At 46.3% G+C, this 72,089-nt stretch overlaps 4 long non-coding RNA genes across 29 annotated transcripts; all 4 read right to left on the minus strand.

The window, feature by feature from the left end:
- Positions 1-31,248: 31,248 nt before the first annotated feature.
- On the minus strand, positions 31,249-46,675 carry LOC123069006 (uncharacterized). Of its 2 annotated transcripts, XR_006432218.1 has the most exons (8): positions 46,010-46,675; positions 35,822-35,964; positions 35,704-35,750; positions 35,084-35,214; positions 34,942-34,991; positions 32,622-33,310; positions 32,420-32,507; positions 31,249-31,627 (listed from the first exon to the last, which is right to left on the minus strand). It is a non-coding gene; the product is annotated as an uncharacterized lncRNA (long non-coding RNA). The 2 variants fall into 2 exon arrangements; XR_006432217.1 differs by lacking the exon at positions 34,942-34,991 and having other exon boundaries at positions 35,031-35,214; positions 46,010-46,673.
- On the minus strand, positions 36,744-44,967 carry LOC123069005 (uncharacterized). Of its 23 annotated transcripts, none has more exons than XR_006432199.1 (10): positions 44,723-44,967; positions 44,121-44,237; positions 41,205-41,275; positions 39,862-40,138; positions 39,628-39,666; positions 38,011-38,165; positions 37,646-37,737; positions 37,307-37,424; positions 37,178-37,220; positions 36,744-37,072 (listed from the first exon to the last, which is right to left on the minus strand). It is a non-coding gene; the product is annotated as an uncharacterized lncRNA (long non-coding RNA). The 23 variants fall into 23 exon arrangements; XR_006432215.1 differs by having other exon boundaries at positions 38,646-39,666; positions 39,943-39,975; positions 44,723-44,966; XR_006432213.1 differs by having other exon boundaries at positions 39,862-39,975; positions 44,723-44,966.
- On the minus strand, positions 42,037-42,932 carry LOC123069008 (uncharacterized). 2 transcript variants are annotated; one of them, XR_006432222.1, is made up of 3 exons: positions 42,917-42,932; positions 42,314-42,430; positions 42,037-42,183 (listed from the first exon to the last, which is right to left on the minus strand). It is a non-coding gene; the product is annotated as an uncharacterized lncRNA (long non-coding RNA). The 2 variants fall into 2 exon arrangements; XR_006432221.1 differs by lacking the exon at positions 42,917-42,932 and adding an exon at positions 42,518-42,584.
- LOC123069007 (uncharacterized) lies at positions 42,940-43,836 on the minus strand. Of its 2 annotated transcripts, none has more exons than XR_006432220.1 (3): positions 43,821-43,836; positions 43,217-43,333; positions 42,940-43,086 (listed from the first exon to the last, which is right to left on the minus strand). It is a non-coding gene; the product is annotated as an uncharacterized lncRNA (long non-coding RNA). The 2 variants fall into 2 exon arrangements; XR_006432219.1 differs by lacking the exon at positions 43,821-43,836 and adding an exon at positions 43,421-43,804.
- Positions 46,676-72,089: the final 25,414 nt, after the last annotated feature.

The following is a 72,089-nucleotide window of genomic DNA, read 5'->3' on the forward strand; positions in this document are numbered from 1 at the left end:
TTCACAAGGGCTTGGAATGTATCACAATGATGCAGGTGGAGATCACGACGCAACTTGGGGTTGAGACCCTTCCGGAACCTAGCCTGCCTCTTGGCGTCCGTGGACACCTCTTTTGTGGCATAACGGGCGAGGTTCTCAAACTCTCTACTATAGGCATCAACAGCCATCTTACCCTGGGTGAAACTACAGAACTCTTCTCTCTTGCGATCAATGAGGGCTTCAGGAATGTGATGCTCGCGAAAAGCCTCAACGAAATCCCTCCAGGTGGAAGTCTGACCAGCTGGAAGCATAGCCTCATAGTTCTGCCACCAAAGACTAGCAGGACCTTCCAGGTGGTATGTGGCATAAGTGACCTTGTCATCTTCATCTACGTTCGCGGAATGCAGCTTATGGGTGATGCTACGGAGCCAGTCATCTACATCGAGTGGCTCAATGGGATGATGAAAGGTGGGTGGGTGCAAGCGGATAAAGTCATGAATGGTCACAGATCCTTTGAACTGATGTGTGGTGTTCTCCTCGATACGTGCCAACAAGCGGTTAGACTCACGCTTGTTCCTCTCCATCTCTAGCATGAACTCTGTCAACGAAGGCTGGTCGGGAGGATCCTCATCCCTACCATCTCCGTGGTTCTGGCTACGAGCAACGGAACTTCGCTTAGCTGATGACATCCTGAGAAACGAACCAAGGACGGAATCAGCATCAACTATGGACTGTAGAATGTAGGACAAGGAATTAGTATCTCTCGAACTCCTAGGGAAATTTCGGCAGCATAACGGCAGTAAAATGCTCAGAATGAGACATCCTACTAAAAATGGGGTGGTAACATACTCATCAGCATTACTCAAGGTTCTGAGATCATACTAAACAGACTACACCGGAAATACTCAAAACTAGGGTATAACTCTGATCAACCAATCCTATGGGACTACGGAGTAGTAACACGTGATCCTGATAGACGGAAGAGAAAGCCTAGTTCCTTAACCCCGTAGAAAAGATAGGATGACTCGGATAAGAAGACCAAGAGGTATAAGGAGTAAAAAGAGCCTTACGTTCCAACCCACAATCAATTCCCTTACATAACTAAAGATTTTCTAGACTCAACTTCGACCGGTTTGGCTTGGTAATCCTACAGGCAGTCAGGCTCTGATACCAACGCTGTCAGGACCCCGACTCAATGCCACATCGATCTAGCATGTAACACCTCATATCACTTTGCGGCCTCACGCGCGGTATCCCCACGGGTGTCGCCTTACCTTTGCCCGGGACCGTTTGCGCCTTTTGGCACACGTATATGATGGTGTCGCTAGCATCCATATGATAAAGAGCCCGGGCTGACATGGCTAGTTGTAAACCCGAAGTGGCACAAACTTACAGGGACAGGCATCCATGACCCAGCATCGAACGTGTCCGTCATCAGCGAGAGAATCCAGGCTGTAGCACTGGGCTAACAGGACTCCGGTGAACCGGGCTGTAGCGGGCTAACAGGACTCCGGTATTCATCGCGTGACATTTCCCCGAAGGGACAGACACAGGATCGAAGAAGGACACATGCCGGCCAGCCTAAGTGTTCCGGAGCAGTAGCAAGCTACCAGGGCTCAGTGGAAGCACTAGGAGACATTTCCCGGTAAGAGAGGCTACTAAGGATAAACAACTAGATAGTCAGATCCCACACATAGCAATACACATTACACGTACGCATAACATGCAAGTATGTGCTGTACAACATGGCATCACAGCATAACTCAACAACTCATATAGATAAAGGCTCAGAAGAGCCAACATAGCAATATTACAACGAGGGGTCACATGACCCAACATTCAGAGCAATCAAGCAACAAACGGAAGCATTACATGTCTGAGTACAGACATCTATAAATGAAAAAGGCTGAAAGCCTGACTATCTACAACGTCCGATCAAGATCGTAGCTGAGCTACTAGATACTAGTCGAAGTCCACGAGATCACTAATAAGACCGAAGTCTCCGCTGGAAAAACATAAATAAAGCAACATGAGTACAAAGGTACTCAGCAAGACTTACATCAGGTCCTATCATACATGCATCTGTATCAAGAGGGTAATGTGGGGTTTAGTTGCAGCAAGCCAGCTTTGACTCTGTGGCTATCCTGTTCTACGACTACCAGAAACTCTTGAGGTGATTTGGCGCACACGAGTCCACTAATCACCACACAATACACTACTATGGATTCATCCCCGTCTCCCTACGAGAAGGCCATCCATAGCACTCACACTTGTCTTGAGCATTTTAGGGTATCCACTTCAAGTTGTCTATGTACCATGTAAGCATCCAAGAAGTCCATAACCGCGGACCCGGCTATTCGAATAGATCATGTTAACCCTGCAGGGGTGTACTTCTTCACACACGCTCTCGCCACTTACCGCAATGTACACGTCATGTATCTCGGCAACCTTCAAGCGGAAGCCTGGCGAGGGTGTCGGCCACGACCTTACTAACCACACAAGGCTCTAATCCAGGTTTATCGCCTATTCGGGTTCCATCCGCAAGGAGATCCGGCCAGGGTTTCACTCACGGCCCCAAATGATGTGTGCAGGGTTCCCAAGCCCACCTCGCCGGATGGATCTACGCTTGGTACACCGTGCCACTTGTGCCTAGTCTGTCCCAAGCCCACCTGGCCGGGTGCCACTTGGTAGACTACTAACACTGCCTACAAACACCAGAAACTAGTTGCGACTCCTGGACAGAGATCAAGTTGGTTAATAAGTCGAGAGGGCTTGGAGCGCCCGGAGCCCAATGTGTGGTAGTATCGAGTCATTGGACAACATACATAGAACTCAGTGCTTAAGGACGGTTCCAGTGAGACAACCCACCATGTACTCCTACATGGCCTCTCACCGCTACCTTTACCAAATCGTGTTCACACACTTAACTCTCAGCACCAGAATATATCGTAACACTCCAATTCATTCCCCTGACACAACTCTAAGCAATAGCAGGCATAGCATGGTAGGAACACAACATGGCTCAATCAACTCCTACACATGCTAGTGGGTTTCAACTATTTACTGTGGCAATGACAGGTCATGCAGAGGAATGGGTTCAACTACCGCAGCACAAAGTAGCAGATGAATCGTTGTTGTCCTAATGCAATAACTGAGAGCAGGAGCGAGAGAGTAGGATTGTATCGGAATGAACAAGGGGGTTTGCTTGCCTGGTAAATCAACAAGGGAGGCACTGATTCATAGACAGGTACTCTGGAACACCTCCGGAGCAGGACCTATCGAGAAGGAACGGTGCCAACAATCAAAACACAAGCATATGCAACACAATGATGCATGAACATGGCATGAAGATGTGATGCTGATTGTGCTAATGCAACTAGTACTCATTTTGTTTGAAGTCCATTTGAACCAAAGGTTCAAATGCATCTCCAAGATAAGCTCCCATATATGCCATAATGTGTTTTCTCATATTCAGCATGTATAAGTTGGTTTGTCAGGCATGAAACTAGTACAGATGGAAAGATTGCATTTTTCTGATAATTTTTCATATATAAATTATTTTAATCTGAGCTACGGTTGAATTGATATGAATTTTTGAAGTTTAAAACAATTTCTGGAATTTCCTGATTTAATTTAAATCCAGAAATCATATTATTGCGCCAGCATGACGTCAGCATGACGTCAGCAGTCAACTGCGGCTGACCGGGGTCAAACCTGACGTATGGGGTCCACACGTCAGTGACACTGGGGTTAACCCCGAGTCAAACCTGGGCTGATTAGCTTTGACTAAGCCCTGGGGCCCACTGGTCAGCGTCAGTAGGTGGGGATTAGTGCCTAATTAACAAAGCCACGTCAGCCCGCCGGAGTTCTGGCCGGCGACGACCAATAGCGCGGCGGCGACTCGCCGGACTTGCGCTACAAGCGGCGTTTGGTCGCGCGAAGACCACCGGGGCGTAGCCCGTCGTCGTCCGCAACCAGGGAAGCTGGTGGGGGGCTGCGGGGGCGCCGGAGCTCGTCGGAGCAAAGCTCGCGGCGGCGGCCGGAGCTCGGCGACTTGCGGCCGCGGCGTTGTGGTGCACGGCAGTGGAAGCGGAGGGCCCCTACGGCCTCCTGGCGTCACCAGGAACACGGTGACGCGCGCGGGAGTGGCTGGCTTGGGCTCATGCCACCGTGGCGCCATGGCCGGCGGCGAGGAACTCTCGGGCTCGACGGAGCCCGCGGTTGGAGGAAGAAATCGGCATCGGGGAGGGGGAGGTTCGGTGCGGGGGCTCACAGCGTGACCAGCGAACGCGAGGGCGAGGTCGGGGATGCCCGGTAGCTCCCGAATCGACGGCGAGGATCCACGGCGGCCGGAGGCGAAGTTGGCGATGGCGACGGCTCCATGGGATGCTCCGTCTTGCGTGGCTCGACGAGGAGGTAGAGGGGGTCGCGGCGGATCTAGGGAGCGTGTCGGGGAGGCGAGGGAGGCCGGTGGCCGCGGCAACGGCGAGCGGCGGCGGTGATGGCGCTCGGTGTGCGAGGGAGAGAGCAGGGGGAGAGGAGGAGGGCGAGGGAGAGTGCGAGAGGGGTCGGGGTGGCTGCGTGGCGTCTCCGGAGCATCCAGACGAGGAGGGGAGAGGGCAGGCAGGCAGAGAGGGAGGTGGCGTGGCGCGGTGGCGCGCGCGCGCCGGGCACGCAGCTGCTTGGCGAGGTGGAGAAGACGACAGAGGAGGAGGCGGGCTGGGCCGCCTGCTGGCTGGGCCTGCCTGCTGCTGCTGGGCTGCACAGGGAGGAGGCCCAGGTAAGTCTCCCTCTTTTATTTTTTTGTTTTCTAATTTCTCTGACATTTGTTTTGATTTAATTAAAATATTAAATCATTTTATTTACTTATGCCATTTTTTATGGAAGCTAGTTATATTGTTCCAGAGCTCCTTTATAAATGGCATAATTTTTGGACATATATTTTATATATATAATTTTATATATCCAAGGCAAATAATTATCGGTTTAATCCAAATGGCCAAAATTAAATACTTATGAGATCCTAAAAATATTGGTTTGATTTTTATCTCTGCCCAATATTTTCAGAGAGCAACATGAGCATTTTCTTGGACCCTTTTGGAGAAATTTTTATTTGGGTCATTTTTAAAAAATGATTCCGAGGGTTCCACCAATCCTCATTTCAAATTTAAATGGAATATAAACATGATGCACAAATGACTAGCTAGTCTAGGTCATACCAGAACTAGGGATGTGACACTCCGCATAAGATTTAGTCCTTTTATTTATAGGGATATCATCAAGACTTAATTTTCCAACACAATTGAAAAACTCTTGGACATGTTCTTTTACCATAAAATTCCCTTGCCCCGAAACAAAAGTTTTGGCATCCAGATACTCGTACGCTCCACTTTAGGAGTTAGGCCATCATCTGTTTCTGCCATACCGAAGTCACTCATGGTGACAAGTTCAAGCAAATAAAAGATCTGACGAGAAAACGGTGAATGAAAAATAGGGCGAATAAAATGGCAAATTTTTGTGAAGTGAGGGAGAGGAAAACGAGAGGCAAATGGCAAATAATGTAAATTGCGAGGAGATAAGATTTGTGATTAGGGACCTGGTTGATGTTGAAGATCCTCCCCGGCAACAACACCAGAAGGCATGTTGATGGAAGACTATCTTGAGGTGATGCTACCCAGCAACGGCACCAGAAATTCCTTTTGATATCTACTAGAACTACGTCGGTATTTCCCAAAAGAGGAAGGGATGATGCAATATAGCGACGGTAGGTCCTCAGTGATGAGACAAAGGTTATCGAACCAGTAGGAGAACCTCCTCACACCACGTAAACATCACCTACACACAAATAACAAAAACTCGCAACCCGACGTGTTAAAGGGCTGTCAATCCCTTTCGGGTACGACGCTCAAGTAGGCAAATACCCATGAGGTAAAAAGTGGTAGATAGGATAAATAGATCGCGTAACAAATAAATTGCAGTAGGGTATTTTTTTATTTTTGTTTTAATAGATCTGAAAATAAATGCAAAGGAAAATATAGAGCAAAGAAAAATATGATGAAAATAGAACCGGGGGCCTTAGGTTTCACTAGTGGCTTCTCTCGAGAAAAATAGAAAATGATGGGAAAACAATTACTATTGGGCAATTGATAGAACTTCAAATAATCATGACGATATCCAGGAAATGATCATTATACATGCATCACATCGAAGATTAGTAGACCGACTCCTGCCTACATCTACTACTATTACTCCACACATCGACCGCTATCCAGCATCCATCTAGTGTATCAAGTTCATGAGAAAACGGAGTAATGCAATAAGAACGATGACATGATGTAGAAGAGATCTATTGCGGCAGATATAGATTTCATCTTGTTATCCTTAGTAGCAACGATACATACGTGTCGGTTCCCCTTCCATCACTGGGATCAAGCATCATAAGATAAAACCCACTACAAAGCACCTCTTCCCATTACAAGATAAATATATCAAGTTGGCCAAACAAAACCCAAATATCGGAGAAGAAATACGAGGCTATAAGCAATCATGCATATAAGAGATCAAAGAAGAGTCAAATAACTTTATGGATAAAAACATAGATCTGATAATAAACTCAAAGTTCATTGGATCCCAGCAAACACACCGCCAAAAGACTTACATCATATGGATCTCTTAGAGACCATTATACTGATAATCAAGAGAGATAGAGAGGAAGCCATGTAGCTACTAACTACGGACCCATACGTTTACAAGAACTACTCACGCATCATAGGAGAGGCACCAACGGAAGTGGTGAACCCCTCCAAGACGGTGTCTAGATTGGATCTTGTGGTTCTGGACTCTGCGGCAGATGGATCTATATTCCGTCGACTCCCCTAGGGTTTCTGGAATATTGTGGTATTTATAGAGCAAACAGGTGGTTCCGGGGCACCCGAGGTGGGCACAACCCCCTAGGCCGCGCCCTGGTGGGTGCTGCTCACCTCGAGCAGCCCCTCAGGTGTTTCCTTGGCCAATTGGCTTTCTTCTAGCCCCAAAAAAATTCTCCAGGAGTTGCATTGTGTTTGGACTCCATTTGATATTGCTTTCCTGTAATGTTAAAAACATGCTAAAAATAACAACTAGCACTGGGCACTATGTCAATAGGTTAGTACCAAAAAATGATATAAAATGATTGTAAAACATCCAAGAATGATAATATAACATAATGGAACAATAAAATTTATAGATACGTTGGAAATGTATCACCCACCTACCTTCCGTCATTCCATTGAGCCACTTGATGCAGATGACTGGCTCCATAGCATCACTCATAATCTGCGTTCCGCTATCGTGGTCGAAGGTGATAAGGTCACCTATGACACATATCACTTGGAGGGTCCTGCTAGTCTTTGGTGGCTGAACTATGAGGCTATGATTCCAGCTGGCCATAAGCCTACTTGGTGAGATTTCACCGAGGCTTTTTGTGAGCATCACATTCGTTAGGCCATCATTGATCGCAAGAGAGAAGAGTTCTGTAGTTTCACATAGAGTAAGATTGTTGTTGATGATTATAGTAGTGAGTTTGAGAACTTAGCCCGGTATGCTACAGAGGATGTGTCCACGGACACCAAGAAGCAGGCTAGGTTCCGAAAGGGTCTCAACCCTAAGTTGCGTCGTGATCTTCACTTGCACCATTGCAATACATTCCAGGCTCTTGTGAACAAGGCCATAATTGCAGAGCTAGCTTAGTTCACTTACGAGGAGCCTCGTAAGCACACTCGTGATTTGGGTTCTTCCTCTGGCTCTAGCTCTTAGAAGCACCGCATTTGGGTTTTGAACTCTGCTCTTCCACCCGGGTATGCACCAAGGCCATCTTATGTCGCGCCTCACCCAGGTCAGTTGTATGGTCCACCTAGGCCTATTGGTAGACTGCCTGTCAATGCGGGTCCATGTTCTACTTCAAGGACTTGCTTCACATGCAGAGAGCCAGGACACTATGCACGTGACTGATCTCAGGCCAGTTATGCTCCATCCTAGCCTGAGAAAGTCTGTTGGCCGTGGTAAGCCATCTTCCAAGATGATTAGTGCCAATCCAACTCCCATTGAACATGGACGTGTGCATCACATCTCAGCTAAAAACGCGCATGATGATCCGGATGTCGTTCTTGGTACACTCCTCGTCAATTGCCATCCAACATTGGTTCTTTTCGATACTGGAGCATCTCACTCCTTCATCTCTGAAGGCTATGCTTGTTTCCATGACATGTCATTTTGTGATATGCCAACTCCACTTGAAATCCAAACTCCAGGATCTGGATGGCATAATACCAGCGTAAGCTATGGCAATGAAATCCTCGTTGACAAACTTGTATTCCTTGTATCACTTATAGCTCTCAAATCTTCATACATCACCATCATCCTGGGTATGGACTGGATGACAGCTCATCCTGCCAAGATTGATTGTTACACCAGGTCTGTTCAGCTCACACATCCATCTGGCAAGATAGTCACTGTCTCCACTAGAGTTGCAAAGCGTCAACTCTATTCTCTTAATGCCACCCCTCTTTGAGGCCTTGAAGATATCCATGTAGTATGTGACTTTCTGGATGTCTTTCCAGAAGAACTGCCAGGCATTCCACCTGATAGAGATGTAGAGTTTGTCATAGATCTTATCCCAGGAACCGCCCCAATTTCTAGGAGACCTTATAACATGGCACCCTTTGAGCTAGCTGAACTTAAGAAACAACTTGGCGATTCCCTGCAAAAGGGTTTTATCCGTCCTAGTTCTTCTCCTTGGGCTTGTCATGTCCTCTTCATCAAGAAGAAGGATGGTACGGATCGGATCGTTATGGATTATCATCCCGTTAACTTGGTTACGATAAAGAACAAGTATCCCCTCCCCCGGATCAACGACCTGTATGATCAACTCGTTGGATTGTCTTTATTTTCCAAGATGGATTTGAGGTTAGGCTACCACCAAATTAAGATCAGAAATGGGGACATTCCTATGACGGTTTTTGTCACTCGTTTTGCCCACTATGAGTACACTGTCATGTTCTTCAGTCTAACCAATGCTCTAGCTACATTCTCACGCCTGATGAACTCAATCTTCATGGAGTACTTAGATAAGTTCGTCGTGGTTTACCTCGATGACATTCTTATATATTCGAAGAACAAGGAAGAGCATGCCAAATATCTTAGACTTGTGCTAGAAAAACCCACAAAGCACTGCCTTTATGCCAAGTTTTCCAAGTGTGAATTTTGGTTGCCAGAAGTGACCTATCTGGGCCACATGAACTCTGGTAAGGGCATTGGTGTCAATCCCTAGAGAGTTAAGGCCATCCTGGATTGGACTCCACCTGAGTTGGTTAAGAAAGTTAGGAGTTTCCTTGGTCTAGCCAGTTATTGTCACTGCTTCATTGAGAACTTCTCCAAAGTGGGCAAACCTCTCAAGGAACTTCTCAAGAAAGATAGAAAGTTTGAGTGGTCCCCATAATGTGAGCACAGTCTTTAAGAACTGAAAAGATGCCTGGCTTCTGCTCCCATACTTGTGCCACCGGATTTCACTAAGGCCTTTGTTATCTACTGCGACACCTCACGACAGGGACTAGGTTGCATTCTTATGCAGGATCACCATGTAATTGCATATGCATCTCGATAGTTGCATCCAGATGAGCAGAATTATCCAACACATGATCTAGAGCTTGAAGTCGTAGTCTATGCACTTAAGACATGGCGACATTACCCGCTTGGTAAATGTTGTGAGATCTACACCGATCACCGGAGTATGAAGTATATATTCAACCAACCAGACTTGAACCTTAGGCAAAGACGTTGCTTGGAGTTGACCTCGGATTACGACTTAGGGATCAGTTACACCCCAGGCCATGCCAATGTCATGACTGATGGACTAAGTCACAAGTCCTACTGCAACAATCTCACGTTGCACCTGGGCTAACAACTTCTCCATGAGGAATTATGTACGCTTAACCTTAACATTGCTCCTCGCGGATCCCTTTCTACTTTGGTGATGAAATCTACACTTGACGATCAGATCATTACTGACCAGAAGTTTGATAAGGGTGTTATTCCGCATCAAGAGAAACATTAAGAAGGGAGTTGGTGGATGTTTCTATATGGATAATCGAGGTGTTGTTTTCTTTGAGAATCGCTTGGTGGTTCCCAAGAATCAACATCTGCAACAACTGATCCTTAAGGAGGCTCATGAATCTCCTCTCACGATTCATCTCGGTAGTACTAAGATGTATCAGGACCTACGCTAGAGGTTTTGGTGGACGAGGATGAAGAGAGAAATCGCTGAGTTCATTGTTAACTGCGATATTTGTCGTCTCATTAAGGTAGAACATAAGAGGCCTACTGGCACCTTTCATCCTTCAGCTATTCCCGAGTGGAAATGGGATAAAGTTGGTACGGATTTCATCACCAGCTTTCCGAGGACCAAGGGAGGGAATAATGCTATCTTCGTAGTCATTGATCGTCTCTCCAAAGTGGCTCACTTCCTACCTGTTCGAGAGAGTATCACTGCTAGTCAGCTTGCAGACTTATATATTTCTCGAATTGTATCACTACATGGTGTCCCACTAGAGATCAATTCAAACCGTGGTAGTCTTTTCACTTCTCATTTCTGGGAGAGTTTCCAGACTGCCATGGGAACCCATCTTTCCTTCAGTGCACTTTCCACCCTCGGTCAAGTGGTTAGGTGGAAAGGGTCAACCAAATTCTTGAATACATGCTTAGAGCTTGTGTTATCTCATTTCGTCTCGATTGGGAGAAGTGTCTTCCTTTCGCCGAGTTTGCTTATAACAATAGATACCAATCCAACCTTAAGAAAGCACCCTTTGAGATTCTGTATGGACAAAGATGTCGAACACCTTTGAATGGTCATAAACTAGGGAAAGACTATTCTTTGGAATGGTATGATCCAGGGAGCAGAAGAGCAAGTTTGCATCATTCGTGAGAATTGGAAAACAGGCCAGTCTTGTTAAAAGAGCAAGTATGACCGTCTTCATAAGGATGTGGCTTATGAAGTTGGCGGCAAGGCTTATCTTCTTGTTACTCCTTTTAAGGGTAGCCATCGTTTAGGTACCAAGGGCAAGTTGGCTCCTTGTTACATTGGTCCTTTTCGCATTCTCACTAAACAAGGCGAGGTTGCCTACTAATCAGAAATACCCCCACTGTAGTGACCAGACCTCAAACATTCTGATCTCTGTGCATCAGTGTCATCCCTAGATCGGTAATGCTGACACGCACAATACTTGAAGGATTTATAATAGAGTAGCAATCACACACTTATTACATCGAATGTCTCACAAGAGAACTTATTACAATAAATATGGCTTAAGGCCATCTAAATACGATAACTGCGGAAGGCTTGGAAGATAGAGCGAGTCCATCAACTACAACGGCATCACTGAGTGAAAGATCACGACCTAAGGCACCTTACTCGTTGTCTGAAAAGTCTGCAACATGAACGTTGCAGCCCGAAAATGGGTCAACACATGGAATATGCTGGCAATGTAACACATAGAGAGTAATGAACAGAATAAGGCTATCACTACATGCATATATGGCTCGTGGAAAGCTCTATGGTTACAGTTTTGCATAAAGCCAATTTTTTCCTACAACAAAGTAATAAAGTTTTACTTAACTATCATGGTGGTTGTTAAACATTGAGAAGGTAATCCCCCTCTCAATCCCAATTAAGCATCATCATTAAACCAAACAAATTAAATTAAATAACATGATGAGATTCACATGATAATCCAAGTACTAGATACTCAAAACGTCCATAACCGGGGACACGACTAACCATGATTAGTTTGTACACTCTGCAGAGGTTTGCACACTTTTCCCCACAAGACTCGATCTCCTCCATTGGATTCTCGCACTACATGTTGTTTGAGAAATGGATGACCGAGACATAGTCTTTCAGAAGCGTTTGCACCTTACGATGGGTAGACAGGACCACCTACATCCCCTACATCTTCTAGTCTACCACTGTAAGAGTTCACACGACATAATCAACTATGCTAGAGCCCGTAGTAGCTTGCGGCTGCACACGGAAGTTTCTAGCATGAAAAATCTCATGATCCCTTTGAGCCTGGGTTGCAGTCCATAGGAGAATCACATGGTACCCTGGGATTTCCAAAAATACAGGCAACACTGGGTTCCCCAAGTGCCTCAATCCACCCAGATGTGTATTAAAGTTGCCACCTTAAGTTGAACCATTAATTAACAATACTCACATCTGTCATGGATACACTCACCCAATCCACATCTACAAGCATAGCATAGCAATATAAGCAAACGTAGAAGTAACTCCGAAAGGTTTGATAATAAAAAGGACAATAGGTGCTACCTCATCTACTTCCCAAAATCCACATATTAATCAGATCCTAACCATGAAATTGTTTGAGGATTGATCTAATGCAATAAAACTGAGTAGTAAAGAGGTATGATCAAAGTGTTACTTGCCTTGCTAATGATCCGTGAAACCTAGACACTCCTAGTAGCATGTTGCGCACTCCGGGTACTCTATCGTAAACAAACAAGCATACAATAAGAACTCATATAATGCACTTCTAAATCTCAAATAAGAGGTCTAACTAGAATTGTTCAACTCAAGAACTCCATTTTGCAAAAAGAATCAAACCAAAAGAAGCAACAAAACTCAAACGGCGAAAGAAACAAGCTTCGTCTACTAATCTGGACCTAAGTCAAATTTTACTGTTGCAAAAACTTGTTTAAGTTGGTTAAACAGAAAGAGGGCTTCAAGACAAAACTCCAGGCGCTTGAATCGCCTGATTCTGATAAATGAGCGAAAAGATAAACTAAAACGAAAATCAGAGCAGAAATGTCGATCGAAAATAATCGCGGAAAATCCCTGGAAAAAGAAAAACTAACGAACAGGCTACCGAACGAACGTTCGCTGTCTGCGGTAAAACGGTGAAGATCGTTCTATAAAACGAACGAACAAACGGGAAAAAAAAATAAAACCGATCTAAAAAAATAAATCAGGGTTCCTAAAAAAAACAACGGTTTTCTCTTGAAAACTGCGGCGGCGGTGGTGGCTACCTCCGGCGGTCAACGGTGGTGGTGACGGTCAACGGGTGGCGGCGGTCGGCGGCGACGGTGGCACATCGGCTCCGGCGAGGCGGCGGTGGCGACGGCGCATCGGGCGACACGCGAAGCGACGGCGTCGTCGGCGGCGGCTGGCGGCGACGGGGTTGGCTGGCGGCGGCTTGGGTTTGGGCGGTGGGGTGGGCTGGGCTGGGGCGGCTCGGGGCGCACTATATAAAGGGGCCGGCCGGGCGGAGTCCGGGCCGAATACGGCCTGAAGTCGGTTTGACTTTTTTTTAAAATAATTCCAACATGCAGAAAAAGAAAGAAAAGAAATACTAAACGAACTCCAAAAATTCCAAACTAAATTTTCCCCGTCATCTAAAAATATGTCAGACAAGGTGAACCTTTACTTGGGCCTAAAATGCAATTTTGAAAAATGCACATTTTTCCTAATTCAAATAAAATAGCGATAAAACTCTGAAATAAAATCTTATTTGATTTTATTATTAAATCTCCAATATTCCTTTATTTTGGGAAAGTCATTTTATTCCCTCTCTTTTATTTTTATAAAAGAAATATACAAAGATAAAATAATAAAAATCAAACGATGCTCTTTTCAAAATTTGAGAAAACTCAAATATGAAAATAACGAAATCCCCAACTCTCTCCATAGGTCCTTGAGTTGCGTAGAATTTCTAGGATCAAACCAAAATGCAATAAATATGATATGCAAAGATGATCTAATGTACAACATTCCAAATTGAAAATTTGGGATGTTACAAACCTACCCCCCTTAAGATGAATCTCGCCCTCGAGATTCGGGTTGGCTAGAAAATAGGTGAGGGTGGTCCTTCCGTAGGTCTTCCTCTCCCTCCCAGGTGGCTTCATCCTCGGTAAGGTGGCTCCACTTAACTTTGCAGAACTTGATAACCTTGCTGCGCGTCACTCTACTGGCAAACTCGAGAATCTTGACTGGTTTCTCCTCATAGGTCAAATCGCTATCCAAGTGACCAGTGGCACTGTATCTCTCAGAGGGATATCGGCCATCTCTGGGTGGCACTTATTCAACTGAGAAACGTGGAACACATCATGAACTCTTGACAATCCTTCAGGCAATTCCAATTTGTAAGCAACTTCTCCCATACGTTCCAAAACTTTGTATGGTCCCACAAAACATGGTGCTAACTTTCCCTTAACTCCAAAATGCTTAACTCCTCGAAGTGGGGACACATGAAGATAAACTCTATCTCCGACTTTGTAAACTGTCTCCTTGCGTTTAGAATCCGCATAGCTCTTTTGCCTGGACCGGGCTACCTTGAGTCTATCACGAATCAACTTAACCTTCTCTTGATACTCTTTAATCAAATCTGGTCCAAACAACTAACGGTCTCCAACTTCATCCCACAACAACAGTGTCCTGCACCTCCTTCCGTACAGAGCTTCAAAAGGGGTCATCTTCAAACTGGATTGATAACTATTGTTGTACGAGAACTCTGCATAAGGTAAATTGTCGTCCCAACTAGATCCATAATCTAGCGCACAAGCTCTCAACATGTCCTCCAGAATCTGATTGACTCTCTTGGTCTGTCCATCTGTCTGTGGATGAAAGGCTGTACTGAACTCTAGCCTAGTACCCAAAGTTTCGTGCAAGTGATTCCAGAACTTTGAGGTGAACCGGGTTCCTCTATGTGATACAATGGTCCTCGGAACTCCATGCATACATACGATCCTAGTCATGTATATCTTGGCCAATTTTCACTGGTGTAAGTGGTCTTCCCTGGGACGAAATGAGCTACCTTTGTCAAAAAATCAAGTACAACCCATATCGAGTCATAGCCTGAACATGTCCTGGGCAATCCCATGATAAAATCCATGCCTAGTTTATCCCACTCCATTCGGGTATCGGCAATGGCTGTAGCAATCCTGATGGCTTCTGATGCTCTGCCTTTACTCTCTGACATACATCACAAACTGCTACATACTCCGCAATATCCTTCTTCATTCCGGTCCACCAGAAAGTGTCCTTCAAGTCAAGATAAATATTGATATTTCCTAGGTGAATCGAATATGGTGAAGCATGGGCCTCTTACAGAATCAACTTCCTGATCTCCGGGTCATTAGGAACATAAACGCGATCCTCAAACCATAAGGTATCGTGCTCACCCTCACGAAATCCCTTAGCTTTTCCTTTGCTCATATTCTCCTTTATCCCGGCAATCTCCTTTTCGGTCTTCTGAGCTTCTCTGATCTTATCCATCAATGTAGATTGAATCTCTAAAGCTGCTACATAGCCTGTCGGAACTATCTCCAAACATACCTCATGAAGATCCTCGGCTAACTCCTTGGGTAACTCTCCGGTGATGAGTGTGTTGACATGACTCTTGTGGCTCAGCGCATCGGCTACTAAGTTAGCCTTTCCTAGGTGATAATGCAATCTCATATCATAATCCTTAATGAGCTCCAACCATCTCCTTTGCCTGAGATTCAACTCCTTCTGTGTAAAGATGTACTTCAAACTGTTGTGATCCGTGTACACCTCACAATGGTTTCCGATGAGAAATATCTCCAGGTCTTCAACGCATGCACTACGGCTGCTAACTCCAAATCATGTATGGCATAATTCAACTCATGGGGCTTAAGTTGTCATGAGGCATACGAAACAACTCTCCCCTCCTGCATAAGCACAACTCCAAGTCCTCGACGAGAAGCATCGCAATATACATCATAATCTTTGCGCTGATCTGGCAGAATCAACACCGGTGATGTAACCAAACGTTTCTTCAACTCCTGGAAACTGGCCTCACATTCCTCAGTCCATTTGAATTTGGTGTCCTTCTTCAACAACTCCGTCATGGGTTTTGTAATCTTCGAGAAATTCTTAATGAACCTCCGGTGGTATCCTGCGAGTCCAAGAAAACTCTGGATCTCTCCAACTTTTGTGGATGCTTCCCAGTTTGTCACAGTGACAACTTTGGTGGGGTCTACTGCCATTCCTTCTCCGGATCTCACATGTCCGAGGAATCCAACTTCCTTCAACCAAAACTCACACTTACTGAACTTGGCATATAGCTCATGTTCTCTAAGCTTTCCAAGTACCAAACGCAAATGCTCCTTATGCTCCTCTTCGTTCATCAAGTAGACCAAAATATCATCAATGAACACCATGACGAACTTATCCAGAAACTCCATAAACACCTTGTTCATCATGTTAATAAAATAGGCAGGTGCGTAAATTAGACCAAATGACATAACAGTATACTCATATAGCCCGTACCTTGTGGTAAAAGCTGTCTTAGGTATATCCTGCTCTCGAATCTTCAACTGGTGGTATCCTGATCACAGATCAATCTTCGAAAATACCTTAGCTCCTTGCAATTGGTCAAACAAATCATTGATCATCGGCAGTGGGTACTTGTTCTTAATTGTTACTTCATTCGATCCTCGATAATCAACAACCATCCTCAATGATCCATCCTTCTTCTCCACTAGAAGCACTGGTGATTCCCAAGGTGACGAACTTGGGCGAATATAGCCTTTATCCAGTAAGTCCTTAATCTGCTTCTTAATTTTCTCCAAATCTTTTGCGGGCATCCTGTACGGTCTCTTAGATATTGGCCCTGTGCCTGGCAAAAGCTCAATCAAAAACTCAATGTCTCTATCCGGTGGCATGCCTGGCAACTCTTATGGAAATACGTTAGGGAAATCCTTCACCATTGGTACTTCCTCCTGTACAACCCCTGATAACGAATTCACTTGAGTCCTCTTCGGCACATGCCGGGATACATACTTGATCCTTCTTCCTTCTGGGGTGGTAAGAAAAATCGACTTACTGGCGCATTCAATGTTCCCTCCATACTTCGATAACCAATCCATGCCTAATATCACATCCAGTCCTTGTGACTCCAATACAGTTAGGTCTGAGGGAAACACGTAGTTACCAATCCTTGATGGTAGCCGATCACACCATAGACTAGCCATATACTCTGCTCCTAGCGAGGTTACTAACATGTGTGACCTAAGGGCTTGGGTTGGAAGTTTATATTTATCCACAAATCCCCTTGATATGTATAAATGCGATGCACCAGTACCAAAAAGAATGATTGCAGTAATGACTTAAGCAAAAACTTACCTATTACTTCATCTGGCTGGGCTTCAACCTCCTCCAGGTTAACGTGGTTCACCTGTCCCCTGTGAAAAGGGTTCGGCTTCTTCCCAGAGCTTCCATTGCCATTTCCATTCTTAGCTTTAGGACATTCATTGGCATAATGTCCAGTCTTCTGGCACTTGTAGCAAGTGACATGGCTCAAATCCTTCTTGGCTGGGGTGGCTGGGTTGGTACGGTTCTGACCGCTGCTCCCTCCATTCCCATTGCCATTATTGGTGCCACTATGGTTGTGCGAACTCCCTCCATTATGATTATGGCCTCCATGGGTATGCTGAAAAAGTCCTCCCGAGTTCGGGGTAAAATGAGGCTTCTACTGAGCTCCAGAATTGTACTTCCCATGTCCATACTTCCTCTTGCGGCGGCCAATCTGCTGCTGCTTCGCTTCAATCATGAGAGCTCTATCTACCAACTCCTGGTAGTTGTTGAAGGTTGCCACCATCAACTGCATGCTCAGCTCAGCATTCAGTCCTTCCAGAAACTTGTCCTGCTTAGCTGCATCTGTAGCAACGTCATCTAGGGCATAACGTGCTAGCTTACTAAAATCATCCACATACTGGCCAACTGTACGTCCTCCTTGGTGCAAATTGCGAAACTCGCGCTTCTTCATGGCCATAGCTCCTGCTGAAACATGGGCAGTATGGAGAGCTTGCTGAAACTGGTCCCATGTGACAGTGTTGATGGGGTAAGTGGCTGTGAAATTCTCCCACCATGATGATGCTGGTCCATCAAGCTAATGTGCGACAAAATGCACTCTCTCTCCGCATCAGTGCATCCTGCAGTGGTCAACTCCCTTCCAATCTTGCGGAGCCAATCATCGGCAACTATCGGCTCGGTGCTACTACAGAACACCGACAGATTGACCCTCAAGAAACGGGCTAAGTGATCAACAGGTGGTGGTGGTGGGTTGTTGTTGTTGTTGTTGTTGTTCCCCTGATTCTGATTCTGGACTAGTATCTGCATCAATGCATTCTGCTGCTGGATCAACTGAGTGAGCTCCGATGGGAAAGCAAATCCATTGTCACGTCTCGGAGGTATCTGAGGGTTTAGAAAAGATGAGAAAGTAGAATAGAATGAGGTCTAGAGAGATAAACACTACCCATATGCACATGAGACAAACACAAACATATCACTTCAATAAATTCAAACAAGGGCATACAACGGTTTAACTATCATTATAAAAGTGCTCGGACTATACTATATACATGGGGGAATACTACTACTATTATGGTGGTCGACTAGAAAAATTGATCGGTCAAAGACTCCATGATATCTACTCAAGCTTCATCAACAAAGTCATCATCTCTATCGTCAAGGTCAGAGTCGGTGTCATCGATGATGATGTAGTTCTCCGGGCAAGTGGAATCGTCGTCATCTCCACTTGGCGCGGGGTATCCCATGAATACTCCGATCTTCTTTATCTGGTCGTCATTCTACTCCAATAATGTTACGATTTCCTCCTCATGTCCATCGCGTGTAGATTTTAGTTCTTCCTCCAGCTTGGTGATCTTGGTCATTGCCTTCTTCAGATCTATCATGCCTGCGCACATCTGATTCTCCTGGCGACGAATGTGCTGGTTTAACTCCTGGATGAAAGCTGCAATAGATCTATCCTTCCTGGTGCTGATCATCTCCCATTGCTCATCTCGGCGCCCACAAATCTGGTAGATAGTATCCTTGATATCCTTGTGGTACACTTCTCCAATGTGTCCCATAGTGATGTGGGCTGCCATATTCTTTCCTAGACTCCAGGTTGGTGCGTCAAAGGAAAACTCTATGGGCTCAGTGACTGGCATGAACATCCTTTCTGGAAGTTGAACTTGAATCATCCAACGCTCCTCTTCTGGTAAAGTGGCGATGTAGGCCCCGGTGAAGCTTGGTACTCCAATGTTCAGGTATCTAGTGAGTTCCTTCAAGTGGCGTCCAAAGGGTGTATCTTCATCTGGTTGCGTGAACTTGTTCCTTGCATCCGCCATCCTAAAGAGTAGAGAAGGGAGAGGAGTTAGAAATGAGAAGAGAGTAGTGATATAGGGCTTTAGCTTAGTGGTCGTGTCCTACAGTCAGCGTGTGCTCTGATACCATGTTGTAGCGACCGGACCTCAAACAGTCTGATCTCTGTGCATCAGTGTCATCCCTGGATCAGAAATGCTGACACGCACAGTACTTGAAGGATTTATAACAGAGTAGCAATGACACACTTATTACATCGAATGTCTCAAAAGAGAACTTACTACAATAAATATGGCTTAAGGCCATCTAAATACGATAACAACGGAAGGCTTGGAAGATAAAGCGAGTCCATCAACTCCAACGGCATCACTGAGTGAAAGATCACGACATAAGGCATCTTACTCGTCGTATGAAAAGTCTGCAACATGAACGTTGCAGCCCGAAAATGGGTCAGCACATGGAATATGCTGGCAATGTAACACATAGAGAGTAATGGAGGCTATCACTACATGCATATATGGCTAGTGGAAAGATCTATGGTTACAGTTTTGCATAAAGCCAATTTTTCCCTACAACAAAGGAATAAATTTTTATTTAACTATCATGGTGGTTGTTAAACATTGAGAAGGTAATCCCCTCTCAATCCCAATTAAGCATCATCATTAAACCAAAAAATTAAATTAAATAACATGATGAGATTCACATGATAATCCAAGTACAAGATACTCAAAACGTCCATAACCGGGGACACAACTAACCATGATTAGTTTGTACACTCTGCAGAGGTTTGCGCAATTTTTCCCACAAGACTCGATCTCCTCCGTTGGATTCTTGCACTACATGTTGTTTGAGAAACGGATGACCGAGACATAGACTTTCAGAAGCGTTAGCACCTTACGATGGGTAGACAGTACCACCTACATCTCACTGTAAGAGTTCACACGACTTAATCAACTATGCTAGAGCCCATAGTAACTTGCGGCTGCACACGAAAGTTTCTAGCATGAAAATTCTCATGATCCCTTTGAGCCTGGGTTGCAGTCCATAGGAGAACCACAGGTACCCCGGGCTTTCCAAAAATACAGGCAACACTGGGTTCCCAAGGTGCCTCAATCCACCCGGATGTGTATTGAAGTTGCCACCTTAAGTTGAACAATAATTAACAATACTCACATCTATCATGGATAGACTCACCCAATCCACGTCTACAAGCATAGCATAGCAATATAAGCAAACGTAGAAGTAACTCCCAAAGGTTCGATAATAAACAGGACAATAGGTACCTCATCTACTTCCCAAAACCCACATATTAAACAGATCCTAACCATGCAATTGTTTGAGGATTGATCTAATGCAATAAAACTGGGTAGTAAAGAGATATGATCAAAGTGTTACTTGCCTTGCAGATGATCCGTGAAACCTAGAGACTCGTAGTAGCAGACTACGTACTCCGGATACTCTATCGCAAACAAACAAGCATAAAATAAACACCCATCTATTGAACGGGTAAAACTCAAATAAGAGGTCTAACCAAAAAGTTCAACTCAAGAACTTCGTTTTGCAAAAAGAATCAAATCAAACGAAGCAACGAAACTCAAACGGCGAAAGAAACAAGCTTCATTTACTAATCTGGACCTTTGTCAAATTTTCACTGTAGCAAAAACTTGTTTAAGTTGGTTAAACAGAAAGAGGGCTTCGAGACAAAACTCTAGGCGCTTGAATCGCCTGATTTCGATAAACGAGCGAAAAGATAAACTAAAACGAAAATCAGGGCAGAAATCGCGATCGATAATAATCATGGAAAATCCCTAGAGAAAGAAAAACTGACGAACAGGCTAACGAACAAACATTCGCTGTTTGTGGCTAAATGGTGAAGATCGTTCGTTAAAACGTACTAATGAATGGGCGTTCGCTAATTAAACTAAACCGGGAAAAAATAAAACCGATATATAAAAAATAAAACGGGGTTCCTAATAAAACCAACGGTTTTCTCCCGAAAATCGCGGCGGCAGTGGCGGCTACCTCCGGTGGTCAACGTCGGCAGCGACGGTCAACGGGCGGCGGCGGCGGCGGTCGGCGACTGCGGCGGCGTGTCGGGCGGCGGGCGAGGCAACGGCAGCGCCGGCGGCGGGGTGGGCTAGGCTGGGGTGGCTCGGGGCGCGCTATATAAAGGGGCCGGCCGGGCGGAGTCCCGGCCGAATAAGGCCCGAAGTTGGTTTGACTTTTTTTTAAAAATAATTCCGACGTGCAGGAAAAGAAAGAAAAGAAATACTAAATGGACTCTAAAAATTCCAAAATAAATGTTCCCCGTCCTCTAAAAATATGCTGGACAAGGCGAACATTTATTTCGGCCTAAACTGCAATTTTGAAAAACTCACATTTTTCCTAATTCAAATAAAATAGCGATAAAACTCTGAAATAAAATCTTATTTGATTTTATTATTAAATCTCCAATATTTCTTTATATTGGGAAAGTCATTTTTTCCCTCTCTTTTATTTTTATAAAAGAAATATACGAAGATAAAATAATTAAAATCAAATGATTCTCTTTTCAAAATTTGAAAAAACTCAAATATGAAAATAACGAAATCCCCAACTCTCTCCGTGGGTCCTTGAGTTGCGTAGAATTTCTAGGATCAAACCAAAATGCAATAAAATATGATATGCAAAGATGATATAATGTATAACATTCCAAATTGAAAATTTGGAATGTTACACCCACATCTTTCTCGAGTTCATGATGTCTTCCACGTCTCTCAACTCAGGCGTTGGTTCTCGGATCCCATCTATGGAGTGGACCGTGAAACACTTGATCTCCAAGATAACCTCACATATCGGGAGTACCATGTTCGCATTCTTGATCAAGCGGAGTGTGTCACTTGACATTAGAACATCGAGTTTCTGAAGGTTCAGTGGTCTCATCATTTTGAGAGAGAAGCTACCTGGGAGCGATAAGATCGTCTTTGACTGGAGTACCCCACTCTTTTTCCGCCGACTCCTGAATCTCGGGACGAGATTCTTTTGAGTGGCGCGAGTTGTCACATCCCTAGTCTGGTATGCTCTAGGCTAGCCATTGATGTTGCATCATGTTTAACTTTGTCTGAAATTTGAAATAGGGATGATCAAACACTGGCATCAAAGGAATTCAAATAGGTTCAACTAAATTATTTTCAGTGAACCCAAAGTGGCTTTCAAAAATGTTCATCATTTTTTATAAATGCAGGAAACAGTAAGCAGAGATGACGCACATTTTTCCCTGACATTTTGGATTTTTGAATTAACACATATTGTATTTTGAATTGGACCAAATAAATGTTATAAATATTTATTGCTTCTATAATCCTCTTTTTTGGTGAGGGGCTTTGGAATAACCCCTTTAGTCCCTGCAAAAATTATCAGAAGCAACGCAAATGATTTAGTTCCTAAAACTAAATAAAAACAAATGACAGAAAAAAAAAAGATCAGAAAAAAAATAAGAAAAAGGGGAAACTTACCTGGCAGCCCGCTGGCCGGCCTGGCACTATGTGGCCCACTGGCCCATTGCTAGTCGTCTCCCTCCTCCCACCAGTCGGACGGGGCGCGTGCCTTGCGCGTGCGCGCATTTGGCGTGGCATGCAATAGCCTGCCTGGCCTCCCCTGGCCAGTGCGACGCCACCGCTCACCTCCTCGCTACCGTCTGACCCCCTCACTATCCCCTGGCCCTCTCCTTGCTCGATCCTCGCCACGGCTGATCACTACCGTCACTGCCACTCACTATTGCCGCACCCACTGCCATGGCATCGCCTCTCTAACGTGTCCACAAGCCTCGCCGAGTCTCCCTCGTCATCTCTGTCGAGTTGTGCGTTGTCATACGCCATATGGAGCCCCCTATGCCCTTGTCTTTATTGTCGGCCGCCCGAGATCGCCCTCGATGTTCCGGCCGCACCAGACCTCCCTCGAGCTTGTTGTTGACTCTTTCGGATTTGCTTTGAGCCCCGCCGCCGTTCCCCTTGCTCCCACGTTTGATTGCATGCCCTAGCTGCCACACCCGCCATGGCCAAAGCCTCTCTGCCGCCGTCCATGGTGCCACCGTGACAACCACGGCTACAACTCACATCAAAGCCCTTCCGCGAGCTCAGCAAGTCCCCACGAACCCAACTCCACCGCCTACGCTTCCTGTCGTGCTCCGTGGGCTCGGTTTTGTTGAGCCGTAGCTTTGGCCGCCGCGGATGTGCTCGACGACGTCAACTCCGGGTGCCCCACGACCCTATGCTATCTTCCCTGGATGCGCGGGAGTGTGGCCTATGTACTGATGGTCTCCCCGCGCCCAGCCGCCGCCTGATGCGCAGGTCGGGCGAGTTTCCTTCGTGGTTTCGGTCGTCGCCAGCCAAACTTCAGCGACAGCTGACGTGGTATGTCATTATGACCAACCCCCCCCCCTAATTAGCCACCTCACTGCCACTGATAGTGGGCCCCGACGCGCCTAATCTTTTAGTTATGCCAATTTAACCCCCTGTTTAAACCCGTATCACTGACGTGTGTGCCCTGCATGTCAGGTTTGACCCCAGTCAGTGCAGTTAACTTGCTAACGTAGGCATTACGCGGTGCTTATGCAGTAAATAACTTTCTAGATTATTTATAATTCAGGAAATTCTAGAAATTAGTAAAAACATCAAAAGTTCATAGAAATTCAGACTGAAATAATTTATATATGAAAAATTATCAGAAAATACCAGTCTATCCATCCTTACCATTTTCATGCATGACAAACCACTTTATACCTACTAAATATAGGAAAACTCATAAATGGCATTCTAAAGGGTTTAATCTAGAGTTGCGTTTGAACCCTTGGTTGAAATGTACTTTATCCAAAATGAATGCTAGATGCATTAGCACAAACCACATCACATCTTAATGCCATGTTCCTGCATCATATTGTTGCATATCCTTGTGTATTGATTGCTCGCACCGTCCTTCTCAATAGGTCCTGCTCCAGAGATAGTTCTAGAGTACCTATCAGAGGAGCAGTGCCCCCTATTGTTCTACTAGGCAAGCAACCCCCCCCCCCACCTTGGAGCATTCCGATACAAACCCACTCTTAGGCTCGTGCTCTCTTTTACTTCATTAGGACAACGACGATTCAACTGTTGCTACTTTATGTTGCGCTAGTTGAACCCATTCCTCTGCATGACCTATCTTTGCCACAGTAAATAGCTGAAGCTCACTAGATGTGTAGCAGTTGATTGATCCATATTGTGTTCCTACTATGTTATGCCCGCTATTTCTTAGATTTATGTCAGGTCTGATTCATTGGGAATGAATTGGAGTGTTATGCCATGTTCTGATGTTGAAAGTTAAGCGTGTGAACATGATTTGGTAAAGGTAGTGGTGAGAGGCCACCTAGGAGTACACGATGGGTTGTCTCACTGCAATCATCCTTAAGAACTGAGTTTTTTGTATGTTGTCCAAGACTAGCTACTACCACATGTTGGAATGCTTAAGTGCCCCTCTTGACCTATTAACCGACTTGATATCTGTCCAGGAGTTGCAACTAGTTTCTAGTGTTTGTAGGCAGTGCTATTTTTCTACCAGTTGGCACCCGGCAGGGTGGAATTGGGACAGACTAGGCACCGTGCCTAGTGTACCAAGTGGAACCCGGATGGTGGGCTCGGGAACCCTGCACACATTGTTTGAGGCCGTGATAGAAACCTTGGCCGAACTTTCCCTTGCAGATACATACTCAAATAGGCCATAAACCTGCACTAGAGTCGTTTGTGGTTCGTCAGGTCGTGGCCGACACCCTCGCTAGGCTTCCACATGAAGGTTGTCGAGATACATGACGTGTACATGGTGATAAGTGGTGAGAGCATGTGTAAAGAAGTACACCCCTGCAGGGTTAACATGATCTATTCGAATAGCCGCCTCCTCAGTTATGGACTACTTGGATACTTATGTGGTACATCGACAACTTGAAGTGGATACTCTAAAATGCTCAAGATAACTGTGAGTGCTATGGATGGCATTCTCGTAGGGAGATGGGATAGAATCCATAGTAGTGTATTGCTCTGGTGATTAGTGGACTCGTGTGCGCTATCTTACATCAAAGAAGTTACTCGTACTCATAGAATATGATAGCCACTGAGTCAAAGATGGCTTGCTGCAGTTAAACCCCGTATTGCCTTCTTGATACTAATGCATGTATGATAGGATATTATGTAAGTCTTGCTGAGTACCTTTGTACTCACGTTTTCTTAATTTATGTTTTGCAGGTGAGACTTCTGTCTAGCTAGTAGTTTTGATTGGACTTCGATGATTAGCTTGTTACATCAGCTATGATCTTGTACCCTTGGGAGCGTCTTGTAGAAAGTTAGGCTTCTCTGCCTTTTTTATTTGTAGTTGTCTATAGGAAGACATATTATGCTTCCATTGCCTGTATTCTTTGTATGTTGGGTCATGTGAACCTTGTTTGTATGATGGCTCTTCTACGCCTTTATCTGTATGAGTTGTTGAGTTATGTGGTGATTCCATGTTGTACAACACATACTTGCATGTTACGCATACGTGTAATGTGTATTGATATGTGTGGGATCCAAAACCTATTTGTTTATTCTTGGTAGCCTTCCCTACGGGGAAATGTCTCATGATGCTTCCATTGAGCCATGGTAGTTCGCTACTGCTCCTTAACACTTGGGTTGGGAAACATGTATCCTTGTTTGTTCATATGCCTGTCCCATCAGGGAAATGTCACGTGTTGTTCCTTTAAGTCCTTGTAGCTTGCTACGACTTGGGTTCATACGTTGATGACCGACACGTTCATTGCTGGGTTACGTATGCCTGTCATTATAAGTTTGGACACCTTGGGTTTATGACTAGTCATGTCAGTCCGGGTTCTCTCTCATATGGATGCTAGCGACACAATCATATATGTGAGCCAAAAGGCGCAAACGGTCCCGACCAAGGTAAGGTGGCAGCCGTGGGTTACCGTGCGTGAGGCCACAAAGTGATATGATGTGTTACATGCTAGATCGGTGTGACTTAAGATCAGTGTCCCAACAATTTGAATGAATTAATATGAGAAATGTTGTTTAATTTCTATTTCGTCAAATTTCTGTCACTCAATATGCCCTACTTTTAGCAAAGATCATGCCAAAATTTTAACACTTTGTCAATTTTGCAGTTGGAGGAATGGATCCCCACACGGGAGCATCATTTTAAGATGAACTCAATGACAACAACCTTGACATTGAGATGGGCACCACAGACGTCGAGACGGGCAACGACCATCATGAAGAACCACCCATCGGGCAAGAAGAAATGAGCTACGTCGATGAGACTTCATTTGGCACCTCCACCGGCAACAAGACCACGCATAAGGGCTAGGCAACCGAACAAGCTTCACGAAGGTATCATTATAATAACCGTATTGGCCAAACATGAGAGCCCATCTCCCTAGATGTCGCGGCAAAGACATATAGTAAAATGCTAGGTTGCATCTTGAGAAAAAAAACGTCTCGATCGGTTGCAAGGATATAGGCAGACATAAGCAGAAGCTACTCGAAGCGTTACACCAGAGTTATGCATTTCTGTGTGACTCTAAAAAAAGACCGAAGAGTATGCCATATCAAAATGGTCGAAAATGTTTAGGGACTGGAAGACCAGTCCCAGTTGCAATCTCATGGACAAGGACTTCGAGACCGTTAAGTGGCTCAATCCAACTATGGATCAAGAAGAATGGACGAAGATTTTTGAATCATCGGGAAGTGAGTCAAGGAAGGAGGTAAGCGATCATTTTCGTAATTTACAAAAAAATCTGCCAGGCAACCACCTTCTGGGCCCTGGTGGTTACAAAGCTACAATATCCAAGTGGGAGAAGGAGGTTGTTAACTTCGAAGCCACGGGTAAACCACACCCATTCTTGGAACATCAAGATCGTCTGCGTGACTTCCATTTCCTAAGGGCCCGTGCAGTTCGAGACCCAGAGACTAACGAGTTCGTCCTCCCGACACCGCAACTTTGCTCGATGGAGGAGAGCCTGGTAATTTCATTGAAGACTAATAATTAGTAGCTACTACAATTATTATCATACTCATCATTTACCACAACTTTTGTACTTTTTGTAGAGAAAAATGAAGGAGTAATTGGACTTGGTGTTGATGAATCTCCCTACCGCTATAGGTATGAAGACCATCTTACATGGGCTGAGAACGAGGGATTTGGGGTTGACAGGAAGCCCAAGGCTGGACGTGTGTTGGGAGAAGGTAGGATGTTGTGGGACCAGCGTATTCTCAAACCAAAGAGTTAAAGAAATATAGAAGGAAAATCAAGGTTGATGACAAGATCGATGCCAAAGTAGATGCAGCAATTCAAAGAAGGCTAGCTGAAATATTCCCGGCTGGCCATGAGCATCATCTGTATAGTAGCACCCAACAGCCACAAGCATCGCAGGATGTTTCATGTTGGTTGCTAGCCAAAGTAAATGGCGTGCCGAGGAAGGTTGTCAAGGGGCAAATAATTCCATTTACAGATGGTACTAGAATGATGCACGGGGTCGTCCTACCACTGGACATGACGAGGGTACTAGTTCAGTACGTAATGCCGGGCTTTGAATACTATTTGTTGCCTCACCCCCTGATGAAGGCATCACTATGTTAGGACAAGTAATAGGGGGGTGCGTACCTGCTTAAGTGGCCACTCGGTGATATAGAGGAGATTAGTCCACACAGATTCTCAGGTAATGACTTCGATCCCGCCTTCGCGAACCTTGACCCCCTTTTCAACATTGACAACACTGGAGACAACATAGCTAAGGATATTCCACAATCAGCGAGGTAGGATCTACCAGTTGATTGTGGACCAACCGCAGACAAGCCACCTATGCCAATTTTCTTCCCCGAAGGACATAAATGGAATCAGTATAAACCCAGTGAATCGTCGCTATTGGACTCTACGTTGATGACCCTCACGACAGATCTTAATGTTCTACACAACGACGTGGTACGTAGATCAAAAGAAGAAGGTCAACAAGGTTACAGGTCCAAAGTTCTACAAGGTTATAATTTCGACCTTCAGTTTTCGGCCAATATAATTGATGTGCCAATTAATGAGGTGATCCATGCAAATACCTTCTATGTGAGTGCACTATCTTAGGTGTTAATGAGGCTTTGGGCACTTCATCGATAGTTAGACCCCCTACTCGGGCATAGTAAAGTGTCTTTACTTGATCCTTTTTACTTAACCGCCACAACCTCGAATCTGTAATTAGCCAAGAGCTCATCTCAAACTACCTATTCCCGTCATGATTTCGATTCACCCGCAAAAGGACACCTTTCTATTGCCATATTGTGACAAGTAAGTTTTTAACGTTCACTCATTTATTATGAAACCTATATAGTTAACCTTCTAGTTTGATCTCATCCATGCTTATTTCTTTGTTTATTGCGCAGTGACCAACATTGGATCGTAATCGCACTATTGTTGATGTAGGGCTTGGCATGTTTCTTCAATTCAAATAGAGACCCTTAGAAGCAATGAACAAAATTGAAGTTGGTTCTCAATGATGCTCTAAGCAAGTGGAAGAACTTCAATAACAAGATAACGCCGTACTCAGAATTCAAGTTCATTTTTCTATCAAGAACCAAATGTCAGAACCTTCCATATGTCCGGCTACTTTGCAATGGTTGTCATGACCGACTATTTGAAGAAAAGTTAATATTTACGAAATCATAGCCAGATCATCAAGTGGTCTAAGGATATGGAGAAGGACATTTCCATAAGGGAATTATTATGTGAGCCTAAGCGTATTCGAAAGGTGCTGGCCAAAATCATCAACAAGGAGGTTGTAAATGAGGATGGGAAGTACCACTCCGTGCCACAGTCACATGAAGAACAAGTTCACCGAGTCCAAGACACATTCTCGTCATTGGTTGCCAGCGAGTAGCCTACTCAAGACACACATGTTTTTTTCTCTGACACTTTCTATACTCAACTACTTTGCTTCACTATTACTCTTATTTATTATGGCGACATTGTAACAATTAATGTGCTGCATGATTATTTGAATGATGAGACAACATTCTATATTTGTATTGCAATGTGATGATTGAGTGCTAAATACTCTAGCCACCTAATTAAAATGATGGGACGATAGCCAAAAATGCTGACGCGACATCAATTCTACTATATGCCAAGACCACTACCAATGGCGGGCGGAGAAAACTGTTGTGGCGGGCAACAAATAGTGCCAGCCACTAGACTACACCCACCAGTGGCGGGCGCCCGCCTGCCACTGATGCCATAATAGTAGTGGCAGGAGGTCGGTGGCGGGCGGCCCTAGGAGCCTTGCCCGCCACTGCTAGCCTTTTCCCACCCGCCACTGCTAGGCATTCCTGTAGTAGTGAGTAAACAGGTTGTTTGGGTTGTAGATAGAAAAGAACATATGAGATCCATAATATGTTGATCAAAATGTCATACATGGACATAAGAGGTCTATAGTCCATACAACATACGTAGTACATTTTCTTGTGGGAAAAACTTCTAATCTATTCATAAACTATCAAGGAAGCACAAATAATACCAAGAGAAACATAAATTACATACAGGTCCATAGACCGCCTAGGTACGACAACAAGCACTGGAGAGATCCAAAGGAGCACCACCATCATCGCCCCTCTGATGGAAACAAAACAAACCTTATTGTAGTAGACAGTTGATAAGTTGGTATGGAGCATCCTAGGTGCATCGCCATGGACACGGCTCCATCAGCAAGGGACACGTGCATCACATATGCGAAGGTGAATCTTCTCCTTTTAGAGTGTCTATTTGCGCCCTTCGAGGATGGTATACTACTTGACCCCTGATGCATGTATAGGTTCGAGACGATCGTTACATGAGTCGAGGATGAGTGCAAGCACAAGAGTACACCTACACCATTCGTGAGGGAAACGAAGGTGGAAGTGCAAGTCGAATGCTGAGCTGCCACAGGAAGTGCACAGTCGGACATCCGGGCTCTGGTTGGACATGACTCCATCGCCAAGGGACATGCGCATCGCATGAGGAAGTGAACTGCACTAGGGTAGGCTTGACCCTTTGGGCCAGAAGGGAAAATTCTTTTTTTAATCTCTTGCATCATGAACGATGATTTTAAGGGATCCCCCTTACAAACTTGTTCTTTGTTTCCTTCCAAATGATCGAAGCTCTGACAATAAAAATGTCCAGAAATATTGGCTTGTTCCACACCTGTTTAATGAGCCGTGTTGATGGAGAATGGTTAAAAGGCCATATGTTTAATTTGATTTTATTTCTTAATTGTTCAAATGATGTCTTCACTTATATCATGTAGGTCTTATTTGTTAGAAAAGACTAGTAGAATTAAAAAGAGCGGGAATATACTGCCACATCATAGAACGATACAAGTCGCTGAAGTACTTACGATAAAACTCAAGTGAGGTTCTATAACACTAAATTATATATACCCCTTCCTTCCAAATATGCAATACCTCATCAAATTGTGAACCTAACTTTGACTAAAAAATATGATCTATAGGATAAAAACTATAACACAATATGCATACTTATATGAAGTTTCAAATGCTATAATTGTCATTGCATATAACTTACATTTTGTTATTACGATGCATAGTAAAATTTAGAATCAAAATTTGAAGGGTGTTATATATTTTGACGGAGAGGGAGTCGATGAATCTTAGGTGTATTTATAGGAATGCATAAAAATCAGTTTCATGTTAGATGGGTGTAACGTGTATCTAAAATAATATAACACACATTGTAAGAAAAAGTGGAGAAAAATAATAATTGATAGATGATCATGGTCCAACAAAAAGTTAATGAATTTTTAAAAGCAACTCTTATTTTGTTTTCTCCTCAATGCAGTACAGAGGTGGTTAGGACAATGCAGGAAACATTACAGGCGATTGCGATTTTGTAGCCACCTTTAATTTCTCATCAGTGCAAAGGATTTCTATTTCTACCACCTATGCTTGGTCAGAACCTTAGGGGCACGTCCTTTTACTATACTAGATGACCCGGTTGCGCCAATGGCGCAAGAAGCGAATTAGAAAGAATGTAAGAAGCGAATTAGAAAGAATGTTAGTAGTGAGTAAGTAAAAGATGTAACTGGAAATATAATGCAGTGTGGATTGTATTACATCATGTATTAACCACAAATCATGAAATCAATACCAGAGAACCAACTAATGTCACCACCTCTGTACTAACAACCAACATTTAGTATCACAGGAGTGTTTACTTGCAGATCAGGAGTATCACAATTACAACTAAAGAGGCATTGTCCTCACTGCTGTCCTGAGCCCTTCACAAGGAGAGTTCCAAGCCTCGCAACTTCTTCCTTCAGCTCTACACATGACCCTTAGTTACGAAGCTCGTCCCTCAGCTATGATTATTTCAAGATGAAATCAACATGCTATTTCTCTCACATGGAACATGTTCAGAATTTAGCCAGTCTTGCTAATCTTTCAGCTACAAAGGCAGAAAGAAAAATGGCATGATGAATAACTAAAAAAAACTGGACCAATAATACTTGTAGCATTAAAAAACCGAGAAAGTGAATTGAGGACAACAGAACAATTATTTGTAACAAGGGCAAGCTTGGCTGATGCAAAATGATCACTCTGAAACTATATTTTAGAACCAAATTAAAAAGGAACAAAATAATCTAATACTCCCTCCGTTCCAAAATAACTGTCTCAACTTTGTACAAAAACATCATGTATCTTTAGGACCAATTTTTAGACGATGGTACCACATAAATCAAGAATTAGACATATCAGATTGCAACGTATTCATGGTCATGTATCTTTAGGACCAATTTTTAGACGATGGTACCACATAAATCAAGAATTAGACATATCAGATTGCAACGTATTCATGGTCAGTTACCAATCATGTCACACCAAGGATTTGCACATACAACCTGAAATAACTGCAGCTAGCTTGAAGTCTGAAATCTACCAGGTGACAGACAAAGGCAATACCACCAAACCTTATTCTTATTGGACAAGCACAAGATTTAAGAGAAGATAACACATAAAAAATCCTATTTGGTTTCTGGATGCATGCACTTTCTGGATTGTGCACATCAAAGCATGGAAGAACATTCCTAGGAGAGCCATTGTAGCACAACAAAGTAAACCAAAAATAAAAAAAGAAGTGAGTTTGTATCATGTAATTTAGCAATGTATCAGCCCATATCACCATTTATTTTTCAGAGACCAAAGAAAATGACAGAAGTTTCCCTATTCTTTCCTGTACCTTTCTACCAGAATGCTCTCTATTTACAAGCGCCACACAGACTATTTCCACTTGGCGGCAGGTTGGGCACAACAATCCTTGCCGCGAGCTGCAGAAGAACCACACACGCACATACGTCAGACCAGGACATACGAACACGGGCACCGTGAGGGGGAACGGAACGGACCGGAAGGGGAGAGACAGATCGAAAGAGGGAACGTACGGAGGCATAGTCAGGCTGGGAGGCCGTGAGCGCGGCGGCGGTCTCGGCGGCGAGCTCGTCGAGCTGGCTGGTGGTGACGCCCATGTATACCCTGACGCAGACCGAGCACGGGGTCGCGGTGCTCCTGGCTGAGCCCATAGCTGAGCTTCTTGAACCACACCGTGATCTTGTCGAAGTGCACCGTCTCCGTCCGCCCGTCCCGCTTCACGACATACATCACCGAAAACTAACAAAAACATACTCATGTGCATCATCCAAACAGGCAATGGTTTTGCATGTTTGTACATCAGAATCAATAATTGAATTATCAACAGATTGGTATATGCAACATGCTTAAATATCATGCCAAGAGAATAATTAAATGCCACATTTATGAATAACTGAACATTATGAATGCCATGCTGCATTTTGTAATGGTAATGATCCAAGATAGTTAAATAGATGGTCATTATTAGGAATGCTCCATAGGATCTAAAGACACGTGTGCATGTTTCTTAAGTGTGCTTTCTAAAATTGGATACCCATTTAGCTCTATTAGCTTGACTTGAAGCGATGGGGACACCGCAAAGTTGATCCCGTACTAATAGTCACAGACAACCTTGTAGAAGATCATGCCCACCCTTGGTCCTTAGAGGGACGTGTGTTGTAGTGGTAACCACATCAGTGAACTTGAAAGGTTATACATGTTCCTACATTACAGAAATGAAACAATAAGCATCTTCACAATAGGACTGCATCACTCGGCCAACAGGGCATTTAACGCAAATGCATTGGCTAATGCCAATGATGTCTGTTCCTTACACAGGATAGCCATGAAATTGTTAATCGTATAAAAGTACAGGAATGCAAAGAAACCATGATCGTTCTACAATTGTTGAAGCAAGCTATTATCTTTCAAGAAATCCTATAGAAAATAAGCAATGTAAAAAGGGGAAACAGCTAGGCACGCACTAAGAAACTGACGAACAATATCTGTCCAACTAAACTTCTACACATGATGAAATAAATATCCTTGCAGAGGGCCCTTTATAATTGGAACAAAGAAATAATTTTAAAAAACAGTACCCCTCTGTCATCACCATAGTCTAGCAGATTAATTTAACACAATTTAGGATGAGTAGCACTATAATATTAAAACTGAACTAATTGTTCCTGCTACTTGTGCTTTCTGATGCCTTGTACATATTCATATATGATACAGTAACACTGGCAGCAATTTCTCAAGCGCAAGAACACATATTTTTTCAACTAACAGATTGTATCTAAAGTCCCCCCAAAAGCTGACTTAGAATCTAATCAAATAAGTCAAAAACTCTTTTTTAGACTAAATAAGTAGAATCCTGCCTTCTTGTGGCTACAGTTTAGTCTTGGCTAGAATTTAATCTAACAAGCAGAAACCTCATCAGAATTTAATACAGAATATGAATGACAATAAAACAATTCTAAGCAAAGAGGAGGAAGAGGGGAGCGAAGCTGACAGGGAAAGGTTGTCGGGGCGAGCTGAGGGCTTGCTTTCAGAAAAACTCTCCCACAGGCTTGCTCTACACTCGCCGTTGCTCTCAACCGCGACCGTAAATTTCTGGGAATATATGTTTCCTCTATATAATTATGCTGGATTTTGGAGAGATGCATCACATAATATCTTTCAGTTTCAAATCCATGAGTTTGTGTAGATTTCGTTTGTAAAACTTTGTATAGCTTAGGTTCTGAACTATCTTTATGAAACCTTATGTAAGATCTGAAGTCAATCTTGTCGATTGTGTACAGATCCGATGAATAAATGGGCAAGGAAACCAAGTGGTGTCCGGGGATTGATGGCTCGGATAGCCTGGTAATGATATCAATAAGTAATTATTGTGCAAACAATAACTAATGCAGGTTCCAGGATCTCGTGTGTTGCTGCTGATTACCGAAGGCATATTAGACAAACTCTAATCGATCTAGCCAGTCCAGGCACAACAAGAATGGGCCGCTGCATTGTAAGGTATATCCAAGATTCAGAAACATATGATTTCGCTGCTTTCGACTCAGAACTGAACTAAGCTAGGCACCCGAACACCATGCTAGAATCCAGAGGGAAGCATAGCGCAAGTGCGACTCTCGCTGACCACCTAGAGGCACGGTACCAGTAATGCACCAAGATCTGTCTATTCAAGAGGTAAACAAGAACACATCCTCGTTTGATATCATGATATGCAAGTAAGTTTCAAGCACAGGGTTGATATGCAAACAAATATCACACACACAGGGAGACCGCCCAAACAAGCACATCAGCTCACATCACTTTTAGTAGACAAAAACTAAGCAAGAGAGACCCAACCTTGTTCATAATGACACGAAGGACCCAACAAACAGAGAACATAGATCAGCCTGCAAGTAGAAGAAAAAATAAGAGAATGAACAACATACCAGCTCATAGACATTTCATGAAACACGTCAGGAGTATTGTAACGGAAGAACACCTCCTTCATATGATAATAATGAGCAGCAGTAGAATGGAAGGATCACTGGCAAATTGAACGAATGAGAGCAGCCCCGACGATCTAAAGCTTCAGACCACCAATATCATCATAAACCATGTTTGTCGGCATTGCTAAAAAAACAGTAGAATAAGCAAACAAAATCTCAGTTAACCACCTGGTACACAAAACAAAGGGCATTTAAATCCCCAAACCTGAAGATATGCTACAGGAGCACATGTACATTTGATAAAAACCAATGTACATGTATATGCATGATTACTAAATATGGCAACAATACATATGGCACAATAATTTACCCCCGTCACTGAAATCTGAAGTCAGTGTGCGTGTGTATGTTTATACACCAGCTAAAAATCTACGAAACGCAAAATAAGAATCTGGATGCCCAATAAAAATTAATCTGGCTGGGCAACTCGGCTACTCCGAGCTCCCCCAGATTGAAAACTCGCTGGTCGTCCGATTCTGTCTTTTACATCGTCTGAGCCATCTAATTTTCACAATCTATTTTCACTTTGTGGTTATTTTTCCTCTTCTATGACTAGTGGGCTTATTATTGTGCTTTACCTGATTATTAGTGATTTGAATGATTAGTAATTTACCTGAGTATAAGTGTCACAAGTATATTCATTAACTGCCCCCGTACAACCTGCAAATTGATTATGGAATGAGCTTCTGACGGGAAATAGAAAACAAAAAGCACAAAAGAACAGTAGGCACCTGACATAGCTCTAGCGTGGTAAACTTTTTTGAGTGCTTACAGTCATCTTTGGTGCTGACTCGTATCTGACCATTGCCCTGCCAATCGAGGTCACTGTTGCACCACGACTCACGGCAAGGCCCATTTACCTAGTATGCTCCAACTGCCAGCAGACAAGCAATGTTGCATAAACCAATTGAGGCCTTTTCACTAATTAAATCTACAAAACCATTTAGTAAAATCCACTGGAACTATCCAACTATAGGACTGAATCAATGAAACATAACAGCAGCTGCAGAAACCACTCTAGACCTTTTTCATAAACTAAAGGAAACATTTTAGGTTCTAATTAACCCTGGGGGCTGCAGCCGCTGTTATGAAAATCACTCTCTTCCTATCAATTTTCAGAAAATGGTTTAGAGTGGTTTCTGAAAATGGTCCAGAGTGGGTCCGGATTAAATTGATAGGAAGAGAAGGAATGGGGGTGTTTTAGAACGACTAGATGACCCGTTGCGCCAAATGGCGCAAAGACCCGTTTGAAAACCATGTTCGTGTTGAATTTTTTTTTACATTATTTGATAACTTTATGTTTGAGCAAGAGTAAAGATCATGTGAAACCATAAGTGTTGCTAAAATTAGGATTTCACCAAGTAAAAAAAAGGTTTCAGCAATGATACCAATTTTACCTATTTTAAAGGCAAGTCCTGAGGTAGATACCACAAAAATTTGACAAAGGAAGAATACATTCAACATAAGATACTATTCCTAAAATCGAAGGACATCATATACATGAACAACATCAGATTAAAGATAAGTATGGATCTTAATCTTATAGAACCAAATTAAATAGAACAAAATAAAAAAATGAGGACCATATATCCACACTGAGAACCAAAAAAGGACAAAATATATGACCAAATAGAAGTGTACACCACAGTACTATTCTCACCAGCATCGTTCAATTTTAAAAAGTAAAAAAAAACATCAAACATGGGAAGCTTACCGCCCATCCGAAAAATCATCATACTCATGGCTATCATACATCATATAACTTTTTTTTACTGAGAAGCCACTATTGAGAAGCCATGTGACAATTAACCACTGCATTGTATTTCCCATCACACAATGGACATACATAACTATCCCATATAAACCCAATCACTACTTTCTCCAGTGGCTATTACCGACAAAATTGGAGCTTCTCATGTACACCGGACAAGAAGGAACAAGCAGCCGCACAGCCACCGCACGGCAAAGCAGACGAAGAAGCCCTACAAACAACAACAAAGAAGAAGAAACAAACAAGAACAAATCAGCAGACAACAGCAGCAGCGGGGATCGAACATTGATTAAACTGAATAAAAGAAGAAGCTCACCCTCCCTAACCAAACGCAACAGCAGCAGCGCGGGTATCCTTATCTGAAAGCAACCACACAGTTCATTTGTCAGATGCAGTCAGTGGTAAAAGAAAGAAGAATGTTAGTAAATTAGAACTACACACACACCTCCAATAGTATTTTGGCCTGTGTAGGAGACAAGTGTGCGTTTACATCCAGGAATTTAAGCATCTGCCCAGAGCAATCCCGACCCTCTTCTTAACAACCCCAGGCTGCTGAAAGAAACCTGCAAAATCATCCAAACCAACAAAGATGATTTTAGGAATCTATATATCAAAGAGACAAAGCAGGAGCATCACAACAAACAGTAAGTCTTAGTCATGTCTGTATCCATGCTCTACAATTGTTGACCCTCATTTATTCTTACTCATGGCCACACCTAGGGCATGCTTTCTCAATGAAGGGTTCAAGCTATAAATTTCAAATGTGAAAACAGAAGACATTTACCTGTTGCAGTCCTTACATCCATCGAAGAGGATCCTACTAATTCCTATGATGGGTTGTGCATGAGCAAAAATCAACATTAACCAACTTGGAACCTACAAAGAAGAAGAGGACATTAAATTTCTGCAAACAACATATATCCACTGTGCCAAAGTTGATTCTTCTCCTTTTATGATGATTTATAAACTGACAAACAGCTAAGTATCAATCAACCATCAATAAAAAAAAGAACATTTACCCAATGTATATAGATAAAAAAACGCAGGTGGGGGCAAAGAACCACATGTAGTATCCTCCTTCCAACAGTAAAAGGCTACACGTCACAAAATTATAGAAAACATTTTGCACGTAAGCATGAAATCCCTTACTTTCAAAGATCTGCCCCAGAGTAGGCAATGGACATGATTATGCCACATGCTGCAAGGCCGACAATGACGCCACCATCGCTGCTGCTGATGAGCGAGGGAGAATATAAAGAGGGCAATATTGCCATAGGTGGGCGCAAGGTTAAAGTTCTCCTTATCTGAAAAATATAAAGAAATCATTCAGGAAGATGCTATCTTGCAAGCAAATAACTAACACAACTGTACTACAAGGAAATGAATTAGTGAAGAATAATTGACCTGTATTCTCTGGCCGCAAATTCAAGTCATAAAATGGTAAATGTATTTAATGGGCACAAAAAATGATACAACAAGAATTTAACACAAGCATCAAATTCGTCCCCCAAATTACCCAAACAGAAATAGTCACCCTAATTAACATCAGGGACAAGAATCCCCCAAACACCTCGAGCTCCTTGCCCAGTGGGGGTGGAGGCAGAGGTGGCACCTCGGTACCAGCGCCGCCCAGGACGGTATTGAGGTCAGAGGAGACGAGACAACGACCAATTTGGGAAGCAACGTCACAGCACAGTGGTTGGGGAGCAGCATCGGCGAGAGAGAAGGGGGTGCAGGAGGCTGTGGCTGCATCGTTTCCTCTCAGATCGAGAGAGAGAGAGTACCTGAGAGAGAGAGCGCGCACACACGGAGCAGCCGCAGCTCGGCGTCGAGGAGGCACAGAGACGGCCGGCCCCCACCTCCCTTCCTCCTCTCCCGATCCAGGAGCGGATCGAGCCGCCAAACATTGAATACATGTATAAGTAGAAGTAATTTGAGGTGTGCCAACAACACACTTGGAAGGTAGAAGGAATGATTTAATGAACAAAACAGTCTTGAACTATACTCCATTTAGAAAAGTATGACTGAAACCAATGCACAGATTTAATAGGATTCCACATATACATAACAGTAATTTGCCACTTGCAAAAGAAGAAGCTACCAAAATACAACAACCGTAAGGAATTTTCTCACAACACTGGTATTGACTATTGAACCAACAAGAAGTATTAATTCTGTTACCTGGTAAACTGACCAGGATATGAAAGAACATATTAGGCATCCAGGGACCAACTTCATCTTTGTTGTTATTTAATTTGTGAATAGGAAAATATATATTTTAGTGGCAAATGAATAATTTCTGCAATTGGTAGTATGCAGCCATACTATTGTGTACTAAAATAGAGAAAAGAGCATGGAAGTGGATATGTTTTAACAGAGAAAAATCGTAGAAATACACTATGTTAGACACGGTAAAAAAACAAAAACCATCTTGCTAGTACGACCAATAAGCAGGGAAAAACTTGAATAATAGTGGAAGCAAGGTGAAATGTAAATTTATTTGACATTGTAGTTATTACTACAACAAAAATGGTTTACAATACCAACGAACCTATGAGAGGAAGGCAACAAACAATACGATAAGCCAAGGCCCCCGCTAGCAACTGAGGAAAAGGTGGCAGAACAAACAATGCAGTAGACACAACAAATAAATAGCGGAGAGGCAGCGAGCAGACAAAATCCTCAGAGCCGCGGGAAGGTGGTACAGAAAAATCACATATGCTCCTGCCTTCATGAGCTAAGAAAGCATGGCTAAAAAATTCAGACCTCATTTTATCTCATCACGTCTAGTACAGAATCCTGACCCTGAAACATGCAGCAAAAAATCAGATATAGTTCAGCCTTTATGAGCTGAAACGCATGGCTAAAAAATTCAGATTGTGTGAGAGAGAGGAGATTGGCTACACCCCAAATTAACAGGAACCAAAAATTCCATTATTATGCATGATAGATTAAGCTGTAAATTCATTAGTATGATAAAGAAAATGTCATTACTACAACCTTTAAATTAATAGGAACCAAACATCCATGCCAAATCACGAAAAGCATCAAGGGCAATGTATCTTAGAGTACACAATACACCTCAAGAATCAAAGGCGGGTTGTGGGCGTTCACCTAAGCCACCAAAACAAATAAGTAAAATTTACATTAGTAAAAGCAGGAATAGCAAGTGACCTCAATACTGGCAGCCATGGTTTCAATTGGAGGAATGAAAAGAACAGTGATCTGTGAGAGATGACATAGGCATGCATAGCTCTAGATTTGACCGGGGCATGAACTGGAAAATAAAATTGTGAACTGATGTCAACACAATAGGTCAAATATAGACTTCCATAAGGACCCATAACTAACAAACAATAATCCCATTTTATTGACTGAAAACATCAAATAAGTTGCTCCAGAAGTTATTGACTGAAAACATCAAATAAGACTATACCTCCTATGATTCTGATAAAAGTTGTCAAGTTGGTAGTAGGAATAAATTGGCTGCTTCGTATCCTTTGTAACCTGCATGGTAACACCCAGATCTCATTTTGGCTAAGAGACTGATAGAAGGTGCTTACTGATAGCTGCACACGCAACACAATTCTAGAAACTTGAAAAAATACTGTAAGAAAATCGTTCAGTTATGTATTACCGTGAGAGTCCTTGTGCACTCTTTGGATATAGCCTCATTCTGGATGTACGCAAGCTTATTATCAGTCATGTTAGGTGGGACACATGCATGATCATACCGATCAATAATCTCAACAACCTGCAGTCAGTCAACATAAGTGAAGTCAGAAACTGGAGTGTGTGTATATATGTTAACACAAGGTGTAAAAGATACTCAGCGCCGTACATCTTGTGCAGCCAAAGATTACACCCACAAACAAGAAATCCAAATCCAGATCGAGAACCAGGGGGGGGGGGGGACAAGAGGCAGAAGAAAACAGGTGAAGCCAAAGATGTGCAACAGAGATTGGGGAACGACGACCCACGAGCAGCAGCCCATAGTGATGGTCGGCTCCATTCCACCATGACGCGAGCGACGCCGGAGCTCTGGCCTGGCTGCTCCTTCCCATGCCCGTCCTACTCATCCTCCCTTGCTCCTCTTCATGAAGACCACACCAGCCATGCTCTCTTTTGGCAGTGAGAGATGCAGCCCGATCTAGAATCACGATGTGTGGTGGCGCCAGATCGAGAACGCGGGAAGAGAAAGAGGCCGGGGAAGTGAGAGGGCACAGAGGGGAGAGGGGGAGTACCTCCGTGTGTGAAGGGACAATAATCCCATTTTATTGACTGAAAACATCAAATAAGTTGCTCCAGAAGTTATTGACTGAAAACATCAAATAAGACTATACCTCCTATGATTCTGATAAAAGTTGTCAAGTTGGTAGTAGGCATAAATTGGCTGCTTCGTATCCTTTGTAACCTGCATGGTAACACCCAGATCTCATTTTGGCTAAGAGACTGATAGAAGGTGCTTGCTGATAGCTGCACACGCAACACAATTCTAGAAACTTGAAAAAATACTGTAAGAAATCGTTCAGTTATGTATTACCGTGAGAGTCCTTGTGCACTCTTTGGATATAGCCTCATTCTGGATGTACGCAAGCTTATTATCAGTCATGTTAGGTGGGACACATGCATGATCATACCGATCAATAATCTCAACAACCTGCAGTCAGTCAACATAAGTGAAGTCAGAAACTGGAGTGTGTGTATATATGTTAACACAAGGTGTAAAAGATACTCAGCGCCGTACATCTTGTGCAGCCAAAGATTACACCCACAAACAAGAAATCCAAATCCAGATCGAGAACCGGGGGGGGGGGGGGGGACAAGAGGCAGAAGAAAACGGGGGAAGCCAAAGATGTGCAACAGAGATTGGGGAACGACGACCCACGAGCAGCAGCCCATGGTGATGGTCGGCCCCATTCCACCATGACGCGAGCGACGCCGGAGCTCTGGCCTGGCTGCTCCTTCCCATGCCCGTCCTACTCATCCTCCCTTGCTCCTCTTCATGAAGACCACACCAGCCATGCTCTCTTTTGGCAGTGAGAGATGCAGCCCGATCTAGAATCACGATGTGTGGTGGCGCCAGATCGAGAACGCGGGAAGAGAAAGAGGCCGGGGAAGTGAGAGGGCACAGAGGGGAGAGGGGGAGTACCTCCGTGTGTGAAGGGACAATAATCCCATTTTATTGACTGAAAACATCAAATAAGTTGCTCCAGAAGTTATTGACTGAAAACATCAAATAAGACTATACCTCCTATGATTCTGATAAAAGTTGTCAAGTTGGTAGTAGGCATAAATTGGCTGCTTCGTATCCTTTGTAACCTGCATGGTAACACCCAGATCTCATTTTGGCTAAGAGACTGATAGAAGGTGCTTGCTGATAGCTGCACACGCAACACAATTCTAGAAACTTGAAAAAATACTGTAAGAAAATCGTTCAGTTATGTATTACCGTGAGAGTCCTTGTGCACTCTTTGGATATAGCCTCATTCTGGATGTACGCAAGCTTATTATCAGTCATGTTAGGTGGGACACATGCATGATCATACCGATCAATAATCTCAACAACCTGAAGTCAGTCAACATAAGTGAAGTCAGAAACTGGAGTGTGTGTATATATGTTAACACAAGGTGTAAAAGATACTCAGCGCCGTACATCTTGTGCAGCCAAAGATTACACCCACAAACAAGAAATCCAAATCCAGATCGAGAACCGGGGGGGGGGACAAGAGGCAGAAGAAAACATGTGAAGCCAAAGATGTGCAACAGAGATTGGGGAACGACGACCCACGAGCAGCAGCCCATAGTGATGGTCGGCTCCATTCCACCTTGACGCGAGCGACGCCGGAGCTCTGGCCTGACTGCTCCTTCCCATGCCCGTCCTACTCATCCTCCCTTGCTCCTCTTCATGAAGACAACACCAGCCATGCTCTCTTTTGGCAGTGAGAGATGCAGCCCGATCTAGAATCACGATGTGTGGTGGCGCCAGATCGAGAACGCGGGAAGAGAAAGAGGCCGGGGAAGTGAGAGGGCACAGAGGGGAGAGGGGGAGTACCTCCGTGTGTGAAGGGACAATAATCCCATTTTATTGACTGAAAACATCAAATAAGTTGCTCCAGAAGTTATTGACTGAAAACATCAAATAAGACTATACCTCCTATGATTCTGATAAAAGTTGTCAAGTTGGTAGTAGGCATAAATTGGCTGCTTCGTATCCTTTGTAACCTGCATGGTAACACCCAGATCTCATTTTGGCTAAGAGACTGATAGAAGGTGCTTGCTGATAGCTGCACACGCAACACAATTCTAGAAACTTGAAAAAATACTGTAAGAAAATCGTTCAGTTATGTATTACCGTGAGAGTCCTTGTGCACTCTTTGGATATAGCCTCATTCTGGATGTACGCAAGCTTATTATCAGTCATGTTAGGTGGGACACATGCATGATCATACCGATCAATAATCTCAACAACCTGCAGTCAGTCAACATAAGTGAAGTCAGAAACTGGAGTGTGTGTATATATGTTAACACAAGGTGTAAAAGATACTCAGCGCCGTACATCTTGTGCAGCCAAAGATTACACCCACAAACAAGAAATCCAAATCCAGATCGAGAACCGGGGGGGGGGGACAAGAGGCAGAAGAAAACAGGTGAAGCCAAAGATGTGCAACAGAGATTGGGGAACGACGACCCACGAGCAGCAGCCCATAGTGATGGTCGGCTCCATTCCACCATGACGCGAGCGACGCCGGAGCTCTGGCCTGGCTGCTCCTTCCCATGCCCGTCCTACTCATCCTCCCTTGCTCCTCTTCATGAAGACCACACCAGCCATGCTCTCTTTTGGCAGTGAGAGATGCAGCCCGATCTAGAATCACGATGTGTGGTGGCGCCAGATCGAGAACGCGGGAAGAGAAAGAGGCCGGGGAAGTGAGAGGGCACAGAGGGGAGAGGGGGAGTACCTCCGTGTGTGAAGGGACAATAATCCCATTTTATTGACTGAAAACATCAAATAAGTTGCTCCAGAAGTTATTGACTGAAAACATCAAATAAGACTATACCTCCTATGATTCTGATAAAAGTTGTCAAGTTGGTAGTAGGCATAAATTGGCTGCTTCGTATCCTTTGTAACCTGCATGGTAACACCCAGATCTCATTTTGGCTAAGAGACTGATAGAAGGTGCTTGCTGATAGCTGCACACGCAACACAATTCTAGAAACTTGAAAAAATACTGTAAGAAAATCGTTCAGTTATGTATTACCGTGAGAGTCCTTGTGCACTCTTTGGATATAGCCTCATTCTGGATGTACGCAAGCTTATTATCAGTCATGTTAGGTGGGACACATGCATGATCATACCGATCAATAATCTCAACAACCTGCAGTCAGTCAACATAAGTGAAGTCAGAAACTGGAGTGTGTGTATATATGTTAACACAAGGTGTAAAGATACTCAGCGCCGTACATCTTGTGCAGCCAAAGATTACACCCACAAACAAGAAATCCAAATCCAGATCGAGAACCAGGGGGGGGGACAAGAGGCAGAAGAAAACAGGTGAAGCCAAAGATGTGCAACAGAGATTGGGGAACGACGACCCACGAGCAGCAGCCCATAGTGATGGTCGGCTCCATTCCACCATGACGCGAGCGACGCCGGAGCTCTGGCCTGGCTGCTCCTTCCCATGCCCGTCCTACTCATCCTCCCTTGCTCCTCTTCATGAAGACCACACCAGCCATGCTCTCTTTTGGCAGTGAGAGATGCAGCCCGATCTAGAATCACGATGTGTGGTGGCGCCAGATCGAGAACGCGGGAAGAGAAAGAGGCCGGGGAAGTGAGAGGGCACAGAGGGGAGAGGGGGAGTACCTCCGTGTGTGAAGGGGAGGCTGGCCTCGCCGGCGTCCGTCCCTCCCGCTCCAGATCTAGGAGAAGGTGAGAGGCTCCAGATCGGGAACCTGGGAGAAGGCCGGTGAGGAGAGGCGACGGTCTCCCGAGGCTCTTTCCTCTCACTTCGTCCATCGTGGGCGGCGGCGGCGGCGGCGGGAGGAGGAACGAGGGTCGCGGGGAGAGGCGCGGGGAGACGCGGGCCAGGTCTCTGGCTGCCCGCTCGCTTTGCCCCTTCTTTTTCCCTCGCTGCTCGCCCTTGCTGTTTTTTTCCCACGCGTGGCGCGGTGCGGTGGTGGGCGCGGTGCGGTGTTTTTTCCGGTCGTGTGGTGTATAGCTGGCCAAACGGGCCGGCCCGGCCCGGCACGGCACGGCCCATCCTAATCGTGCCTGGCATGGCCCGGCCCGCCTAGGCACGATTATTATACGGGCCGTGCCGTGCCAGCCCGCGTGCTGCAGCCTGCAGCCCAGGCACGGCCCGTATGCTAATCGGGCCGGCCCACCGGCACGCCGGGCCCACTAATCTAGCTGCTATTTTGCGCATTGAGCGTTTTTTAGCCTATTTTTACCTGTTGGCCCATATTAGAATACATAAAAAAATATAAAAAAGTTAATCGGGCGGTGCCGTGCCGGCCCGCGTGCTCGCCCTTCAGGCCCAGGCACGGCCCATGGCGTGCCGCGTGCCGGGCCCGGCCCGTTTAGCACGTGCCATGTCGTGCCAGGCCCGTGCCGTGCCGGCCGTGCTACCGGGCCGGCCCAACTATCCCAGCCCGTTTGGCCAGCTATAGTGTGGTGCGGTGCGCCCTCGCTCCCACGCGCTGCGGTGCTTTTTTTCCTTCGGGTGGTATCATGCGCTGAAGCCATCGGTTGTGACTACGAACCCTTTCATCCTTTATAAGTTAGATTGCTACACATATGGCATACATCTGAAAAAGGAAAAAAGAACACCCTAAATCAAACCTGAAGAAAACAGGATAAAATAACCCGATGTATGAACTGTAAACTGACGAGATTGTTAGTAGACATGATAAAATATGTATGTACAAGTCATTAATTAATAGATTATGAATAGCAAGGATGAAATTAAATCAAATCTGGCAGAAATATGTGCAAAGAACAGCAAGACACCACCGCCGCTGTTGAAATCAAATCTGACAGAAATATGATGAAATTAATTAATCCACGCTGGCCATTCCCATCCACGAGATGAGAGAGACAGTGTGTGTGTGCTGTGTACGCAAGGATGGGAGGGGCTGGGGGAATCCACACCTTGGTCCTCTGACCGTTGCAACCCGTGGTCGAAGGTGAAGAGGCGGTGGCGCAGGGGTGGTTGGGGGATTTTTTTCGGGGCTCTTCGTCCAGCGGCGGTCGTCCAGGTCGAGTTCCTCCTCCGGCGGCTTCTTGGCAGTGAGCGCCCGGGGCGCTGTTGACCGGGGATCCTCCTCCGGCTACCGTCGTCCCGGTAGAGATTTGCGGAGGAGAGCCCACAGTTTCTTGTCCGCGCCGCCGCCCCGGCCTCGCTGCTCCTGGCCCGGCCTCGTTAGTGGAGAAGGAGAGAAAGGAGGGGAGGCGGCGTTGGGTAGAGGAGGAGAGAAGGGAAGGCGCCCGAACCCTAGCCCGAATCCTAGCCGCGGGGGAGAGAGAGAGAGGAGGGTGACGAGGAGGGGGAGGCGAGTGGGACGGGAAAAGAAAAGACGGCTCAGATCGGGAATCACCGCTGCAGCCTGAAGACGAGCGATGGGAAGGCAAGGAGGGGGAAGAGGCGAGGCGGTGGAGGAGTAGCAGTCGGCGGCGGGGCTCCTAGAGCGTAGGAGGAGGAGGAGGAGGAGGTGGGAGGGAGTGGCGGCGGACGAGGGAGGGAGGAGTGAGGGGCGCGGGGCTGTTTTTCCTCTTGCTCGATTGCTGTGGCCCTAGCGCAGTAGCGCGACCGCTCGCTTGCTCGTGTGGTGCGGTGCGCCCTTGCGTTTTTTTCGGTGGTTTTTACCCCTCGCGTGGTGCGGTGCGATGGTTGTGCCTAGCACTTTTTGAGGGTTTATATGTTTAATTATTCCTCAAATTCACATTGGCCTTCCCCGATCTATGCCCAACCGCATAGTAGCATCAATGACCTAGTCGCACGTCCACCCATACGGGGTGACGCTCCGCCCGATAGCGGCGGTCATCCGCCCATCCGCGGTGACACAGTGGATGATCCGCCCATCCCTGATGGTGAGGTAAATGATACACCCATGTGATGTGCCACGGTGGCACATCCTCCCATCTGTCGTGTCGCAGTGGAAGATCCGCCCTTCTGCACCGGCGAGGTGGATGATTTGCTCGTCCGTGGTCGTGAGATGGCTGATCTACCCATCCACAATGGCGCGGTGGCACCTTCCCCTATCCACTACTTTGCGGTGGAATACCAGCCCATATAAGGTTTCACGAGGACACATCCACCCATTGACGAGGTGCGATTGAAGCTTTGGCTCGGTCCAGGCTGGTTGGCGGAGAGGGGGACACCTAATAGCCATGGGTCGGGCGAGAGAGTAGAGGTGGCCTTCCACTTGCCTGTGGCTGGTGGTTGGCTTTCATCTTATTCTTCGGCTCCTCTTCCTCGACTTCGACCTCGTCGGTCATGCCTTCGAGAAGGTCGGTGAGATCTTCGACATTGGCGATGATATAGGTGCTGGGTTAGTCAAAAACATCGACTCTGATGGGGAGTTCCATGATTCATTTTGATTTACGGATTGGGGCATCTGACTTTGTGATTTCCTAAATTTAATCTAACATCAAATCAAGGAGAAATTTCTAACACTTGGCCAACGGGTCGCGACTTTGGTACCTGATCTGACCTAGCTCCCGAAATAGGTTTCTAACACATGTCTCGGGCCTGATCCGATATCGACCATAGGGGAAACCGCTTTGGGGACCGATCTGACACCAACCTTGGCATGAATTTCTCTTGCTCATCTTTTATCATGTCTGAGATTTGAACCAGGAAGAGAAAATTCGGGCCCCGATCTGACATCAGCCCTGACAAAGGCTTCTAACGCTCCTCAAGGGCCAGATCTAACATGGGGCCCAAAGGAAGCGACATGTGTTGCTCCTAGAGTTAGGGAGAAACCAAGCCTGTGAAGATTGATTCACCGCGGACATCCGCAGTATACTCCATGTTGCCGAATCTTGTGATTTGACCTCGAGCAGAGAATTTGACCTGGCCCAGGAGGCCAATCGAGTTGGTGACAAAGGTGTGCAGCCAAAGGCGAACATCTGGCTTATCAAAAAAGTCATGTCGGTGTCGGTCCAAGCTTTGATCTTGACACCCATCGAACCACGACGATTACCTAGAAGGACCTGTGTGGGCCACCACTGTTAGTGCTAAATCCAACAGACCTCCTAGTAGGGGATTCTAAGCTAGGTGTCTTGGAATGATGGTAAATAGGACACATGATTTACGGATGTTCAGGGGCTGTGAGGAAATAAAACCCTACATCATGGTTGTGTTTTACTGTGTTGGAGTATGTATATAGCACACGTAAACTAGCAAGATGTTTTCTTTTATGTATCTATTGGGCCTGGAACCTCGGTTTATATAGGATACCGTGTGGTACTAGGGTACATGGATCCAAGTCGGCTATATCTGAGGAGGTAGATTCCTCCACAAATCCAGCATCTTGTCTTGCACAAGTCTTCTGGAATCTGCCTTGTGTGTTCCATGGGTAGCCCAAAGTGGGCCAGGACAAAAATGACAAGGGATCCTTAAACTGGCTCACATGGCCGGGAGTTTACGTGGTGAGACCTTAGCTAGGACACCGTCAAACGGGAGCAAATTTTCTTCCTTTTTCGTAGAGCCTAGCATTTAATAAATGACGTGATTTTTGGAAGGGAAAGGAATTCGTTATTGCCGCTGCTATTGATGTGCATAATTACCGGTCCACTTATGGTTGTGTCAGGATAAAGTTGAGTTGGTTTCAAACAACAAAGGTAATGGAATGGTGGGATGGTTAATGGCCGGCCATGCTCCATTAAAATATATGTGGTTTCATAGCCTCTTCTTGCTAACTATATCAAGATCTATGTAGAAACCAGAGTTTTCTGGAGACTATGAGCGCCCTTGGTGTGGGGGTTGCTGCTAGAAACTCTTATAGCAAAGTCATCATCTCTTCGACAGGATTTTATTCGCCGGTGTACTAGTCTTAATGAAGCTAAGCTTCGGGTTTTCTTGCTGGGAATTATATTGGTATCACTCTTCACAAGCCTATTATTATGGGGATTGATTGTGTTTTTGTAGTTTCTTTTCCAACAAATGGAAACCTTGACAGGTCTCCTCTCGTTGATCTAAATATTAAGGCATTGAGGGTCGACTTCTCCAGAACTATAACATTTCAAAAACTTAATCGGCTTACCGATGGAATGACACACGAGATAGCGAAGTATTGTTTTGATAGTCACTACTAGGGAAAACCTTATACACAGAACTTTAGCAGTAGCGTGGGTCAAAAAAGCACGCTGGTGCTAAGTAGCAGTAGCGCGCCTGAGAAAACTGCGCTGCAGATAAAGATCTAGCAGTAGCGCGTCTGGCTATAAACACGTTACTACTAAAATTCCAACGGCTTAGCCGATAGGCTACACATAGTAATAGCGACCTATGACGAACCAAGCTACCGCTACTTTATTTGTAGCAGCGCGTTTTAATATAAACTCGCTACTGCTAAAGGTTATAAAATTAAATGGAAAGAAAATAGAAAGGTAATTGAAAATGAAAGAAATAGAATATGGTGAAAGGAAAAAAAATAAAATGTGAAGAAAACTAAATGAAAAAGGAGGAAAAAGAGAAAGGAGTAGCAGTAGCGTGTATCACAAAACGCGCTGTGATGGGGTTATGTACCTAGGGTAGGGTCATGGACCTGATCCAAGTACCTTACCCAAGGACATCCTTAGAAGAGGTCGCCTTCCAGTCGACCAACGAAGGACTCACTCGACTGACTTGAAGGACTCGACCACGAAGACTCACTCGACCACCAGGAGGTCAAGAGGCACTCTGCACTGCAACGGCCTGTAATTAAGTAGGCTTTATGATAGTAAAGACACTTTATGTGGGGCGTTACCAGTAACGCCCCAGACTTAACTCACCTTAAACCCTCTCCTACGTGGGCTGGCTGGGGTCCTGGCGCACTCTATATAAGCCACCCCCCTCCACAGGCAGAAGGGTTCGGCACCTTGTAACTCATATACTCATAATCCACTCGACCGCCTCCGGGCTCCGAGACGTAGGGCTATTACTTCTTCCGAGAAGGGCCTGAACTCGTACATCCCTTGTGTTTACAACCTCTCCATAGCTAGGACCTTGCCTCTCCATACCTACCCCCCACTCTACTGTCAGGCTTAGAACCACGACAGTTGGCGCCCACCGTGGGGCAGGTGTTTTAGCGATTTTGTGGAGAAGTTGCGATTCTTCCGAGTACTTTCATCATGGTGTCTGCTGGAGTTTTGGTCGGGGGTCAAGAGATCCGTCTCGGCACTCTCACCTTCATCGCCGACGACTCCGCGTGGCTCCAGGAGGCTCCACTCGACGTAGATGCGCTCCCCGTCCACGGTGCGACGCATTTTCGCGCATGTGTCCGCGGCATTCTGCTGCGGCAACCGTCGACCCAGTATCGGTCGGCTCCTCCATCGTCCACCCTCCCGGTCTCCCGCCAGCGCAAGTGTTCGGGCCGGTTGAGGCTTCAGCGATGGGTGAGGCACGCGGTGGCTCGCCAATCGGCCACCACCCAAGTGGCGGCAATCGAGCCCGACGAATCCCTCTACGGCTTGTTCGATCTGTCGACTGGCTCCGTAGAGACTGCATCCGAGTGCGGTAGCAGTGATGCAGCGGCGGAAATCTTGATGGTCGACGGGCCCCGCAGTCCCCCTGGCTCCGCCCGTGATGGTGGAGCAGGTGACGGAGGCGACCCCGCACGAGGCCACGAAGAGTACCAGCCCGAGCCACTCGACTCTCTGCAAGGAGAGGAACTTCGCCGCAGGAAAGTGGATGCCCTGCGTACTCCCATCACAGGAGAAACCCCCGAGGCTCGTGCCTTGGAGGAGGCACGTCTGGCCAATTTGGCCGAACGCACTCGACTGGAGAATCTTCAGCGAGCACTCGACGAGCGCGCGCGGCAATGAGTTCCCGACACCAGTCGACGTCAACTCTTCCCGCCGACTCAGGTATATTGAACCCCAATCCAGAATTTAGCAGCTGCGACCCGTATAGCAGAGTCCATCCAGCCTTCACAGTCGGAAGCTGGCAGAGGTTTGCTGCAGATCAGGGATCTGCTCCGGGCAGCAGGAGATCAGAATTCAGCCGTGTCTCAGTCGCGCAACAGAATTCACAGTCGATCCGTCATTGCGAATACGGTTCAGTCGGCTCACAGCCCCAGATCGCCTCCGCGGCGTGAAGGGCGCGAGAATCGGCGAGATCAATATGGCGACCGACTCGACCGAGATGATAGGCGTCGAGCGCCCAATTCCCCTCCGAGGGGTGGGTCTTACGCTCCTCGGTGGCAAGATGACAGGCGTCAGTACAGTACAGGGCGAAGGGTTCCAGTCGACCCCAGAGAACCAGGCTTCGATGCGCGATCCATTATCGTGCAAGGTTTGGTCGACCGGAACAGAGCCCATCGGGGCGGACTCGACAGAGATGCACCCACAAGCAGTCGAGTGCATGTTTCTGGTCCTGAATGTTTCAGCAGAGCTATCAGGGCCGCAGTTATCCCTCCCAATTTCAGGTTGGCAACAGGAGTCAGCAAGTTCACTGGTGAGTCTAAGCCTGAAACTTGGCTTGAAGACTACCGAGTGGCAGTTCAGATTGGTGGTGGGAACGACGAGGTGGCCATGAAGCATTTGCCCCTCATGCTGGAAGGTTCTGCCAGGGCATGGTTGACTCAATTACCTCCTAGCAGCATTTACGCTTGGGAAGATCTGTCCCGAGTGTTCATCAGAACGTTTGAAGGGACTTGCAAGCGACCAGCTGGATTGACAGAGTTGCAAGTCTGCGTGCAGAAGGCTAATGAGACTCTCAGAGAGTATATTCAGAGGTGGACCACTTTGCACCACACTGTGGAGAATGTGTCTGATCATCAGGCAGTCTGCGCCTTCAAAGATGGTGTCAAGAACAGAGAACTGAGTTTGAAGTTTGGTCGAACCGGTGACATGACCTTGAGTCGGATGATGGAGATTGCTACCAAGTACGCCAACGGCGAAGAAGAAGACCGACTCCGAAGCGGCAAGCACAAGCCGAGTCAGTCGGAAAAAGGAAACACCAGTCGGAAACAGAAGCAGAAGGCTGAACCGGCAGCTCCTGGAGAGGTTCTGGCCGTGACTCAGGGAAAGTTTAAGGGGAAACCAAAAGGATCCTGGAACCCCAAGAAGGTAAAGGATAAAGAAGGGAACGACGTAATGGATATGCCATGTCACATCCACACGAAGAAAGACGAAGAGGGGAATATCATCTACCCGAAGCACACCACTCGCCAATGTCGACTCCTGATCCAGCAGTTTCAGGGAAAACAGTCTAAGGACAAGGAGAAGGAGTCGGACAAGGCTGAAGACAAGGAGGACAGTGAGGAAGGATATCCGCATATCAACTCCACTCTGATGATCTTTGCAGATGTGGAAAGCAAGAGTCGACTGAAAGTCATTAACCGAGAGGTGAACATGGTTGCCCCAGCAAAAGCAAATTATCTGAAATGGTCTCAAATACCCATCACATTCGACCAATCTGATCACCCGACTCATATTGCCACCCCTGGGAGGCAAGCTTTGGTGGTCGATCCAGTTGTCGAAGGCACTCGACTGACAAAGGTGCTGATGGATGGTGGAAGCGGGCTGAATTTGTTGTATGCAGACACACTGAAAGGAATGGGCATTTTGATGTCCCGACTGAGCACTAGTAACATGAGCTTTCATGGAGTTAAAACAGGGAAGAAAGCCGAGTCACTCGGCCAAATAGCTTTGGACGTGGTGTTTGGTGATTCGAAGCATTTTCGCAAAGAAAAGTTGACGTTTGAGGTCGTGGATTTTCAGAGTGCATATCATGCCATTTTGGGGAGACCAGCTTACGCATGGTTCATGGCTCGACCATGCTACGTGTACCTCAAATTGAAGATGCCCGGCCCCAAAGGAGTGATCACTGTCACCGGTGATCGGAAAAAGGCAGAAGAGTGCTTTCAGAAGGGCTCCAAGATTGCCGATTCCCAGGTGACAGCGGTCGAGTTCGAAGAATACAAGCAAAACGCAGATCCGAGTGACTTGCTGCGATCAAAGAAACCCGCCACAGAGTCTGCATTCCAGTCGTCCGGTGAGACGAAGCCTGTTCACATTCACCCGACCGACCCCGATGCAGCTCCGACCCGCATCTCCACAACACTCGACCCAAAATAGGAAGAAGCGCTCATCCAGTTCCTCCGTGAGAACTGGGACATTTTTGCATGGAAGCCCGCTGACATGCCAGGTGTTCCTAGGGGACTGGCTCAGCATCGCCTAAGAGTCGACTCATCTGCAAAACCAGTCAAAGAGCATCTTCGGCGGTCCGCCGTCCAGAAGAGAAAAGCCATTGGTGAAGAAGTGGCTCGACTATTGGCGGCCGGATTTATCCGAGAGATATACCACTCCGAGTGGCTCGCTAATGTCGTCATGGTTCCTAAGAAGGACAAGTCGCTCCGAATGTGCATTGATTTCAAGCACATCAACCGGGCCTGCCCGAAAGATCATTTTCCTCTCCCTCGCATAGATCAAATTGTTGACTCGACCGCAGGATGCGAGAGGCTATCTTTTTTAGATGCCTACTCCGGGTACCACCAGATCCGTCTGTACGGATCCGACGAGGTAAAAACAGCTTTCATCACTCCATTCGGGTGCTTCTGCTATATCACCATGCCATTCGGCCTCAAGAATGCCGGAGCCACATTTATGCGAATGATTCAGAAGTGTCTACTCACTCAAATCAGTCGGAATGTGGAAGCATATATGGATGATATCGTTGTCAATTCACGAAAATGTTCCGACCTGCTCGCTGATCTCGCCGAAACATTTGCCAACCTCAGAAGATATGATATCAAGCTCAATCCATCAAAGTGCTCATTTGGAGTTCCTGGTGGCAAGTTACTCGGTTTTCTCGTTTCCGAACGGGGAATCGACGCTAACCCAGAGAAGATTGGCACTATTCTCCGAATGAAACGCCCTGTGCGAGTGCACGATGTCCAGAAGCTTACTGGATGCTTGGCCGCATTAAGTCAATTCATATCACAACTCGGTGAAAAGGCATTGCCTCTTTACCGACTGATGAAGAAGACAGACAAGTTCGGGTGGACTCCAGAAGCTGATGCAGCGTTTGCCGAGCTAAAAACTCTGCTCTCCACCCAGCCGGTGCTTGCTGCTCCAATCAGCAAAGAGCCTCTGTTGCTCTATATCGCAGCCACAGGACAAGTCGTCAGTACTGTGCTAACGGTCGAGCGGGAAGAAGAAGGAAAAGCTCTCAAAGTTCAGCGCCCAGTGTATTATTTGTCTGAAGTCTTGACTCCATCCAAGCAGAGATATCCTCATTATCAGAAGCTTGTGTATGGAATATACATGACCACAAAGAAGGTTGCTCATTATTTTTCTGATCATTCCATCACAGTCGTTAGGGACGCTCCACTATCAGAGATTTTGCACAACAGAGATGCAACTGGTCGAGTGGCCAAATGGGCGATTGAACTTCTTCCCCTTGATATCAAGTTTGAGGCAAAGAAAGCCATTAAGTCCCAGGCAATAGCAGATTTCCTCGCCGAGTGGATTGAACAACAGCAGCCGACTGAAGTTCACTCGGAGCATTGGACCATGTTCTTTGATGGCTCTAAGATGTTGAATGGTTCCGGTGCTGGGGTTGTCCTGGTTTCCCCCAGAGGAGATAAGCTCAGATATGTGCTCCAGATTCACTTTGATTCCTCCAACAATGAGGCAGAATATGAGGCCCTCTTATATGGGTTGCGCATGGCCATTTCACTCGGCGTCCGTCGCCTGATGGTCTATGGCGACTCGGATTTAGTGGTCAATCAGGTGATGAAAGAGTGGGACGTGAGAAGCCCAGCCATGACTGGATACTGCAGTGCAGTGAGGAAGCTGGAAAAGAAGTTCGAGGGGTTGGAGCTCCATCATATACCCCGACTGAAAAATCAAGCAGCTGATGATCTAGCAAAGATAGGTTCCAAGAGAGAAGCCATTCCGAGTGGTGTGTTCTTGGAGCATATACACACTCCGTCAGTCAAAGAAGATCCTTTCACCGAAGAAACTCCACAGCCCAAGAGTGCCACAGATCCGACTGAAGTTGGAGTCCCAGCGGTGGTCGACTTGATCATGGAGGTTTTGGTGGTCATTCCCGACTGGACAGTTCAGTATGTCGCATATATCCTGAGAAAAGAGCTTCCGGAGGATGAGGAAGAGGCTCGATAGATCGTCCATCGATCTAAGGCCTTTACCGTAATCAAAGGACAATTATACAGAGAAAGCGCGACTGGAGTTGGTCAGAAGTGCATAACACCAGAAGAAGGTCGACTCATCCTCAATGATATTCACTCGGGGACCTGTGGTCATCATGCGTCCTCTCGGACCATCGTGGCCAAAGCATACCGATCCGGATTTTACTGGCCAAAGGCGAATGAGATGGCAAAAGATATAGTGGATAAGTGCGAGGGATGTCAGTTCTACTCGAATATGTCGCACAAGCCTGCGTCAGCCCTGAAGACCATCCCACTCGTCTGGCCTTTCGCAGTATGGGGACTGGACATGGTCGGTCCTTTGAGAACAGGACGAAGTGGCTTCACGCATGTACTGGTGGCAGTCGACAAGTTCACCAAGTGGATCGAGGCTAAACCAATCAAGAGCCTTGACACCGGTACTGCTGTTAGCTTCATCAGGGAACTAATATTCAGATATGGAGTCCCGCACAGCATCATTACGGATAATGGGTCGAACTTTGACTCAGAGGAATTCAGAGATTTCTGCAACTCCCAAGGCACACGGGTCGACTAAGCTTCAGTCGCCCATCCGCAGTCGAATGGACAAGCAGAGCGAGCTAATGGACTGATTCTTAAGGGATTGAAGCCTCGACTGATGCGTGATCTCAAACACGCGGCTGGAGCTTGGGTCGACGAACTTCCCTCAGTGCTTTGGGGGCTGCGGACCACACCTAATCGGTCGACCGGAAGAACTCCATTCTTCTTGGTCTACGGAGCTGAAGCAGTCTTGCCGAGTGATCTTCTCCACAATGCTCCTCGAGTTGAAATCTACAACGAAGCAGAGGCTGAACAGGCGCCGCAGGACGCAGTCGACCTTTTAGAGGAAGAAAGGGAGATGGCTCTGATCCGGTCGACCATCTACCAACAAGATTTGCATCGTTTCCACGCCAGAAATGTGAGAGGTCGAGCCTTCCAGGAAGGGGATTTAGTTCTCCGAGTGGATCAGCACAAACCACACAAGCTTGCTCCTTCTTGGGAAGGTCCCTTCATCGTCACCAAGGTTCTCCACAACGGGGCGTACCATCTTTACAACGTCGAGCATAATATCGACGAGCCCCGAGCTTGGAACGCGGAGCTACTCCGCCCATTTTACACTTAAGTTTTATCACTCGGATGAGTTGCAATAAAGTACTTCTGTAGTTCGTGGACCTCAAAATAATAGTGTCATAGTTCCTCCATAATTTCGGTCACTTTTTATTTTTGTCCAAATAAAATTCCTCCTCGGTGGGTGACTTAGCCGCGAATCCGTTTCGCCTAAGTTTGTAAAAATCCTACCGAGTGGTGAGCCAGACTCTCACTCGGAGGCTTAGCTGCGAATCCGTTTCGCCTAAGTTACAAAAATCCTACCGAGTGGTAAGCCAGACTTTCACTCGGGGGCTTAGCTGCAGCCCTGTGCTCGCCTAAGTTGTAAAAAATCCTACCGAGTGAAGAGCAAGCCTCTCACTCGGGGGCTTAGCTGCAGTCCAAGCACTCGCCTAAGTTACAAAAAATCCTACCGAGTGAAGAGCAAGCCTCTCACTCGGGGGCTTAGCTGAAGTCCAAGCACTCGCCTAAGTTGTAAAAAATCCTACCGAGTGAAGAGCAAGCCTGTCACTCGGGGGCTTAGCTGCAGTCCAAGCACTCGCCTAAGTTATCAAAAATCCTACCGAGTGAAGAGCAACCTCTCACTCGGGGCTTAGCTGCAGTCCCACTCGCCTAAGTTATAAAAATCCTACCGAGTGAAGAGCAACCCTCTCACTCGGGGGCTTAGCTGCAGTCCAAGCACTCGCCTAAGTTATAAAAATCCTACCGAGTGAAGAGCAACCCTCTCACTCGGGGCTTAGCTGCAGCCGCTCGCCTAAGTTATAAAAATCCTACCGAGTGAAGAGCAACCCTCTCACTCGGGCTTAGCTGCAGTCCAAGCACTCGCCTAAGTTATAAAATCCTACCGAGTGAAGAGCAACCCTCTCACTCGGAGGCTTAGCTGCAGTCCAAGCACTCGCCTAAGTTATAAAAATCCTACCGAGTGAAGAGCAACCCTCTCACTCGGAGGCTTAGCTGCAGCCAGTGCTCGCCTAAGTTATAAAATCCTACCGAGTGGTAAGCCCTTCCTCGGAGGCTTAGCTGCAGCCCAGTGCTCGCCTAAGTGGACTAAAGAATAAGTCGATTGCAGTAAAGGCGCCTTGCTTTGAACCTACAAAAGACATTTCGAGCCAAAGGCAATCATATTCAAGCACCAAATTCAAGTTTGAATCGATATCTAAAGGAACCGAAAGTGCTCAGGCGTGAAGCCTGTTAAGGTTTATCGGTTACAATTCCACTCGGCATACCGAGGCAAATTTAAAGCGTCGAGCCAGAAGAAGTTTTTACCCCTCCTGTGGAGGGCTGGAAGGTGCAACGAATTCATCAAGGTCAATTCCGTCGGCGATCCGAGTGGCAGCTGCAAGGAAAGTTTCCATAAAGGACCTGAAGTCGTGTTTCTTGGTGTTGGCCACCCGAAGAGCCGCCAGCTTCTCTTCTCGCGCATCTTTACAGTGGACTCGGGCCAGACACAGAGCAACATCTGCACCACACCGAGCCGAGTACTTCTTCCATTCCTGCACTCGACCAGGGATCGTGTTCAAGCGGGTCATCAGCGACTCAAGGTCATTCTGAAGTGTCTCCTCAGGCCAGAGCGTCGAGTCGATGCGAGATGTGGCGGCCTTCAGCCTTGCGAGATAGTCCACGACAGCTGCAACACGAGACTCCAGTCGGAAAACATCCATGGCAACTTCGTCGTTCACCGGAGAATTGACGGGGTCGAGGTTTGGCTCCAGCCGGCTAGTTTCTTCTTCAAAGTTTTGACAAAATTCTGCAAGGATGATCACTAAGTCAAGGGGATGGTCGAATGGAAAAACCACAATTGGAAATGTTTGCCAAGCATAGAGGTTTACCTTCAAGCATAAGAAACAGCTTCTTGGCAAGACCACTCAGGAAGGCCTCCAGATCAGTTTTCTTCCCAGTCAATTTGCTGACTTGGTCGGTCAGGGCAGCTTTATCAGTTTTCAGTCGACTGACCTCCTTGTTGGCGATCCCAAGAGCAGCTTTCAGATTGGTATTGTATTGTTCAAGCTTGGTGACTGAAGCTAACTTCTCGTCAGCAAGCTTGATCTTCTCAGCTAGTTCGAGGTCTTTCTTCTGTTGGGCCTCCCTTACCTTACCTGCAAGTTACAGCAAGGTCAGATTTTTGAAACAAGCAAGGGGAAAAGCAGTCGTCAGGGTCTCACCAAACATACCTTCGGTCTCCTCCTTTGCCTTCGTCAGCTTCTCCTGAACCAGCTTCAAGCTCAGCTCGAGTTGAGTGTGCTTGTTTTCCAGCTCAGAGTAGCGAGCCACAAGATCACAAGAGTTCTGCGAAGAACCAATCGACTAAATGTCAAATATAATTCACTTCCGAGTGAAAAAGGAAAAAACACACGTTTCTAAGACTACAGCCGAATACAAGCATTCGACCGTAGTCTCGGGGACTACACCCAGTGGGTGCACTCAGCGTGCCCCCACTAATCCTGTTGAAGACAAAGTCGACCAGTCGACCTCAAAAAAAAAGTGAGATGTATTCTTTAAGACTGTGATCAACTGCAAGCAGTCGACCACAGTCTCGGGGACTACACCCAGTGGGTGCACTCAGCGTGCCCCCACCGGTTTGTGAAACCAGTCGACATAGTCGACTGACAGAAAGATTGACATCATAAAGTCTAAGGCTGACTACCAGCAGTCGACCTTAGCCTTGGGGACTACACCCAGCGGGTGCACTCAGCGTGCCCCCGCTAACACGGAGTTTAATCGACACACCCAGTGGGTGACTACTATAAATTCCGGAAAGGAAAAGTTTTTGGTAGCATATCCAACAGAACAAATGGTGGTCGACTGACCTGAACAATGCTTTGGAGGGCAGAACTGGCGTCATAAGCTGCCTGGCTCGCATCCCGGATGGTCTTCAACTGCTCCATCATGATTCCCGCCTGGCGTATTGCCTCCTTCGCCGCGCCAGCTTGGTCCTCTGGGACGTGGTGCGTCGTGAAGAGGGAGGGCTGCTGAGCACTCGTCAATGGATCTGCGAAGGACACCGTATGTCGAGTGGTGTTCTCTTCCTCCGCAATCAGAATCTCAGGCGCCGTCACATCCTGGGACACCTTGCTGGCAGACGCTTTCCTGCTCCTTCTGCGCTTCAGCGGTTCCTCATCCTCATCATCATCAGGGAGATTGATAACAGCGGTGGGTGGAGCTACAAAGAAGAATCAGGATCAGAGATCGCGAGTCAGTCGACTAAGAACGGCGTTAAGAATACAGTACCTGGTTTCGAAGTTGCTGCGTCCTCCATCTCATGGTCATCAGCCCGGGCTGAGGTTTCAGAAGTAGCAGCACTGCAACTCCAAAGGATCAGTCGACTAACTTCAGCGTCGACCAGAGACAAAGTTCACACAAAATAAGAAGATTCAAACAGCACGATTACCCTGATATGGTAGGGATGGACACCTTCATCTTCGGTAGGAGCTTGATCGTCTTCGACGGGGCCGCCCTGGGCTGCTTCGGCGCCTTTTCAGTCGGCACCGGAGAGGTGGTTCGAGGGCGCTTGGTCGACTGAACAACGGTCGCAACCCCCTTGCCACGTTCAGTCGAAGGGTCGTGGACAAGCTTCGACCGCCTTTCTGAGCGCGGTGGTACGACCTCCTCCTCCTCTTCTTCCTCGTCCTCAACGTCATCTTCATCACCGTCATCATCATCATCGTCGTCATCATCCTCTACAACGTCCGAGTCCCATTCCTCCTCTTCCTGGCTCTCGCCCCCACTCGCCTCACCCTCCTCAGTCGGAGCTTGTGCCCCATTGGGCATCGAGTACAGTTCGGTGAGAGCCTAGCAGATATCAAGACAAGGATCAGTCGACCAGTCGACAGGATAAACAGAAATGAATGCGACAAGAACACAGTGGAGAGCAGAGCAAATGTACCTTGTTTGGATCAATGTTGTGGTCGAGTGGGGGAATCCTTCTGGCTCCGCGTGGGTTATCCTAGTTTCCGGTAACGGCTACCATCCATCTTTCCAGAGTGACATCGTCGACTGCTTCTGGATGGACTCGAGTCTCGTCTTCAGTCCCACAGTACAACCACATGCAGTGGCTCCGGAACTGAAGGGGCTGGATGCGACGCCTGAGGAAGACCTCCAGGAGGTCCATGCCCGTCACTCCCTCCTGAACCAACTGCACCACGCGCTCCATCAACATCTTCACGTCAGCTTTCTCCTCCGGAATCAACTTCAGAGAGGATGGCTTGTTCACTCGGTCCATGGTAAACTGTGGGAGTCCACTCGACTGCCCCGGCGTCGACTGGTCCTGGCAGTAGAACCAGGTCGACTGCCAGCCTCTGACTGACTCGGGAAAGGTCATGGGCGGGAAGGTGCTCTTATTCCTCACCTGGATGCCCAGACCCCCACACATTTGGACGACTCGGGTCCTTTCATCGCCTGGGCTCGCCTTCTGCATGGTCTGAGAGCGACACGTGAATATATGCTTGAACAAACCCCAGTGCGGTCGACAGCCCAGGAAACCCTCACACATGGACACGAACGCGGCAAGATAGGCAATAGAATTTGGGGTAAAGTGGTGGAGCTGCGCTCCGAAGAAGTTCAAGAAGCCACGGAAGAAAATACTCGGCGGCAAAGAAAATCCACGATCAACATGGGTGGCCAAGAGCACACACTCACCCTCTTCTGGCTGGGGCTGCCACTCCTTCCCCGGAAGCCTCGCAGCTCCATGAGGGATCAAGCCCTCGTTGGCCATGTCGAGGAGGTCTTTCTCTGTGATGGTCGACTGGATCCAGTCTCCTTGGACCCAGCCCTTCGGCAGGCGGGATCTGGACGAGGACCCGCCGCGGCTGGTAGATCTCCCCTTCGCCTTCTCCGACGCCGACGCCTTCTTCGCACGTTCCAGCGCCACCGTCTTCTCCTTGGCCATGATTGCTGGCGAGATGCGCGTGGGGAAGTTGTGCGGGGGCGAGAGCGAGCGCGCTGGACGGGGACGAAGGGAGCAGAGAGAGAGAGAGAATGCTGAGGCACAGTACAGAAATCCTCGCCGGGCGCATTTATAAGGTCCCTTCCGAGTGGATGACAGGTGGGCCCGGTCGATCTAATCATATCCGGGAGCAGTTATGCAGACGGGATACATGGCGAAGAAAGCGGCGCGGAGATCGAGGCGTCTATGTCCCGTCCCATCCGAACGCCGCGGTCCGCTCCGCTTCGCGCGCGTCCCCAAATTTTGCATCCCGCGGAATCCGCGAACAATAGATCAGTCTGTCAGACACGGGGTTTCCTGCGATCCGTCGCTCGGAGATCGTCGAAGCCCGAAAGATCACTCGACGAAAGAAGAGAATGGATCGAGTCGACTGAAGACAAGTTGCTCACTGTCGACGAAGAGATTCTTTGGTCCAGAACAGTGTTGGAAATATGCCCTAGAGGCAATAATAAAAGTATTATTATTATATTTCCTTGTTCATGATAATTGTCTTTTATTCATGCTATAACTGTATTATCCGGAAATCGTAATACACGTGTGAATACATAGACCACAATATGTCCCTAGTGAGCCTCTAGTTGACTAGCTCGTTGTGATCAACAGATAGTCATGGTTTCCTGGCTATGGACATTGGATGTCGTTGATAACGGGATCACATCATTAGGAGAATGATGTGATGGACAAGACCCAATCCTAAGCATAGCACAAAGATCGTGTAGTTCGTTTGCTAGAGCTTTGCCAATGTCAAGTATCTCTTCCTTTGACCATGAGATCGTGTAACTCCTGGATACCGTAGGAGTGCTTTGGGTGTATCAAACGTCACAACGTAACTGGGTGACTATAAAGGTGCACTACAGGTATCTCCGAAAGTATCTATTGTTTTATGCGGATCGAGACTGGGATTTGTCACTCCGTGTAAACGGAGAGGTATCTCTGGGCCCACTCGGTAGGACATCATCATATGCGCAATGTGACCAAGGAGTTGATCACGGGATGATGTGTTACGGAACGAGTAAAGTGACTTGCCGGTAACGAGATTGAACAAGGTATTGGATACCGACGATCGAATCTCGGGCAAGTAACATACCGATAGACAAAGGGAATTGAATACGGGATTGATTAAGTCCTTGACATCGTGGTTCATCCGATGAGATCATCGTGGAACATGTGGGAGCCAACATGGGTATCCAGATCCCGCTGTTGGTTATTGACCGGAGAACGTCTCGGTCATGTCTGCATGTCTCCCGAACCCGTAGGGTCTACACACTTAAGGTTCGATGACGCTAGGGTTATAAAGGAAGCTTGTATGTGGTTACCGAATGTTGTTCGGAGTCCCGGATGAGATCCCGGACGTCACGAGGAGTTCCGGAATGGTCCGGAGGTAAAGATTTATATATAGGAAGTCCTGTTTCGGCCATCGGGACAAGTTTCGGGGTCATCGGTATTGTACCGGGACCACCGGAAGGGTCCCGGGGGCCCACCGGGTGGGGCCACCTGCCCCGGGGGGCCACATGGGCTGTAGGGGGTGCGCCTTGGCCTACATGGGCCAAGGGCACCAGCCCCAAGAGGCCCATGCGCCTAGGGAACCCTAGAGGGAAGAGTCCTCAAGGGGGAAGGCACCTCCGAGGTGCCTTGGGGAGGATGGACTCCTCCCCCCCTCTTGGCCGCACCCCTTTCTTGGAGTAAGGGGCAAGGCTGCGCCTCCCCCCTCTCCCTTGCCCCTATATATAGTGGAGGGGAGGGAGGGCATCCATACCTGAGCCCTTGGCGCCTCCCTCCCTCCCGTGACACCTCCTCCTCTCCCGTAGGTGCTTGGCGAAGCCCTGCAGGATTGCCACGCTCCTCCATCACCACCACGCCGTTGTGCTGCTGCTGGATGGAGTCTTCCTCAACCTCTCCCTCTCTCCTTGCTGGATCAAGGCGTGGGAGACGTCACCGGGCTGTACGTGTGTTGAACGCGGAGGTGCCGTCCGTTCGGCACTAGGATCATCGGTGATCTGAATCACGACGAGTACGACTCCATCAACCCCGTTCACTTGAACGCTTCCGCTTAGCGATCTACAAGGGTATGTAGATGCACTCTCCTTCTACTCGTTGCTGGTCTCTCCATAGATAGATCTTGGTGACCGTAGGAAAATTTTGAATTTCTGCTACGTTCCCCAACAGTGGCATCATGAGCTAGGTCTATTGCGTAGATTCTTTGCACGAGTAGAACACAAAGTAGTTGTGGGCGTTGATGTTGTTCAATATGCTTACCGTTACTAGTCCAATCTTGTTTCGACGGTATTGTGGGATGAAGCGGCCCGGACCGACCTTACACGTACTCTTACGTGAGACAGGTTCCACCGATTGACATGCACTTGGTGCATAAGGTGGCTAGCGGGTGCCAGTCTCTCCCACTTTAGTCGGAACGGATTCGATGAAAAGGGTCCTTATGAAGGGTAAATAGCAATTGGCATATCACGTTGTGGTCTTGCGTAGGTAAGAAACGTTCTTGCTAGAAACCCATAGCAGCCACGTAAAACATGCAACAACAATTAGAGGACGTCTAACTTGTTTTTGCAGGGTATGCTATGTGATGTGATATGGCCAAAGGATGTGATGAATGATATATGTGATGTATGAGATTGATCATGTTCTTGTAATAGGATTCACGACTTGCATGTCGATGAGTATGACAACCGGCAGGAGCCATAGGAGTTGTCTTTATTTTTGTATGACCTGCGTGTCATTGAAGAACGCCATGTAAACTACTTTACTTTATTGCTAAACGCGTTAGTCATAGAAGTAGAAGTAGTCGTTGGCGTGACAACTTCATGAAGACACGATGATGGAGATCATGATGATGGAGATCATGGTGTCATGCCGGTGACAAGATGATCATGGAGCCCCGAAGATGAAGATCAAAGGAGCTATATGATATTGGCCATATCATGTCACACTATTTGATTGCATGTGATGTTTATCATGTTTATGCATCTTGTTTACTTAGGACGACGGTAGTAAATAAGATGATCCCTTACAAAATTTCAAGAAGTGTTCTCCCCTAACTGTGCACCGTTGCTACAGTTCGTCGCTTCTAAGCACCACGTGATGATCGGGTGTGATGGATTCTTACGTTCACATACAACGGGTGTAAGACAGTTTTACACAGCGAAAACACTTAGGGTTAACTTGACGAGCCTAGCATGTGCAGACATGGCCTCGGAACACGGAGACCGAAAGGTCGAGCATGAGTCGTATAGTAGATACGATCAACATGAAGATGTTCACCGATGATGACTAGTCCGTCTCACGTGATGATCGGACACGGCCTAGTTGACTCGGATCATGTGATCACTTAGATGACCAGAGGGATGTCTATCTAAGTGGGAGTTCATAAGATGAACTTAATTATCCTGAACATAGTCAAAAGACCTTTTGCAAATTATGTCGTAGCTCGCGCTTTAGTTCTACTGTTTAGATATGTTCCTAGAGAAAATATAGTTGAAAGTTGACAGTAGCGATTATGCGGACAGTAGAAGCTTATGTCCTTAATGCACTGCTCAGTGTGCTGAACCCCAAACGTCGTTTGTGGATGTTTCGAACATCGAACATACACGTTTTGATAACTACGTGATAGTTCAGTTAAATGGTTTAAGTAGAGGCACCAAAGACGTTTTCGAAACGTCGCGGAACATATGAGATGTTTCGAGGGCTGAAATTGGGATTTCAGGCTCGTGCCCACGTCAAGAGGTATGAGACCTCCGACGATTTTCTTAGCCTGCAAACTAAGGGAGAAAAGCTCAATCGTTGAGCTTGTGCTCAGATTGTCTGAGTGCAACAATCACTTGAATCGAGTGGGAGTTGATCTTCCAGATGAGATAGTGATGTTTCCCCAAAGTCATTGCCACCAAGCTGCTAGAGCTTCGTGATGAACTATAACATATCAGGGATAAATAAGATGATCCTTGAGGTATTCGCGATGTTTGACACCGCGAAAGTAGAAATCAAGAAGGAGCATCAATTGTTGATGGTTGGTGAAACCACTAGTTTCAAGAAGGGCAAGGGCAAGAAGGGATACTTCATGAAACGGCAAATCAGCTGCTGCTCCAGTGAAGAAACCCGAGGTTGAACCCAAACCCGAGACTAAGTGCTTCTGTAATAAGGGGAACAACCACTGGAGCAGGATTACCCTAGATACTTGGTAGATGAGAAGGCTGGCAAGGTCGATAGAAGTATATTGGATATACATTATGTTAATGTGTACTTTACTAGTACTCCTAGTAGCACCAGGGTATTAGATACCGGTTCGGTTGCTAAGTGTTAGTAACTCGAAATAAAAGCTACGGAATAAAACGGAGACTAGCTAAAGGTGAGCTGACGATATGTGTTGGAAGTGTTTCCAAGTTTGATGTGATCTAACATCGCACGCTCCCTCTACCATCAAGATTAGTATTAAACCTAATAAGTGCTCTTGCACCTAAAGGAATGGTTTATTGAATCTTGATCGTAGGGATACACATTTTCATGCCAAAAGATATAAGATAGTAATGATAGTACCACTTACTTGTGGCACTGCCATGTAAGTCATATTGGTATAAAACGCATGAAGAAGCTCCATGTTGATGGATCTTTGGACTCACTCGTTTTTGAAAAGTTTGAGACATGCGAACCATGTCTATTGGTGTATATGCATGAAGAAACTCCATGCAAATGGACCGTTTGAACTCACTTGATTTTGAATCACTTGAGATATGCAAATCATACCACATGGGCAAGATGACTGAAAAGCCTCGGTTTCAGTAAGATGGAACAAGATAGCAACTTGTTGGAAGTAACACATTTTGATGTGTGCAGTCCAATGAGTGCTGAGGCATGCAGTGAATATCGTTATGTTCTTACTTCACAGATGATTCGAGTAGATGTTGAGAATATTTACTTGATGAAACACAAGTCTGAATTATTGAATGGTTCAAGTAATTTCAGAGTGAAGTAGAAGATCATTGTGACAAGAGGATAAAATGTCTATGATATGATCATAGAGATGAATATCTGAGTTACGAGTTTTGGCACACAATTAAGACATTGTGGAAATTGTTTCGCAATTAATACCGCCTGGAACACCATAATGTGATGGTGTGTCCGAACATCATAGTTGCACCCTATTGGATATGGTGCGTACCATGATGTCTCTTATCGAATTACCACTATCGTTCATGGGTTAGGCATTAGAGACAACCACATTCACTTTAAATAGGGCACCACGTAATTCCGATGAGATGACACCGTATGAATTATGGTTTAGAGAAACCTAAGTTGTCGTTTCTTAAAGGTTTGGGGCTGCGACGCTTATGTGAAAAAGTTTCAGGTTGATAAGCTCGAACCCAAAGCGGATAAAATGCATCTTCATAGGAAACCCAAAACAGTTGGGTATACCTCCTAATTCAGATCCGAAAGCAATATGGATTGTTTCTTAGAATCGGGTCCTTTCTCGAGGAAAGGTTTCTCTCGAAAGAGTTGAGTGGGAGGATGGTGGAGACTTGATGAGGTTATTGAACCGTCTCTTCAACTAGTGTGTGGCAGGGCACAGGAAGTTGTTCCTGTGGCACCTACACCAATTGAAGTGGAAGCTTATGATATTGATCATGAAACTTCGGATCAAGTCACTACCAAACCTCGTAGGACGACAAGGACACGTACTACTTCGGAGTGGTAAGGTGATCCTGTCTTGAAGGTCATGTTGCTAGACAACAATGAACCTACGAGCTATGGAGAAGCGATGGTGGGCCCGAATTCCGACAAATGGTTAGAAGCCATGAAATCCGAGATAGTATCCATATATCAGAACAAAGCATGGACTTTGATGGACTTGCCCGATGATCGGCAATCCATTGAGATAAATGGATCTTTTAAGAAGAAGACGGACGTGGATGGTAATGTCACCATCTATGAAGCTCGACTTGTGGCGAAGTGTTTTCCGACAAGTTCAAGGAGTTGACTACGATGAGATTTTCTCACTCGTAGCGATGCTTAAAGTCCGTCGGAATCATGTTAGCATTAGCTGCATTTATGAAATCTGGCAGATGGATGTCAAGACAAGTTTCCTTACTAGTTTTCGTAAGGAAAGGTTGTATGCAATACAATCAGAAAAGTTTTGTCGATCCTAAGGATGCTAAAAGGTATGCTAGCTCCAGCGATCCTTCTAAGGACTGGAGTAAGCATCTCGGAGTTGGAATGTACGCTTTGATGAGATGATCAAAGATTTTGGGTCTATACAAAGTTTATGAGAAACTTGTATTTCCAAAGAAGTGAGTGGGAGCACTATAGAATTTCTGATGAGTATATGTTGTTGACATATTGTTGATCAGAAATGACGTAGAATTTCTGGAAAGCATATAGGGTTATTTTGAAAGTGTTTTTCAATGGAAAGCCTGGATTAAGCTACTTGAACATTGAGCATCAAGATCTATAAGGATAGATCAAAACGCTTAATGGTACTTTCAAATGAGCACATACCTTGACATGATCTTGAAGGTGTTCAAGATGGACCAGTCAAAGAAGGAGTTCTTGCCTGAGTTGTAAGGTACGAAGTTAAGACTTAAAGCTCGACCACGGCAGAATAGAGAGAAAGGACGAAGGTCGTCCCCTATGCTTAAGACGTAGGCTCTTCAGTATGCTATGCTGTGTACCGCACCTGAAGTGTGCCTTGCCATGAGTCAGTCAAGGGGTACAAGAGTGATCCAAGAATGGCTCACAGGACAGCGGTCAAAGTTATCCTTAGTAACTAGTGGACTAAGGAATTTTCTCGATTATGGAGGTGGTAAAAGAGTTCGTCGTAAAGGTTACGACGATGCAAGCTTGACACCTATCCGGATAGCTCTGAGTAGAGAGACCGGATACATATAATGGAGCAATAATTTAGAATAGCTCCAAGTAGAACAGTTGTTTGGAATAGCTCCAAATAGAGCGTGGTAGCTGCATCTAGGAGATGACATAGAGATTTGTAAAGCACACACGGATCTGAAAGGTTCAGACCCGTTGACTAAAACCTCTCTCACAAGCAACATGATCAAACATAAAACTCATTGAGTGTTAATCACATAGTGATGTGAACTAGACTACTGACTCTAGTAAACTCTTGGGTATTAGTCACATGGCGATGTGACCTGTGAGTGTTAATCACATGGCGATGTGAACTAGATTATTGACTCTAGTGCAAGTGGGAGACTGTTGGAAATATGCCCTAGAGGCAATAATAAAAGTATTATTATTATATTTCCTTGTTCATGATAATTGTCTTTTATTCATGCTATAACTGTATTATCCGGAAATCGTAATACACGTGTGAATACATAGACCACAATATGTCCCTAGTGAGCCTCTAGTTGACTAGCTCGTTGTGATCAACAGATAGTCATGGTTTCCTGGCTATGGACATTGGATGTCGTTGATAACGGGATCACATCATTAGGAGAATGATGTGATGGACAAGACCCAATCCTAAGCATAGCACAAAGATCGTGTAGTTCGTTTGCTAGAGCTTTGCCAATGTCAAGTATCTCTTCCTTCGACCATGAGATCGTGTAACTCCTGGATACCGTAGGAGTGCTTTGGGTGTATCAAACGTCACAACGTAACTGGGTGACTATAAAGGTGCACTACAGGTATCTCCGAAAGTATCTATTGTTTTATGCGGATCGAGACTGGGATTTGTCACTCCGTGTAAACGGAGAGGTATCTCTGGGCCCACTCGGTAGGACATCATCATATGCGCAATGTGACCAAGGAGTTGATCACGGGATGATGTGTTACGGAACGAGTAAAGTGACTTGCCGGTAACGAGATTGAACAAGGTATTGGATACCGACGATCGAATCTCGGGCAAGTAACATACCGATAGACAAAGGGAATTGAATACGGGATTGATTAAGTCCTTGACATCGTGGTTCATCCGATGAGATCATCGTGGAACATGTGGGAGCCATCATGGGTATCCAGATCCCGCTGTTGGTTATTGACCGGAGAACGTCTCGGTCATGTCTGCATGTCTCCCGAACCCGTAGGGTCTACACACTTAAGGTTCGATGACGCTAGGGTTATAAAGGAAGCTTGTATGTGGTTACCGAATGTTGTTCGGAGTCCCGGATGAGATCCCGGACGTCACGAGGAGTTCCGGAATGGTCCGGAGGTAAAGATTTATATATAGGAAGTCCTGTTTCGGCCATCGGGACAAGTTTCGGGGTCATCGGTATTGTACCGGGACCACCGGAAGGGTCCCGGGGGCCCACCGGGTGGGGCCACCTGCCCCGGGGGGCCACATGGGCTGTAGGGGGTGCGCCTTGGCCTACATGGGCCAAGGGCACCAGCCCCAAGAGGCCCATGCGCCTAGGGAACCCTAGAGGGAAGAGTCCTCAAGGGGGAAGGCACCTCCGAGGTGCCTTGGGGAGGATGGACTCCTCCCCCCCTCTTGGCCGCACCCCTTTCTTGGAGTAAGGGGCAAGGCTGCGCCTCCCCCCTCTCCCTTGCCCCTATATATAGTGGAGGGGAGGGAGGGCATCCATACCTGAGCCCTTGGCGCCTCCCTCCCTCCCGTGACACCTCCTCCTCTCCCGTAGGTGCTTGGCGAAGCACTGCAGGATTGCCACGCTCCTCCATCACCACCACGCCGTTGTGCTGCTACTGGATGGAGTCTTCCTCAACCTCTCCCTCTCTCCTTGCTGGATCAAGGCGTGGGAGACGTCACCGGGCTGTACGTGTGTTGAACGCGGAGGTGCCGTCCGTTCGGCACTAGGATCATCGGTGATCTGAATCACGACGAGTACGACTCCATCAACCCCGTTCACTTGAACGCTTCCGCTTAGCGATCTACAAGGGTATGTAGATGCACTCTCCTTCTACTGGTAGCTGGTTTCTCCATAGATAGATCTTGGTGATGCGTAGGAAAATTTTGAATTTCTGCTACGTTCCCCAACAAACAGCGCACGACCAGAGCGCAAAGGTTAATCGGAAACGACATCAACTCCTTCCTCACTCAAAGCCTCAATCCATTCGGGGGCTAATGATGGGGTTATGTACCTAGGGTAGGGTCATGGACCTGATCCAAGTACCTTACCCAAGGACATCCTTAGAAGAGGTCGCCTTCCAGTCGACCAACGAAGGACTCACTCGACTGACTTGAAGGACTCGACCACGAAGACTCACTCGACCACCAGGAGGTCAAGAGGCACTCTGCACTGCAACGGCCTGTAATTAAGTAGGCTTTATGATAGTAAAGACACTTTATGTGGGGCGTTACCAGTAACGCCCCAGACTTAACTCACCTTAAACCCTCTCCTACGTGGGCTGGCTGGGGTCCTGGCGCACTCTATATAAGCCACCCTCCTCCACAGGCAGAAGGGTTCGGCACCTTGTAACTCATATACTCATAATCCACTCGACCGCCTCCGGGCTCCGAGACGTAGGGCTATTACTTCTTCCGAGAAGGGCCTGAACTCGTACATCCCTTGTGTTTACAACCTCTCCATAGCTAGGACCTTGCCTCTCCATACCTACCCCCACTCTACTGTCAGGCTTAGAACCACGACACGCTGTAGCTAAGATAGCAGCAGCGCTTTTTCTGGAACGCGCTACTGCTACTTCTGACTTAACCATGGGGTTCGTCCTTCCCCACACGGCCACTTCCCCGAAATCCAACTCTCTCCACTCTCGCCGCCGCCGTCGCCCGTCGGCCGCTGCACGCTCTCCGCACCCTCTACGCCGCCCCGACCCCAGATTCAACGCCGCCCCTGCCCCCGACCTCAACGCCGCCCCGGACGCCGCCCCCGACCCCGACCTCAATGCCGGCCGCCATCCGCTGCGCGCCCGAGCCCCGACCCTGACCTCGACGCTGCCCTGCCCCTCCCTCGTCGCAGGCACCCGAGGTGAGCACGCCCGCTCCTCCGTCTCCCTACCTCTGCCTAGGGTTTCTTTATATTTTAGTTGCATCAAATTAGTTAGGGTTCATGTAAGAGTGGAAACAAATCGGATGCGGATGCGGCTCAAATGAGTTAGGGTTCATGTAAGGCTGAAAACGAATCAAATTTATAAGATGAATCATAAAACGAGTAAAATTTGACCACTTATTTCACTTTATAGTTGGATAATTGAAATATATGCTACCACTTTCCACCCCTATAGGTTCATCAAATTAGATGGTAATTAGGGCAGTAGTTCCTAGGTACTAATTAGTTAGTAAGAACTAGGTACTAAATAGGTACTAGAATATTTTTATTTATAGTAAGTTTATTTTTAGTAAGAACTAGTTGAATTAATAGAACTAGTTAGTAAGAACTTGTTGCTATTTTTTAGTTAAAGCAATTTTTCCCGCCTTGACGTGGACGATGCCTATCCCGCATCCTCGTCGTCGAGTCGGCGGAGGACGACACCTGCTTGACCAGATCGGCCATGTCCGGGACTGGGCTCCGCCGCAGTGGTACTGGGAGGCGCTACCTACCGGGGGCGCGGGTTGGTGAGGAGCGAGCCTGTCGTTGACCCGAACCTTCTTTGGTGGCGGTCGCGTGGGCCAGTGACGATCCAGAGGCTCGAGGACTCCGCGGAGGTGGTGCGTCCCCGTGTCAGTGAGGAGGACGCGCACGTCCATCGCTACTTGTTTGCATTGGAGCACAGGTCGTTCTCCAATACCTTGCAGGTTCTCCGGGGATCTCACTGGAGCTATGATCCCATGATGGTTCCTTCTCTGTGGGTGTCCACCGCCCACGCCGATACCCGTCGTGTGCTAGGGTTTTAGTTGTATTAGTGATGTTATATGTATGACACTATTTGTGATGTA

Source organism: Triticum aestivum, chromosome 3B (genome assembly GCF_018294505.1).
Source record: "Triticum aestivum cultivar Chinese Spring chromosome 3B, IWGSC CS RefSeq v2.1, whole genome shotgun sequence".
In the NCBI taxonomy this organism is placed as follows: Eukaryota; Viridiplantae; Streptophyta; class Magnoliopsida; order Poales; family Poaceae; genus Triticum; species Triticum aestivum.